The sequence below is a fragment of the Benincasa hispida genome, chromosome 8, assembly GCF_009727055.1.
Source record: "Benincasa hispida cultivar B227 chromosome 8, ASM972705v1, whole genome shotgun sequence".
Lineage (NCBI taxonomy): Eukaryota > Viridiplantae > Streptophyta > Magnoliopsida > Cucurbitales > Cucurbitaceae > Benincasa > Benincasa hispida.
Genome location: NC_052356.1, coordinates 43,719,038 through 43,789,563, shown reverse-complemented (window position 1 = coordinate 43,789,563; position 70,526 = coordinate 43,719,038). Strand labels below are relative to the sequence as shown.

Here is a 70,526-nt window from a genome sequence, read left to right as displayed (position 1 = left end):
TTCGCCCATTGCTTGATTGTGTGATACCAATCTCTTTTTCTCCTCCCCTCTACCAAATCCGAACAGAGCCCACTCTTTGGATTCTCACTCCAGAATTACTAAGTGATAGTGGTGTGTCGTCCCATTCTCATCTGTTCATGTGGAGATCATTCGTGATAGACAACTTGTGGTGTTGCTGAGCGATTGGCTGCCGATCTAGCGAGAGCGCAAGGGTTTGTTCACTTGGGAGAACGAGCTTTGCTGAAGAGAGTCTTAAACTGGTAACTTCCTTGTTCTCTTGTTTTGTTAATCTTAAAGCATGCGGTAATTTAGTAGTTTGATGCATATCTACTTATTTGAACTGAAAATGTGTGTAATTCTGTCACAATGCTTTTAGAAAGATTTGCTTCCGCTTAGAGGTACTTTTGTATAAGAGTTCCTTCACAGGGTACAGCTGGTTGTGTGCTTCATTATTAGTCTTTAAATAAACTTGAATTTTTATCTCTTTCTTGGGCATTGGGTCCATCTCATTCTCGTTATCTTTTCAATGAATTCAGACGCAAAGGTAACATAAAACACTCTATCAAAAGGCACTATCTCCCGATGCCTTAATTTTAGATTATCAAATCGACAATAGAATAACATCAAAACAAACAAAACTTGAAAATGAGAAAAATTTGATGATTAGTAGTCAAAGCATGCTTCAAAAGCACGGATCTAGATATTGATTTCATGGAAAACATGAAATCAATTTACTTGAGCAGTTCATGTATATGGAGTTTAGCAAAAAATAATATAATAAATAAGACACAAAAGGAGACTACTACAACTTGTAGAGCAATGAATCAATCATCTTTAAAATTTAGAAATGGAACTTCGAAGTCATGAAATTTATTATGTTATATAGTACATGTTAAAATAATTAGTTTCATTTAACTAGTACAATACTAGTTACAAACTTGATTAATTAGTAAAAATCTAGTTCAACAAATTTATGCAAAAAAAATATCTATCAATCAAAGTAATCTACTATAAATGTGAACTCATCCACACATTTAAAAAGAAAATTATATAATGCAAATATTATAGGATTCACGAAATGTTTGTCATTAAAATAATTATCCAAAAAAATAATTATTCAAATTAAATACACCAAATGATCTACTTCATGTTAAATTACAAATAGAGTCTCCTAACAAAGCTCAATTATTATATCTATAGATTTCTAATGTTAATTAGAATAAGTTCATGGATTGCATTAGTTAGGGTATGCTTGACCCAAGTAGTTTTTAGACCCATAACTAAAAACATTACTTCATGACTTTTCAACTCTTTACACTGAAAATTGCACGACTCAAACTGTTAGATCAACATCACATGCAGTGGAAGAAAATCATGATCCATAAGCATTCTAATTCATTAATTTTGGTTGAAAAGAACATGCTAAAAACAGAGTATAAAATGGGTTTCATGAACATCCTTTGGCCGAACCAACGAATCTCCATTTCTAGCTGCAAAATCCTCTGAACGTTGTGTAGACCACCACAAATCTTCTCTATTATCCTTTTGTTGTTCTAGATTGAGTTGTGGGATCAAAATAAGCTGATCAAAGAGAAATATGGAGAAAGTTCACTGAACCAACCCTTGAAGAATACTTTCTTCATTCGAATTTTTCAGCAAAATTCAAATGGTTCATCCTTCTTTCTTCACTCCAATCTCTTAATATATATTGTAGACTATCATGCAAAAGATGTGTTGCAAGGATGCAGCTCATGCTTGGATTAAACCAAAAGGAAGAAGGTGGGTTCTTATAAGTTAGTTGAAGATGAAAAACCCATTTTCAAGTTGTGTAATTTTTCAATTTCCAAAATCGAAATTGATTTTAAATCATATTTAATTTCTAAATCAAAATTATTAATTTTACAAATTATTTCAAATTCTAATAAAATTAATAAATAAATATTTGAACAATTTAAATAATTCTAATTAATTAGATATCCAATATTAAATTAATTTTTACACAAATTCATCTTCATATATTTAATATATTTAAATAATTTTCTCCAATTCCGTTTAATTCTAATTTGAACGTTTCAAATTAACTTATCATACTACTCTATGGACCTACAGATCATGGGCTCCAACGATCCGAGATTAATGGCTAAACTCATTAAAACAGATCTAACTCCATTCATTAACTAATGGGTCCACTTACTGAACGCCATAGTTGAACTTCCTCACTGTAGATATATTATGCCAATCATATAACCATGATTAGTAAGTTAACCTTCACAGGTTGTTCGTAATAACGATAGGTCAAATCTCTGTTTTTGCTACACCCCTCCCTAACCTTAGCCCAAGACTTGGAAGGGGATGAGGTATCCAGTAGTATTCCAAGACAATATTCCAATTTAACATTTCCCCCTTATCTATATAAGACTTTAAACATGTTTACAATAATCTATCTAAACTTTCATACATATAGTTCAATTCCTATTTTTTATCACATGATCCGAGACGTGGTGTTTTGGTGGTTGTAGACTCCTTCTGCCACCTGGGGGGAAGAGGTATTAGAAACATTTGAAGAGTGGTGAGCTACTAAGCCCAGTGAATGGTTCTTTTTAAAATAATTAATCACTTTGCAAAACATATTTTTGGGAAATCAATCACGTAATACAATTAAAGTATAATTATGCATGATCATATGTAAGTCATTCAATTATCATCCTCTATTCTATGCTATACATGGCATGTTCACATCATGGACTATATTATTAATCATAACAACTTTTTATGGAAACTATCAATATACCCACTTCCCGCCAAGTACCCTTTTAAGCATGCTTACTTATGTAGTTCGGTATAATCTCAGTTTCCATAGAAATTCCACAACAATATCATGGCAACAACATAATCATCATAGAATACATTTGCACTTACATATGCATTTAGCACATATCAACATATAAACTAGTAAACACTCACCGCAAGTAGTTTTTCTACTAAAATCACCTTGAGAATACTTCCTGAGAATTCTCCAATGAAATTCCTCAATTTATACTTGTTATATCAATATATAATGTCAAAATAGCCAAAATTACCATATTATATTTATATCAATTGAAATCCAGCTTACCCTACTCGCATTCTTCTTCCACCCATTATCATATATATAGTTCATTCTCTATATTCTTTTATACATGATCCGAGCCATGCCTGAGAATTTACAATCTAATGTTTTGGTGGTTGCTAGACTCTTCTGAATGCTCGCTTTCCACCTGGGGGAATATAAGAAAACATTGGAAGAATGTGAATACTAGCCCAGTGAGTGTTCTTTTTAAAATAATAATCACTTTGCAAAAACATATGTTTGGGAAATCAATCACAATCATAATTCAGTATAATTATGCATGATCATATGTATGTCTATTCAGTTATCACTCTAGTTCCATCTATACTTGGCATGTTCACATCATGGACTATTATCAATCATAACAAAATTTTATGGAAACTTTCCTATAACCCACTTTTTCCACCAATGTGCACATCGAAAATTCTTTTCCCGCTAGTCATGCTTAGGTAACTGACTATATTTTCCACTGGTCGCACCGACTATTATTTTCCGCGACCAGTGGAAATAACATCATAAGCATACATTTTGCACTTACATATGCATTTATCCATATATCAATGAATAAAACTAGTAAACACTCACTGCAAGCAAGTTTTTCACTAAAATCCTTGAGAATACCTTCATGAGAATTCCTCCTATCAATGGAAATCCTCAATTAATACTTGTTATATCGATACATAATGTCAAAATAGCCAAAATCCATTATTATAAACGAAATACCAGCTTACCCTACCGTTTTCCAAATACCAAAAATCCTTTAGACTTTTTTAGAGTTGGGACGTGGTAGCAGTGGGCATTGGCAGTAGGAAGGGTGGGCATGTTGTGCCGCACAGGGGGTTGACGCGTTGGGTGTGCATTGTGTTAGATGTGCGTTGCGTTGGGCGTGATGCGTCGCACATGGGGCAGCTGCGCTGGGCTAGCACGCAGGATGCGTCGAGCGAGGCACGCGGACGGACACAGCGCTGCAAGGCGTGCACGCGGGGTATGGGCTGTGGTGCGCTCCGGCTGACTCAATGTCTCACCAACGCAACTTTGCTTCTTTTGATCTCCAATTAACTGGCAGCTAATAACTCAAACGTAACCCTCTAAATATGCTCTCAACATAAGATTTGTGATGGTATGAATAAACTCCTCTTGCCCAACCCCTCTATTTATAACCATTCTAAACTCACACCTTTGTGCAACTCAACTCCCATTTGTCTCACTTTGGAGCTGCCAACACTTAGTCTACCCAACAGCCTTGAGTTGTTCTCCATCTCAGCTTGCCCAGCCAAAATCTCCTTTTTTTATGAAATCTCCTTCACACCACCTCTTTCTTGGGGTGATAAGACTTCTATTGCACGAAATCTCCTTTGTCTACCTCCTACTAGAACTTTGTGTGATCCTCCTTTTGCACCTAAATCACTTAAATACTTAACATGTTTTCTCTACTTAAATTGTTAAGACTTATACTCGTATACCATTGGCATCTTCCCTTGAAGTTTTCCATCAATTAGCCTTACCTTTTATCCTTAACGCATAGCAACTCATCTTCCTTCATCAATATGCCGTCAACCTCGACGCATGGCTTGCCAGGTGTGCTTGCTCAGCACTAAGCATGGACGCACGGTGCTGACCATCGATGCGATGGGCGGTTGCCTGAGCTTGCGTGCTTGCCGCATAGCGCGCGCTCGGTCGCATAGGCACACTCGGGCGCTTGGGCGCTGCTCTAGCATGGGCGTGCGCTTGCATAGCGCATCGATGCTACTCAGCAGCGCAACACATAGATGGCTTGCTCGCTTGACGCATAGGCACATACCTATTTGATGCATGGGCTGCGCACTTGACGCATGGCCTGTCATTGGCCTCAATGCATGGCTGTTGCTTAGCATGCTTACTCGACACATGCTTCCTTCCCGTGTCCGCATAGCTCATGTATACCTTGAATTGGTTGTATGCAAACCCTTAGCTTTTTTCAAGTCTTCTTGCTCCATCCTCCATGCACTCTTGCGCTTCAACATGTTAAGCCTTCATAGGCGTTTGACTTTTGGTTACCTTTTTGGATATTTTATGTTTTTCTCCCTTTGCCCACATTCTTACTTAGGATTTTTTCTTCTCACATTTAACCTCCCCACTTTAGATTTAGTGTAGGGTCTTATAGTTTTTCCCCTGAAATTATCTCTTGTTCCTTAAATCCCCACTGATTCCCTAATGAACAATTGTTTTGTGATCCAATTACAAAACCGAGTCCCTCTCATTCCAAATGAGAGGCAGGATCCTTGTTCAAGCCCAGAATCAGCACTTAAGGAAAACCTCTCTACTATCCTAAAGCCGGGTAGGAGTGAACTCCCTCTTGCATCCTATGCCCAGCTATCTATCCGTCTCACCCCTGAAATGGTAGTATATTGAGCCGGCGCTGTTGAGCCAACCCTCACTTATGCAAATCTAAGGGCAATCCAAATAAACAGGGTTCATAGTGAGCTCAGGATTAAGGTCAGTTACCTAGTCATTACTTGAAATAGTTAGTCTTAAACAGTAAACAACGTTATAAAGTACAGAGGACTCATTTCTGGTCCGATCTTGTATAAACTCTTTTGTACAAGGACCCCTACTCCTCATGTCCAACATGAATAAATTAGGATCACTTCATTTGTAGCACCTACAACTCATTGTAATAACTACAGAGCAGGTCGTATCAATAGTGTTACCAGAATAAGGAATCCCCAACCTTTACAGTACTATAGATCATTTTGACTATTTTGTAACATCCCGAGTTTTATTTATTTATTTATTTATTTCAATTCTATATTTTCGTAAATTTGAGGACATTTGTTTTTTGAAATTTGATTTTTTGTTTAAAAGAAATTTAGTTTTATGTCGCATTGATTTGATATTTAAGTTAATGTCAAAATTTAATTTAAAGAGAAATGTTTAATTTTGAAATTGATCTAAAGGAAAAGGAAAAGGTTTTATATATATGTGTGTGTGTGTGTGAAAAGAAAGAAAGTAATAAAATAAAAGTGGAATAAGGAAAAGAATGACATGAAAATTTATTTTATTTCCTTTTAAGTTTTAAGTTTATATTATTATATTGTTATTATTATTATTTTATAAAATCAACTTTCCCTTGTTCTTCCTCACGATCTCTAAGCTGCGGGACCCTGAAACTCTCTTTTTTTTTTCCTCTCACCGACCCTCTTCACCGGACTTGCTGCTTGGTTCATGAGCTGCCAGCCGTCCGGAACTCAAGCCAGATGCCATCGTCCCCTGTCCTAGTCTCTCGTGAAACCTGTTGGTCGCTCTTTATCCGAAGCCGTCGCTCGTCGAGCCTAGTGTCGCTCGTTGTCCAGCATCTCCGGTTGTCCTAAGCTGTCAGATCTGAGTCGCTAGCCATCGCGGCCGCCATCAAGTTTTCTCACGCGTCAGATCTGAGGTTCTGTCATCTGCCTCTTCATCCGTCCCTCGCCAATAAAGCTCTCCTGTGCGCGCTCGTTGCTTAGCCGTCCGCCAACTACCACACAGGTTTGTAGTTGCCAGCCACTGTCTTGTGTTGGAATTTGATGTTGGGTATTGAATTCAAGATTTGAGGATTTAGAGGTGTTGCCCAGCAAGATGGAGATTTAATTTCAGTTATAGAAAAATTGTTAAAGTTTGGTCTTGTTTCAAGGTTTTGCTTTGCAAAGGGGAGATAAGCTTGCTTGGGTTTACTTGGATTTAATTTTGAGGTAAGTAATCTTACTACTGGAACCGCCTTTGTGCCAGGCGATAAACTGTAGATTTAATATTGAGGATCCTACAACTGAAATGGACTGTTTAGGAAGGATATATGATTATGTGGTAATATATCTGAATATGATTATGTATGAGCATGATTTAGAATTTTATGAGTTATATGAAAAGGATGATTAAGCATGACCCTTAAATATAAGTTAAGTGGCACTCTTACCGGAATGTCTTAAAGTTAGATGAGGATTCGACATTTGTTGATTCATATAGTTATGTGATTCATTATGAGAATGTGTAGACCATACTATATATTATGAAATCTCGAATACTTGATTGTTTACATAGTTTTTTGCATGAAAGTGATGTACTAGAGTAGATCCATTAACACTAGATTAATTACGCATGTTGAGGTTAATTAAATCACCTTGATGAGGAGATTTTAGAGGACTCATGATTATATGAATGTTTTATGTGATATGGAGTTAGATGCAATCTCTTTTCCTTTCCAGACTATGTGACTGCATGAAAGTGATGCATGTCCAAGAGCACTAGTACATGAAAGAGATGTACTAAGGCTGGCGTGTATGAAAGTGATACATACCTAGAGGGTATTGGGGTGTACGTAAGGGGTGCATGCTCAATGGGTTATGTATATACGAAAGAAGTATAGACATAACCATGTGTACGAAAGAGGTATACATCCCTACATTCATAGAGAGAATCTGAGGTGTACGAAAGAGGTATACACTCAGTGGGTTATGTGTATACGAAAGAGGTGTATACATAACCAGGTATACAAAAGAGGTACACACTTAATGGGTTATGTATATACGAAAGAGGTGTATACATAACCAGGTGTACAAAAGAGGTACACGGTCAGTGGGTTATGTGTATACGAAAGAGGTATATACATAACCAAGTGTACGAAAGAGGTACACACTAAGTGAGTTATGTGTATACGAAAGAGGTGTATACATAGCCAGGTGTACGAAAGAGGTACACATTCAGTGGATTATGTATATACGAAAGAGGTGTATACATAACCATGTGTATGAAAGAGGTACACATTAATTGGGTTATGTGTATACGAAAGAGGTGTATGCATAACCATGCGTACGCAAGAGATTGTGTTTCCTTCGGGATTCACCAGAGGTTATGGGTCCTACGGGACTTACTAGAAGTAGTGGGCATACTTAACTACAGAAGGATAGAAATAAGTTTTTCATGTATGTATGTGTCTCATGAGGAATAAAGCAGTTTATATGTTCCCCCAAAGGTAGGCATCTAGAGGACATAGATGCCAAGCCTGACCCCAGTAGTGGGGTTACTTACTGAGTACTTTATACTCACCCTTTCTCATGTTTATGTTTCAGGTAAAGGTAAGGACGCACTAGCGAATGACAAGAGGAATCCTTGAACGAGCCACTGGGGACCAATTTTAAGCTTCCACTCATGATATTTAGATTTCTTTCCATATTTTTGAACTTTCAATTTGATGTTTGAAACTTACTATTAAGATTTGTTTTCATACCTATTTATTATCATTTATGATTTATGGGTACCCTATCGTCTGTTTTAATATATGAATTTAATGAAGGTCTTTTGAGTTCAACTTATTTAATTAGCATTTATTTCGCTATAAAAGGATGTCGTTTTAAGTTCCATGCATGAATGTGTTTAGTAACGGCCTAACTTGAGTCCTAGAGGGTCGGGTCATTACATATTTACTCGAACTTGATCCACCTTTATGTCTCCACATAAAGTTCAAGTACTCATCCAATAGTCAAGGGACTTTTAGGTTTATTGGATTTCTATTCAAACAATAGATCAATAACACCTTTATTGAATTATCAAAATAAGCTCCATTGTTTACATACCAAGAGTTTTAGGATATAAAACTCAACATAAACATCTTTTGAGACAAAACAACTTCACTCCTTACTCCATACACTCTCTAGGTAATTATCAACGATGAATTTATCCTCTCATTGCTTTCACCAACAAAGAAAGTTAGATGAACTAAATAAACAAATACACATTTTAAACTTTTTTTTCCTTTGTTGACCTAAAAGCATAATTATTCATTCTTCCAAATCAAAACAACCTCCAAGCTTTGATTAAATGGTAAATCATTTTGATGTTCTTTACACACATTTAGTTTAGGGTGATTTGTGCAAAAATTTTGAATGATTTTTTTTTATTTTAACAATATATTAGGTAACTTCGAAATTGATAGTATAAGTATCATGTCAATTTACCTGTGCTAAGAAACTTGAGGGTTGTATCATAATTAAGCAAATTAAAGGGAGTGGGAGAAATGGCACTTTCTCAAGAAGACAACCTAAATTCTTTAGTTCCCCTATTAACAATATGGGTATTTTTTTAATACTGCTTTTCTTAATGGAAATCTTGAGGAGACCATATATGTAGAGCAGCTTGAGAGATTCATAACCAAAGTCAAGAGCAAAAGGCTACAGGTTTAATCGGTCCATTTATGAATTGAATCAAGCTTCTCGATCTTGGAATATAAGATTTCATACTCCAATCAAAATTTATGGTTTTGATCAGAATGTTGATGACTCTTACGTTTACAAGAGAATCATCAACAGTTCAGTAGATTTTCTTGTGTTATATGTGGATGATATCCTACTCATTATGAATGATGTGTTGGGAATGTCCTAGAACTCGTAGTTCGTGTTAAACATCTATTTATCAATAAAAATGACTTGTTGATTTTGCATCTTATTTTGAAAATCCAATAACATATCCTCGGCTATAGTCTTAATACTGTAACTTTATGTAGTGACATAAATAGGATCAAGTTAACAATATATAGACTAAATGGTCTAATAAGTATATGGATGAAATTGGGTGTCTCATCCTAGTAACACTATTGGATGCGGCCCACTCTGTAGTTGTTACAAGAATTTGTAAAGTGCTACAAACGATGTGATCTACAATTCATTCATTTTGAGACATTGATGCTTGTATTTTATGAAATGGAAATATGGATGATATGCGTTGATGGAATTTCGTTGTGCACTTAAGTTTCCCCAGCGGAATCCAAGTGTAGCTACTCATGCATATTAAGAGAGTGAACAGATGTAGAAATAGAACTTCCATTATATAAATATGAAGATGAAGTACAAAATAACAATGCAAGTATAGAATAAAGAGTCTAGTAGCAATTTCTTGCTGCCAGACGTTACACTGTTTCTACTCGTGCTCAAAAATATAATCTCGCTCTCGCAAGAGTCGACTCGCTCTCTGCTCCTACACCCCAAGGTTCTCTCTCAAGTTTCCCTGAGCTATCTCTGGCGCCACCACTCTTCTCTTGTTCCGCCTTAAAATGGACAGAAAAACTATGGACAGAGGCGTGAACTTGTGGAACAAAAGATTGTAAAAACGGTGAACCCCTTCTCTGAAGAATGCCCTTGGTATTTATAGAGTATCCATGGTGAAAGGCGGCTTTTCTCTCCTAGTTGTACAGATGGGACAGCTTTAATTCCTGGCTGATGTGCCGAATAATTGTCACCGATAAAGTTGAATGTACTTTGTGACCGTTATCGACTGTCAACTTAATTTGGATTCGACTATCATTAGTTTTCTGTCCCATCGCGCTTAATTGGCCTTTCACTCAGATGCGCCTACCATGTTGTGCTGACCAAGTTGCAGCGATTCTTCTTGGGCGAATGTTTGCGAGCATGATCAACGCAAAGTCTTGTAGTGAGGTTGCGCTCGACCAATGTTTCCTATGATCACAATTCTTGCATTGCGTTAACGCATATTCTGTACAATAATATAAAAATCAACTGTTCTAATGCGCTGAACACATGCGACCGCAATTTTACGAAATTGATACTTAATGGACGTAAAGTAACGTATTTCATCAACGCAATCTAATATTGTTTAAGAACTTAGCACTATGATAACGTGCATTTCTGCCCGTTATCAGACATGTGAGTGGGAGCATCCTATGCAATAAGTTTGCATATAGACTGGACCACGAAAATAGTCAGTTTTCTTTATAACCATCGTTTACTATTAAAACTAACTATTTCATTTATCAAATTACCTAGGTTAACTCAATCTTAATTCTGAGCTAGCTATGAACTCCTATTTGTTCGGGATTATCCTTTGATCTGCAAATGGTGAGAGTAGTCCAACAACACTACTCAATAAGCTTCCCATTTTGGGGATAAGACCGGATGAATAGCTAGGGACATAGCCTTGCAAGATGAAATTCATTTGTACCCAATTTAGGGTTAGCATATAGGTTGTTCTCTTAAGTACTGATTCCAGGTTTTGAACAATTGGGGCCCTACCTTCTTATGATAGAGAAAGGATTTGATTCATATAGATTATGAATCAAAATTGTTCATTAGAGGGTCAGTAGGAACTTAAAGAACAAGATGCATTGACAGGGATAAAATGGTAATTTTGACTTAGCTAGTTGTGATTACGAACAACCTGTGAAGGATCGACTTATTAATTATGGTTATAAAATAGACATAATATATCTACAGTGAGGGGAGTTCAACTATGGGCTATAATGGAGTGTCCCATTAGTTAACGAATGGGGTTAGATCGGACTAATGAGTTTAGCCGATTAATCTCGAATCGTTGGAGCCCATGATCTGTAGGTCCACGAGGTCCCCCTACTAACTCATAAATGGTTAAGCTTTAGAGTAGCTTGAGAAATTAATTTGAAACGTTCAAAATAAATGGATTAGGAGAATATATATTTAAATGTGATTTAAATATATGAAGATGATTATGGTGCAAAAACTAATTTAATATTTGATATTAAATTAATTAATATTTTAAATTAATTTTAGAAAATCATTTTTCAGTTTTAAAAATCAAAATGGATTTTGAAATCAACTTTTGGTTTTAAAGAAAAATTGGAAAATTAGATTACATGCACAAAATGGAAATGTGAGATTTTTCATTATCATCTTCTTCATGCTCACACAAAGCCCACTTTCTCTTCTTCATTTAACTCCAAACATGAGCTGCAAGCTATGCATATCTCTTCTTTGCATGTTCATTTGCAATAATTAAAGAAGAATGGAGTGATTTAAGGACATGCATTACACATAAATTTTGAGAGAAAATTTCAGCTGGAAGAAAAGGTTCTTCAGAAGTGTGCTGTTGTGAGCTTTTCTCTGTTTTACATTGCTTCAAGTTGTTCTTGAGTCCCACAACTCAGTCTAAAGCTCCAAGAGGATAGTGAGGAAGATCTTGAGGTGGTTCACGGTGATCTTTGGTGAAGACTGCTACTGTTTGATCAAGATCTTCAAGAGTTCTACAAAGGTAATGTCTAAAACTCTCTTATTTAGATGAACATACTCTAGTTTCTACCAAACTTAATGAATTTGAATGTTTATGGATCCTTAATACTTCTCCTGCATGTTATCTTACTCTAACATGATGTAGGTCTACTGATTGAAATTAAAAATTGGCTAGTGGCCTAATTCGAAATGAAAGACTTAGGAGATGCGTAGTTTGTTCTGAACATTTAGATCTTTAGGGATCAAAAGAACAAAACATTAGCCCTGTTTTAAGCATCATACATTGACAAGATGTTTGTCAAGTTTTCAATGCAGAACTCCAAGAGAGATTTGCTCCCTTTGAGGCATGGAGTTATTTTGTCTAAGGAAGAGTGTCCTAAGACATCTTAAGAGATTTAAGAAATGAGAGGACCCTTTATACATCAGCTGTTGGTAGCTTGATGTATGTGATGTTATGTACTAGACCTTACATCTGCTATGCAGTGGAGATAGTCAGTAGATATCAGTCTAATTAAGGATTTGATCACTGGACCGCTATTAAGAACATCCTCAAGTATCTTCGAAGAACGAGGGACTACATGTTTGTGTATGGTTTTAAGGATTTGATCCTTATAGGATACACGGACTCTGATTTTCAGACTGATAATAATTTTAGGAAATTTACTCCAAGATCGTGTTCACTTTTAACGAAGCGACTGTAGTCTAAAGGAGCACCAAGTAGAGGTGCATTGTTTATTTCACTATTGAGACTGAGTATGTAGCAGCTTATGAAGCTGCCAAGGAAGCTATATAGTGGAAGTGGTTCCAGACATGTCAAAGTCCATCACTCTTTATTGTGATAATAGTGGTGCTGTGGCAAATTTTTTAGATCCTAGGAGTCACAAATGTGGGAAGCATATAGAGTGAAAGTATCATCTCATTCGAGAGATTGTGCATCGAGGGGACATGATCTTCACGCAGATAGCTTCAGCACACAATGTTGTTGATCCATTTACGAAAACCCTCACAGCTAAGCTGTTGGAGGGTCACCTACAGAGTACGGGTCTACTAGATATGCCACATCTAGTCTAGGGCAAGTGGGAGAGTATTGGGCACGTATTATGCCTTAGTTTCTTGTTTTGTGTACTTTTATATTATTATGACTTTTATGATGTACACCCCACTAGCTTTAGGACAAGTGGGACATTATTGGGGCCCACGGAGCTTGTCACTGAGACCACCGATGGCACGGTTCTTTATCTTTCTACTTAATGTTCAACACGGCATGCTTGCCCACTTATGTTGGTATGTTTATGATGCACCGTCCTCCTCGGTCGCATCACGGTAGTTCTTTTGGCCCTCTGTCTTTTCCAAATGTGTCGACACTCACGTGTCGCTACTGCACTGTCTGCACAAGTGGGGTCACAATCTACTATCTCAAAGTTAGATTATGACATCCTCCCCCATTTAAACTGTCATCGTCCTCGATGACAAACTTAGGGGTACAATCCACTTTCATTCTCGTTGGATTGCAGCACTCTTCCCCACTTAAACTCGACATCATCCCGATGAAGATCCAAACTTGGGTTGGCTGTATAATGGACCTGCTGAAATGATGTGCGTCAGATCAAGTACGTAATGTGCCACTACGTATGAGCTATCCCACCCATGAGCCTTCCTCTTCTTGCCAACGAAACACCCAAACTCTCGGCAAATGAGCTTGGTTCTTACTTCTTGACAAGGTAGATTTCCCTCAATGGCGAAATCTGGCTTCAACCCATACACTGTCTCTGATACTGACTCACATCTGCACTGCCAAACTGGCATTCTTGACGCAACTGTGAAGTCTTCAATTCAACATTTGGGTCTTTCTCTCTGTCATGTTCAGCTCCACTCAAAAAGAGTGGCTCTGATACCAAATGTATTAGAGCCAACCTTTGCTTTGATACCAAATGTCACAGTCGTACTTCTCCAACCGTGTGACACCATGATTCACCCGTGATCATGGTCAACCTTAAGGGATGCTCAAGTCCCAATTCACTTTTTTTGCTCGAAGCTTCGTCGAACCTTAGGCAAGGTCATTCCATCCTCAACCAAACTGAACTCATGCGAAATTGAACTTCATTCGACCATACACATCGCCCGTACGTGTATTTTCCCTAGAGACTCTAGCCGACTTGCCTCTACTCAAGGCCAAGGCCTCAGCCTCGACCTTGCCCATATACGAGGCTAAGATCATCACAATGCAACGTTGCATCTCTCTTCATCATCTTGGTTCCCAACAACACGTCTCCCACACTTCTACATCGCTTCGAAACTCAATCGGGATGAGTTCTGACCCTTCGTTGGGCCAAAACAAGCTTATAACTCTCTACTGGGGCTTATCGGGTGATTCAGACACTTATCGAGCCTTTAGGACATAACAATGCTTACCGGGCTCTACCGCCGTACTTCGGCACCTATCGAGCTTCTACTGACCTAATGGCCACCTAACAGGCTCTACCGAACCATTACACTGCTTATCGGGACAACTCAAGCAAGTATCGGGCAAACCGGGAACTATCGAGTCCCGCCAATGCTTTAGGATGTCATCTCGAGTGTCGGGATGTCATCAGCTTTCTCTCTCCAACTCGGGCACGCTTATCGAAAACCATCATCAACCGATCTATGAGCAACAATCCAACTCAGGACTTCTCGAACATCCATCCATCCGGACATAATCAAGACTTAGGCCCTTCCAAGCCCTTGTTGAAACAAAACGGCATATCGGGTATACATCGAACCTTCAGCCCATGGGAAGGGGTGCAATGTCGGCATACCCGTGCCGTCCAACACTATCCATGAGATCCTATTCTCAATGGAAGATGCCTAAGACATTTGTCTTGTAATGCTCGCCCATGCCATCACACATGCAAGTGCCACGGGGTGGCTCACTTAGGCCACAGGGCCCAGGGGTGGTGGAGAGTTGACACCATGCTTCCCTCTATAGTGCATTCTGAACATTTTCCTCTTTGTCACCTATGCATATCAAATGTGGCGAACTGTCACTCACCAACATGTGCTCGTCTAAACTCCAATTGACATGAAATTCGACATGCTTGCATTTCTTATCAATATGCATCTAACTCTAGAGCCGCTCGTCCAAACTCGCGATGGAACCCCACCTTCCGAGGTCACGGCCCGGGGCCCCATCTGGCCCCCACACAGCTTGTCACTGACACCACCGATGGCACGGTTCTTTGTCTTTCTGCTTAATGTTCAACATGACATGCTGGCCCACTTATGTTGATGTGTTTGATGATGCACTGATAACTGGTAGAAATACAAGTTATTACAGCTCAAATAAGTAAAACAATGAGAGAATGCGATGGTAAATAAGCAATATCATGTCCGAAAGCGCTAAACTTAAAAGAATTGCGATCACAAGCGCTCATCACATAAAAGCAGTTAATTTACCTATTTTGTGCAGGTACAATGTGATGGCGCATATGAAATTGCGATCCAAAGACACAATGCGTTAGCACGTTTAAAGATTGCGATTGCAAGCTATGCGATCGTGAGAAGTTTCTTAAAAAGATGGCAACATAAAGACCTCGCATCAAGGTGACAGCATAATAAATTATGATGGGACGAAAAGCTGATAACAGTCAATTTCGAATTTAGTTAACAAGTCGTTAAAAGCCACAATGTAGCAAGTACACTCAACTTTCGGTGACCATTAAATAGCACAACAGAGTAGGGGAATTAATGCCACCCATCTTTGCAATCATTAGCAAGAAAAGCTGTTTCACCTTAAAATCTATAAATATCGAAGGCCACCAGTGAAAAAGGGGGTGGGAGAGTTAGTTAGTTAGTCTGTTCACGCACATACTCATACATATGCTTAGAGGACGGAGAAGAGCAAGGAGACGAGGAAGTCGAGAAATCATTCCCGGACAGATCGAGAGACTGCCGGGAAGCAATACAAAGGAGAGAGGGTCAACACTTGCGAGAGCAAGAATACACATCTAGAACAGAGTTGGAGTGAAAAATAGCAGTGTAAAATGTCACACCTTGCCCCGAGCCCACACTCCTGAGCCCAAGGAAAGGCATGAGGGATCGTAGATACCACCCTTTTGTGATACCTACTATCCAACTGAACCTCTTTAATACACTCAGTAAACTTAAAGTCAATGAGATAACAACAACTAATTAAGTAGGCCCATTTTATATTACAACAATGTAATGTTCATACAACTCCAAGACTTAATTACAAAGTTTACAACAACCATTCTTAAAACCCTCCGGAAGTGTAACTGTGTCTTGTGGCAGAATTTGACCTTAGTAGCACCCTAGAACTCCTCACCTTTCGCTACCTGGGGGGAAGACATTGGAAAACATGAGCTATAAAGCCCAGTGAGTGGTGTCTTTAGATAAATAAATAACTTTGATTTCATAAATATACATTTCAAAATCAATTCATAATCAATAAGAACATTAACACAAGTTCGATATTATTTCTCTAGCCAATCTATTGGATTATCCCAACTCAACCGCTAGTTAAAATAATCATCCCCAGCTTGACCACTGGTTACCACATAATGTAAACATCCCTAGCTTTACCACTGGTTATCCCTGGCATGATCATACATTTTTCCCGGCACTTTCACACGTAGCCTAAAGCAATGTATCAACAATTCCTGTGGAAACTTTCCCTGTACCCTATTATCCTGCCAATGTGCACATCGACTATTTTCCCACTAGCTATACTTAGGTAACTTGACTATATTTCCCCGTCGGTCGTCACCGACTATAATTTCCCACTGACCGAAGCCGACTATCTTTTTCCACCAGTTGAAGTCGACTATATTTTCCCGCCAAGTACCTTTTCAAGCATGCTAACTATATAGCCCGGGTACAATTTCAGTTTCCAACACAAACATACAAGCAATATCTTAACAAACATAGTAACAAGATAAACATATATCCCTGATCATGCCAATTTAACATTATTCCCTATATATATTTACCTATATATAGAAATTACATCAACAATACAATAACACAATAACCATTCACCTTGGTTGGTTAGGAACTTTCCTTTCCAAAGTTCCTTATGTTTCCTTGGTTTCCCTTTTGAATCCTAATTCCAGATTCAATTATCAACTTAGATTACTCATAGTTCCAAACCTTATTTTAAGATACTTCCTTCTGAAAACATGTTCTAAAATATCTCAGGAAGCTTACCTTTAAAATCTTAGCTCATAGCTCCTCATGGTTTGCCCAAAATCATCAAAACATCAAGGCTGGCCCAAGCCTACTCGATAGCTCGACCCTTCTATTTTTTCCTCATTCTCCAGCCCGATTCCTTTAATTTTCTTCTTCCCTACCATGAAAACTACTCACGTAGTTTTCAGGTGGCTTTAGAATCACTCCAAACGCACGAGTATTCTGGGAGATATCCTCATACCAAGTTGATGCTACTTCTAGACTTCACTGTCCGACAGCATCTCCTCTTCTTGGAACTTCATGACCGACGCATGGTTTTGCTACCAACGCATGCGTTCCTTCATCAACGCATAGTCTCCTCCCAATTAACCCTCATACACTCTTTCTAATGTTCTTTGAAGAGAATTTGAGTTATGTTCTGAAGAGAAGTCCTTGGCCCTATTTATAGGCGTCCAAAATCTCCCCCAGCGCGACACCTCCTGCTTGGCCACATGTTCAGGTGTACTTTCCCTACACTATTAACAAAATCTTTACTCCACTCAATCCAAGGTGTCTTCCTCTACTTTAGCCAACACATAGCGCTCAAATTTGCATGTCTTCTTGTGCCGTCCACCTCACTTGCTTAAGGCCCAAGATTTCTCCTCAACAAGCCACATGTCCAGATGATTTAGCATCATCATGGGCGCATTCCACACTCCCATGATCGTAAGCCAGCTTGGAAAATGCGTCCATCCAACCACAAATGCATCCATCTAACCACAAATACGTTCATCCAACGTCATATACGTCCATCCAATTGGCGCAACATACCTATGTTCGGACACCACCCCTTGGCGCATGCATCCATCCCATCTTTACGCCCTTGAGGTGTCTTTTTAATCTCACATAACACCCTTCAAGCCATTGCCGCCTAGTACCTTTCCCCATATGCAACCTACTAACCTCGATTATGCCATTTCTAATTAACGCAACCTTACCTTGTGCATCTGATTGACACAACTTGGTCACATATGCTAGATGCTCGCAAGGCTCATCCCAACTTTATTACTTGGCCGTGCATGTCCTTCTCTCGGTTAGCCATCATCAACTCATGGCTTTCTCATCAACGCATCACTTGAGTCAAAACTTAAGGCATCGCATCCTTGGCCGCATACCTTCCTCTCCCGCATGGCTTACTTTTGGCCTATGCGCTCAACTAAGATTATGACCAACACTCTTCCAACGCATACTATTAGCCTTATCCTATGCGCCCACATGCCTCTGATGTCCTTGGCATATAGCATATCACCAACGCATAAAAACCCTTGAGTCAAACTAGGTCTCAACTCAACGCCTCATGGTATAGCTTACCATTGCCTAGGCTCTTGCTAATGCACCCCCTATGACCAACACATGTATGTCCTTGTTACTTGTCAACGTCGTTAGTCTCTTGCTCAAGACCAACGCAACTAACCTCACAAGCCTTATGTACTGCCAGCCTTAGCAACGCAAAGACATTTCACCATGCGCTCACCATGGCTTGTCTCATCGTCTAGCTCATTGCTTAGCAAGGCCGCCACATAGCACCATCACATAGCGTCCGCGCCTATCGCATAGCACACAGCCTATCACATAGCTCTTTCTCATCGTGTAGCGCATCATGGCTATCGTCTAGCACATCATTGCTATCGCCTATCGCATCATCGCATAGCACTATCGTTTAGTGCGACTCCCCGCATTGTCTAATGCCGCACCATTCCGCACGATCGCCTACCGCACTGCTTAGCTTCATGCATTTGCTACACGATCGTCCAGTGCCTACCTACACGATCACCTACCTCATCATGTAGCTCCGTTCACTTACTATACGATCGCATACCCCATCATATAGCTCCGCTCATTTACTATACGACCGCATACCCCATCATGTAGCGATGCTCAGTGCTACACAATGAGGTATACGATCGTGTAGCAAATGAGCAGCGCTACACGATGGTTGATAACCAGCACACGCAACTCCAATGCCCAGCGCCCATGTCCGCGCAACTTAAGGTTGTCATATGCTTCGCTAACCTCTCAAGACATTGGCTGCCACATGCTTGTCCCTACATAGTCTTTCCTCTTGGCCACACTTTAGCCTATTTCAACGCCCAAATAACCTCTCAAATGTTCATGGCCAATGCATGGCACAACACCAACGCTTAGCACAAGGCCCACGCATTGTCTAATACTTAGCTATTTTTTCTTGCCTTCCAACGCATAGTTCTTTTTGGATTCATACTTAACCAAATTTTCACTAGTTACGGCTTATTTCGAAGCTACTAAATAATATATTTAAACACTTAGAGTTTTTCTACTCTTTAACTTAGGATTTAACTTATACTTAGTTAATCCCTTAAATTCCTGCTTAAGTAGGGAAAATGGAAAATTTGAGTTTCACATAAAAGGCCACAGGAAGCAAAACATTGCTTACCGGGCTTCTTATCTCTCAAATCCATTTGTTATTTTGTATTCAGTACTTTATTTATAGAAAATGGAAATCTCATTTCAATCTCTCCATACCTCGCATGAGTAGCTAAATTTCTGAATGGGTTGAGAAGTACTTAGCTACCATGACTTAAGATTTACATTTTATGCGATCATCTTGTCTTATGTATGCATCATTCATCATTTGGACATACTTGAGAAAGTAGTCTAAAGATAGAATCTAGGCTTGAGAGAGTCATATTAGAATCTAGGCTTGAGAGAGTCGAATTAGAATTGCATAAACAAGAAATAGAAACTTAGATATAAGTTCTATTGCTATTTACACATCGCATGCACCCTAGAAATAGGAATGATTGTATGTGGTCACCTTTTTTTATGTGTGCATCATTCATCATCGCATAGGCAAGAATAGAGGCTTAGAAATAAGTCCTATCAACTGTTTCACATACATATCGCATATGTCCCAGAAATAGGAATTATGGCATTCTGCATTGAGAAATGAAGTGTTGTTATTTGTTTGTAGCATGATCGCATAACTTGTGCACAATCCTAGGAAATGTTAGTTAAACCCCTTCTCAGCCCCTTCATCGCATACGTATTGTAACTCTACACTTTCATCAACTCTACGTTCAACTCCGTCGCATAGGAAAAATCTTGCTCAAACACTACCCACTTCATTTATTTACCACCGCAATAGAATCGAAGAGTCTGTCGCATATTTACTTAGTAGTCCCTGTGTTTGACCCTGGACTTACCAGGATACCTAAGAAGGCTTATACTTGGGCCTTGTCAGGAAAACTTGTATGATCACCGCATAACACACACCATCGCAAACTTAGACCATAACACATCACAATTTCACGCATCAAGTTTTTGGTGCCATTACCGAGGACTACGATATATATTGCACTAACAGAAAACCTCTTTGATTTTCTTTGCAGCTTTCGACCTTTGTGCATTACCATTCCTTCGGAAAGGGAAGAATCAAGTGTCGCATGAGCGAAGGACATGATCCTAAGCCCAATTATGACCTAGAGATCGAAAGAACATTTTGAAGAAGACGGATAAACAACCGCCGACAACAAGGAAAAACTCACAGAATGGCTTAACAACCGGAAGAACGAGCCGCGAATGCAAACAACATAATGGCAAATCCTATCCTTCTGGCGAATGATTGCAATAAACCCATCCGGGACTATGCATCACCTAACTTGTATGATTTCTCCCTAGAAATCATGAGGCCAGCTTTGGATGGATCAAGGTTTAAGATGAAGTCGGTAATGTTACAAATGATCTAGACAGTATGACATTTTGGTGGACAGCGTGGCGAGGATCCGCACGCCCATCTCCGGAGCTTCATTAAAATTTGTAACACTTTTATGTTTCCTAATATCTCCGCTGAAGAAGTGCGACTCACACTATTTTCATTTTCGTTGTATGATAAAGAAAAAAAATGGGCATACTTCCTCGAACCAGGAGAGATAACTTCATGGGAACAGGTTGTGGAGAAGTTCATGAAAAAGTATTTCCCTCATACAGAGAATGCTAGAAGGAAGAAGTTAATCACAAATTTTGAACAAGAAGAAGACGAATCGCTCAGTGACGCGTGGGTGAGGTTCAAGAGATTAGTGCGCAATTGCCCGCACAATGGATTGTTAGACTGGCTCTAGATGGAGATTTTCTACCATGGATTAAATCCTGCATCGTAAACAGCTGCCAACGCGGTAGCAGCAGGCGGTTTACTAGACAAGCTTATGAAGGAAAAGAACATTCTTGATCGCATATCGAAAAATCATGAAGATTGGCAAGAAAGCGATCAACGAGTAAAACCCAAAGAAGGTAACGCAAATAATGGTGCCATCGCATCTTTGCAAAATCAAATGAATATGATGATAAATTTATGACAGGGCATCGCAATCAATAATCTTGGAATGCAAAGAGGGCAAGTCAATGCACTAGAACAAACAAGCACCAGTTGTGCTACATGTGGAGAATCGCATTCGGCTGAAGAGTGTCCACGGAACCTGTAACCCTTTTTCAAATACGTACAACCCCGAGTGGAGAAACCACTCTAATTTTGCTTGGAAAAATAACCAACAACAAGGTTATCAACCTATGGCACAAAAAGAAGAACCACAAGGATTTTTCCAATGAACTAACGTTCAATAGCAACAACAAGCCAGCAGCTCTCAAGCACCACCATCATCCTCTCTAGAGAATCTGTTAAAATAGTACATTGAAAAGAATGACACTGTCCTCCAGAATCAGATGACTTCCATTCACAACTTAGAAATCCAAATAGGACAGATGGCGGGAGAGCTGAAAAATAGACCGCAGGGGACGTTAGCGAGCTCAGCTGAGCTCCCACACAACCCGGGAACACAGAGAAAGAACACTGCCAAGCAGTTGCCCTACGAAGTGGAAAGACGACAACGAAAGTTAGGAAAGAGCCTAGCAGGACCGATCCGAATGCGATAGAATTAGAGAAACTGTTGACGAAAAATGAATCAGAAGAGCCCGAGATGATGGAACCTGAAGTTGCGACCACCTCTAAGTCTCTAGACCATGGAACAGTGAAGGTACAGCTACCACCATTCCCGCAAAGACTGAAAAAGAAGCAAAATGGTGAAGGTCAGTATCATCACTTCCTGGAAATATTAAAACAATTACACATCAATATTTCATTTACAGAAGCGATAGAGCAGATGCCGAAATATGCCAAGTTTTTTAAGGATATGGTGTCGAAGAAAAGAAGCATAGGAAAATTTGCTACAGTGGCATTAACACAAGAATCAAATACTATAATCCCAACGAAGATGCGTGACCCAGGCAGCTTTACGATACCCTGCTCAATAGGAGGATCTACATCGGTCAAGCAATATGCGATCTGGGGGCAAGCATAAATTTAATGCCCCTTTCAATCTTCAAACAATTCAATATAGGACAATTGACACCTACAACGGTGACTCTCCAGCTTGCAGACAGGTCCATAGTACATCCTAAAGGAAAGTTGAAGGATGTCTTGGTCACAATCGATACATTCATTCTACCCGCAGACTTCATCATTCTATATTATGAGACGAACAAAGATGTGCCAATCATATTGGGACGACCATTCTTGTCTACTGGTCATGCTCAAATAGACGTGCATAAATGAGAGATCACGATGAGCATCAACGGAAAGAAGCTCAGGTTTAACATCATCAAGGCGATGAAGTTTCCAGAAGATGAAGGCCTATCAGATTCTGACGATGAACACAGTTGCGATGGAGATTTGGAGTCCAAAGAAGAAGATGAAGAAAGAGAGGATGCAACGGCATCCTTAGAAACCTGCCATGTAATAACAGAGACAGTGAACAATGAAGAAAATTTGAATTTGAATAAAGAGAGAAAAACACAAAAACCTTCCTTAGAGCAGACACCTACCCAGGAGCTGAAAACTCTGCCAAAGCATTTGAAGTACGTTTTCCTTAGCCAGAATGAAACCTTTCAAGTAATAATATCCTTTGCGTTACCGAAAGAGAAAGAAAATGCACTCCTTAGTATTTTGAAGAAGTATATTAAAGAAATCGGATGGACGCTAGCAGATATAAGAGGTATTAGCCCGACGTACTGCATGCACAGAATTCGGCGCGAAGAAAACCTGAAAGGCTCTATAGAACCTCAGCGCAGATTCAACCCTGCGATGAAGGAGGTTGTTAAAATAGAGATCATTAAATGGTTAGACGCCGGCATTATATACCCTATCGCTGATAGCACGTGGGTTAGCCCCGTGCAATGTATTCCAAAGAAGGGCGGAATGATGGTAATCCCAGCTGCAAACAACGAGTTAATCCCCATGAGGACCACCAGCAGCTAGTATACTCTTTGCCTCCTTATGTGTTTTGTCTAGCAAACCACTAGCGGCTGCCGCATTGGCAGGGGTCTGCGAAGAGGGATTCAGTCCTTGGTAAAAAATCTCCATTTGTAGGCAGTCTAGAAAGCCATTATGTGGACAGTCTCTTACCAGCCGCTTGAACCTCGCCCAGGCATCGCTGAGCGATTCGTCATCTTCTTATTCAAAATTTGTTATTAATTTCCTTCTCCTAGCATTCTCAGTTGGTGGAAATACTTCTTCATAAACTTTTCCACCACCTGTTCCCACGAAGTTATCTCCCTCGGTTCAAGAGAATATGTCCATTTTCTTGCCTGATCACATAAGGAGAATGAGAATAGAGTGAGTCGAACTTCGTCGATTGAGATATTCGGAACACAAAAGTGTTACAGATTTCTATGAAGCTCTGAAGGTGGGCGTGCAGGTCTTCGCCACGCCTTTCTCCAAACTGCCCAGCAGCCTGGATCATCTGCAATATTACCAGCTTCATTTCAAACCTCGATCCATCTAACGTCGGCCTCATGATTCCTGGAGAGAAATCATAGAGGTTAGGTGACGCATAGTCCCAGATAGGTCTATTGCGTTCATTCACCAAAAGGATGGGGTTGGCCATTATATTGTTCGCGTTCGCGGCCTTTTCTACCAATTGTTCCACCATTCTTGGTGTTCTCTCTTGTTGTTGGTGGCCTCTTAATCTGTGTCGAAATGTTCTCTCAATCTCTGGGTTGTAATTCGCCAGAGATTGAGAGTTTGCAAAGAAATCAAAAAAATTGCCATTAGCACACTATTTTTTCGAAGAATCCAGCAACGGCGCCAAAAACTTGATGCTTGATTTTATGGTGTGGAATTATGGATGATATGCGATGATGAGATTGCATTGAGCACTCAAGTTTCCTCAGCAGAATCCAAGTGTAAACCCCACCGAGTTTCCTGGAAAGTCCAGGGTCGAACTAAGGGACTTGGGAAAATAGGTTGCATTCGTAATATTTAGGAAAACTTTGTGGTAACTAAATTAATCAATAGTTGTTGAGGTTGTTGTTTGCAATGATAAAAAAAATAACAAATGCAGCGGAGTTTGAAAAGAGTTGATAAAACAAAAGATGCGATGAATATGTGGTCAACGGGTTGAGAAAAGTTTTGGCTAACACTTCCTAGGATGCGATCATGCTATGCGATCATGCAAAATGCATACAACAACGATGCGAATGCCACGGCTTTTAAGGCTAGAACGCATGCGATATATACGATAAGTCTATAGGACCTACACATAAGCCTCTATTCTTATTTATGCGATGACAAAATGATACACACATAAATAAGGTGACCACATAATATCATTCCTATCTCTAGGATGCATGCGATGCAGGTTGGAAAACAGAGCTTATCTCTAAGTTCCTATCTCTTGTTTATGCAGTTCTAATCTTGCTCTCTCGAGTCTAGATTCTAACCTAGCTCTCTCAAGTCTTAGGTTCTTTCTTTAGACTCTCTCTCGAGTAGCTCTAAAGGGATATTTGGCACAGCATAACACAAGATAATCACAAGCAATGAACTTTCTAGGTCATGTTAGCTTAGTTCTTCTCAACTCATTCGACTAGTTTAGCTACTCATGCGTACTAAGAGAGTGAGCAGATGTAGAATAAGAACTTCCATTGTATAAATATAAAGGTGAAGTACAAAACAACAATGCAAGAATAGAATAAAGAGCCTGATAGCAATCTCCTGCTTCCCAAGCTTTTACACTGTCTTTCTACTCGTGTTCAAAAAATAATCTCACTCTCTACTTCTACGCCTCAAGGTTCTCTTTTGAGTTGCCCTGAGCGATCTCCAGTGTCTCTTCTCTTCTCTTGCCCCGCCTTAAAGTAGAAAGGAAAACTATGGACAAAGACGTGCGATCCGAACTTATGAATTTTCGAACCCTTTTTCTGAAGGTTACCCTTGGTATTTATAGAGCTTCTGGGATGAAAGGCGGCTTCTCTCTCATGATTTCATAGATGGGATGGCTTTAATTCCCTGACTGATGCGCCGAATATTTGTCACCGAAAAGCTGAATGTACTTGTTATTATTAGCGACTGTCAACTTAATTCGGATTCGACCGTCATAAGCTTTCTGTCCCATCGTGATGAATTCTGCCTTTCACCCAGATGCGCCCATCATGTTGCACCCACCAAGTTGCAACAATCCTTCTTAAGCGAATGTTTGCGAACACAATCACCACAAAGCCTTGCGGTAATGCTGCGCTCAACCAATGATTTCCTATGATCGCCATTTCTACCTTGCGTCAACGCATAATCTGCATAAAAATACAAAAATCAACTGTTCCTATGTGATGAACGCATGCGACCGTAATATTATGAATTTTATGCCTTTTTTAACGCAATCTGACATATTTTATCAACACAAGCCAACATTGTTTAAGAACTTAGCACTACGATAACGTGCATTTTTGCCCGTTATCACACCTCCAAATTTAAACAATGCTTGTCCTCAAGCATAAGCTAAAGATTTCCTTTAGCAAGTCGACCGCAGTATTCTTTTCCTAGATTTCTCCAGGATACTTCATTCAACTCCTATACACCAAAATTCCTTAAGTCTTATTCAAGTCTCTTCTTAAAATACCTTTAAGACCTAGGGATCGCAAACTTAACCTTAAAAAGGAATTTACTAAATTTTGGAACATCGCATGATTTATTTCAAAAAGAAAACTTTTCCACCGGGGTGTCAAATAATTTTATCCTTGCATATTTCTTGACATTATTATTTTTTTCTGACCTTGCACTGATCCAAGTGCCTTTCCTTCGTTTTGGCTTGCCCGTACGTGTGTCATGCAGACATCCAACTACGAGCAATGCGCTCTTTCTAAGACCAAACTCATACCTATTTGGCAGTGGAGTTGCGGTCATTAATATTTATGCATTGATCCTGGCAACTTACTTTCGTTTTGGCTTACCCCCACGTGTGTCATGCAGACATCCAACTATGGGTAAGTGCCCTTCTCAAGTTAACTCTTATCAACATGGGTTTCCCAATTGCGTTGACAGTGGAGTTGTTATTCTCAAAATTTTTCTTTTAAAAAAAAATAGAAAGGTCGAAAATAAATACGTCACCCCCAAATTTAAAATGCGGCAATGTCCTCATTGCTAAAATATTAAAATAAGTCGTGTGATTTTCTTAGAAAGCTTCATAAAGAGAGTTTGAAAGAAAGCTAGCACACCCCTAACTTCTAGAATTATTTCATGAGGTGACTATCTTAAAATTAAGTTGATTCGAGTATTTACAAAAGGAATAGAAGAATGTTCGTCATCATTGAAATCATAATTGGCAAAGAGACAGCATGCGGTAACTTACTAAATTTATCCATGTCAAATGATTGCGGTAATCAAAGAGGATGCGGTGATAAAACTTTTAAAATTAAAATGCGATGCGATAGTGCAAAATTTGAAATAAAGTTAAGGAAGAATACACCCCCAAATTTGCGTTATCGCCCACTTGTGTATTGATGCATCCTTCTTTGCGGCGATCTATCTTCTTTGGATTGCGGTGACGTAATTTGATAAGTTGCTTCTTCGTGTAACATCTCCGCAATCCAGTGCCTCGATCATTGTAAGAAAAATAGAGAGAGGGTCAAATAATTTTAAACAAAACAACATTCTTGTACCAAATTTTTTTTTTTTTAAATAAGAAAAGTGCAGATAGCAACAAGGTAATTGCGATAATAGATAATAACGAGTATGATGAAAGTTCATGAAGTATTGATGCAGGAAAAAAGATATTCAAAAGAGTTACGTCCCTGATGAAGTTGAATCATATAATAACTCAGGAACCGCTTATTCCAAGCTGGGTTGTTTATGTCCACGGTGGCTTTTCCCTCTTTTCTTTGTCCTCTGGGATCTTTAATGCCTTAATCCGGAGTTTTTCCTCATGAATGTTCCTTACAATCTCCCCCTTACGCACATCAATTTAAGTGCAACCGGTCGAAAGAAATGGTCGTCCCAATATGATGGGTGCATCTTCATCCGCTTTATAATCCAAAATGAGGAAGTCTACTGGCAAGATTAATTTATCAATTGAGATTGCGGCACTTTTCAGCTCCCCTTCAGGATGTATTCGAGATCTGTCCACGAGCAGGAGAGTTTCTTTTGTAAACGTGAGTGTGCCAATACTCAATCGTTAGAAGATTGATAATGGCATTATGTTTATGCTTGACCCAAGATCGAATATCGCTTGGCCACTGTAGACCCCTCCGATGGAGCATGGTATCGTAAAGATTCCTGGGTCGCCCATTTTCGGTGGGATCATAACATTTTGCATTGTGGCCACTATTGCAATCTTTTCTTCCCAATTTTGTTCCTCTTTCAATCTTTGCGGAGCTGCTGGAGGTTGGACTTCTTCTGTCTCAAGATCTGGAGGTTTAAGGGTGGATGCAACTTCAGAGTTCATTTTCTCGAGCTTTTTCGAACTATAGGTCAATGGATCTTCGGTTGTCACCGTATTTAAGTTGGTCGCATTGGGCTTCTTCCCTTCTTCCGCAGTCATTTTGTCGCTTAGTAAGGAGACTGCTAAGCTCTGTTCCTTCCTTGTACCCCTGCGTTGCGAGGAAGCTCAGTTGAGCTTGGAAACACCCCTTGCCGTCTATCTTTAGCTCGCCCGCAATTTATCCCATCTGAATTTCGAGATTCCGAATAGATGTTGCTTGACTCTGAAGCACTAATTTGTTTTTCTCAATGTACTGCTTCAACAAGCTCTCTAAGGACGAAGATTGTGGTGATTGTGAACTACTGGCATGATTTCTTGTCTGACCGTTATTTTGTGGGAAAAATTCGGGTGGCCCTCCTTTTTGCGCCACAAATTGGAAGCTTTGTTGTTGATTTTTCATGCGAAATTTGTGTGGTTTCTCCACTCGGGGTTGTATGTATTAGAGTAGGGATTATTTCTCATGAAGCATACCGACTGTGGATTCTCGTGGCATTCCTCCATCGAATGAACGTCTCCACAATTGACACAACTTGCAGTCATTTGAGCGATTGCGTTGACCTGCCCTTTCTTCGCTCCCATGTTATTAATTGCGATGCCTTGTATCAAACTCATCATCGTAGTCATTTGATTTTGCAAGGATGCAATGGCCTCATTGTTTGCGTCATTATCTTTTATTCTTAATCTCTGATCGCTTTCCCGCCAATCCTCATGATTTTTGGAAATGCAATTAAGTATACTTTTTGCCTTCTCATATGTTTTGTCTAGCAGACCTGTAACGACCCGACTCCCTAGAACTTAAGTTAGGTCGTTACTAAAAGAAACATGCATGCATGGAACTTAAAACAACACTCTTTTATGGTGAAATAAATGCTAATTAGATAAGGGGAGTTCAAAAGTCCTTTATTAAATGCAAATGTTAAAACAATAATAGGGTACCCATAAATCATAAAGGTTAATAAATAAGTATGAAAAACAATTCTTAAAAGTAAGTTTTAAACATCAAAACTAAAAGTTTAGCAAAACATGAAAGGAAATCTAAGTCTTATGAGCGGAAGCATAAAAACTAGTCCCAGTGGCTCGATCACGGATTCCGCTTGTCATTCGCCGGTACGTCCCTACTCTTACCTGAAAACAACATGAGAAATCATGAGTATAAAATATTCAGTAAGTAACCCAACCACTGGGGTTAGGCTCAGCATCTATGTCCTCTAGATACCTACTTCTGGTGAAACACATAAACTGCTCTAGTCCTCATGGGACACATATGCACATGAAACAAAAAGGAGATTGAGTTCTATCCTACCGTAGTTAAGTATGCCCACTATTTCTGGTGAATCCCGAAGGAGACACAAATTGATGAATCCCGAAGGAAATACAAACTGGTGAATCCCGAAGGAAACACAAACTGGTGAATCTCGAAGGAAACACAAACTGGTGAATCCTGAAAGAAACACAAACTGGTGAATCCCGAAGGAAACACAAACTGGTGAATCCCAAAGGAAACATAAAATCTAATGGGCATCTAACGAATCAGTAAGGACATTTGCACAGTCTCAACATCATAATCATCACTATACGAATCTATGACATACATATAAACCTCAATATCTGCGCTCTACAACATACACATATACCTCAACATCATGGTTCTACAACATACACGTATACCTCAACATCATCAGATCAAAATACAACTATGGAAGCACATACCATCTCATACTAGCATTCAAGTGTCTATGAGCATAAATAAATAATTTGGATCTCGTAACAAGACATACTTTAAACACGTTATACTATCAATCTTTCATGCTTCATTCTGCCAAAAACCTTCATTTAACATGCTAGCATACATCTAATGTCTGGCCTGTGGCAGTTTCAGTAGTAAGATTACTTACCTTGATATTAGGTCGAACCAAAAAGCAATTGAATCTTTGTGAAATTCTTGAATCCTTATTCAAACCTAAACTAAACCAAGCTTTAAAATTAATAGTTAAGGCCAAATTCCAAACACCCAAATATTACAAAATATTCCAGATAACCTTACCTAAGGTGTGGTCCAATTCGAATTCACCTTCCAAACCTCCAATTTTAAAGCCCAAATAATTAGAAAACCAAACTCTTCTTCATCTTGAATTAAATTCTTGAATCAACCCCTTAATCATAATTTGAAATTAGGGCTACATGATTAAATCTTGAATCAAATACATACTTCACTACTAATGTCTCAAATAAATTATCCATATGTAGCTTCGTCAAGAAAAATCACTTCCAAATGATTTTACCAAAATTTCTCAACAACTAAAATTAATCCACAAGAGGGTCATCAAAGCATAAAATTTACCAAAACTCGCTAAAACAAACTCCAACTTCACTTAACAACACCTCAATACCTTCACAAACTTGAATCCAAAGTTGAAACACAATGGGTATCAACCAATTAATACCAAAAGTAAATGAGTATTCAAGAATCAACCAAAAACAAACCCAAACAACAAAAATCTTACACAAATCGATAGATCCAGTGACGGCAAAAGTGAATGACGCTTGAGTAGTGGTGGACGGAGGTCATGAAGAGAAACTTACGCGACGGCTTTAGGCGATGTCGGACGGGCTCACAAACGTGAGGAAGAAAGGGGGTGGGGTTTGACTTTTTATTAAAACAACAACACAACAACAACAACAACAACAATAACAACAACAACAATAATAATAATAATAATAATAATAATAATAAAACCAAAAAAGAAAATAAATATAATTACATTTAATTCCTTTCCATTTCAAAAGAAAATTAATTCCTGCCATTAATTTCCAATTTGAATAATTTCATGCCAACAATTAAATTCTCGCATTTACACTTGAAGTCCGAACTAATAACAATTACTGAAATTCCAAATAATAAAGTTACTGAAATTACATTATTACTAAAAAAATGTGCGGGGTGTAACAAGACCACCAGCGGCTGCCGCATTGGCAACGGTTTGCGAAGAGGGATTCAGTCCTTGGTAAAAAATCTCAACTTGCAGGCAGTCTGGTAAGCCATTATGTGGACAGTCTCTTACCAGCCGCTTGAACCTAGCCCAGGCACCGAAAAGCTGAATGTACTTGTTATCGTTAGCGGCCGTCAACTTAATTCGGATTCGACCATCATCGGTTTTCTGTCCCGTCGTGATTAATTCTGCCTTTCACCCAGATGCGCTGATGGGTTATTTTATGAATCGAAATATGGATGATATGCGTTGGTGGATTGCGTTATGCACTTAACTTTCCTTAGTGGAATTCAAGTGTAAATTCCCCTGAGTTTCCTAGTAAGTCCAAGGTCGAACACAGGGACTTGTGAAAATAGTTACGTTGGTAATATTTATGAAAACTTTGGGGTAACCAAGTAAATAAATAAATTTTGGGTGTGTTGTTGCGTTGATGAAAAAGAAGTAAATAAAGGCGGTGGATTTGAGAAAGATAGTTGTGTTGATAGATGCAATGAGTATGCGATGAACGGGTTGAGAAGATCGTTAGCTAGCGTTACTCCAGAATGCGTCAAACTTTACGATCATGTTACAACTATGCACAGCAAGTCATTTCCCAAGCTTACCGAGGCTTTTTACACTGAATCTCTATTCTGATCTACAAATGTTCTCGCTTCTGCAGGTGTCGGCCCTCTCTCAGTCTTGGAGCTTCCGGTGCTTTCCCAAGCTTACCGGAACGATCTACTGGCACACCTTCTTCCTCGTTTCCGCCTTGAAATGAAAGAAAACTATGGACCAAGGCGTGAACTTGTAAAGTGATGAAGTAATCGGCTGCTTAACCTCTTCTCTAAAGAATGCACTTGGTATTTATAGGGTTTCCATGGTGAAAGACTGCTTCTCTCTCTCAGTTGTACAGATGGGACAGTTTTAATTCCTGATTGACACACCGGATGATTATTATCGATAAAGCGAAATGTACTTTGTGACCATTATCGGCTGTCAACTTAATTTGGATCCGACTGTCATCAGCTTTCTGTCTCATCGCTCTTAATTATCCTTTCACCCGGATACGCCCACCATCTTGCGCTGACCAAATTGCGGTGATTCTTCTTGGGCGAATGTTTGTGGGCACGATCAACGCAAAGTCTTGCGGTAAAGTTGCGCTCAACCAATGTATTCCTATGATCGCAATCTCTGCATTGCGTTAACACATTTTCTACACAAAAATGTAAAGATCAACTGCTCTAATGCGTTTGACGCATGCGACCGCAATATTATAGATTTTATACTTAATGGACGCAATTTAACATATTTCTTCAACGCAATCCAACATTGTTTAAGAACTTAGTACTATGATAACGTGCATTTCTGCCCGTTATCACACCCCCAAATTTAAACAATGTTTGTCCTCAAGCATAAGCTAAAGATTCCTTTTGCAAATTAACCGCAAAGTTTTTTCCCTAGATTTCTCAAGAATACTTCGTTCAAATCTTATATGCCAGAATTTCCTTAAGTCTTATTCAAGTCTCTTCCTAAGATATTTCTAAGACTTAGGAATTGCAAGCTTAGCTTTCAAAAGGGCTTTACTAAATACCGGAACATCGCATGATTTATTTTAAAAGAAAATTTTCTTCCAGGATGTGAAATGATTTTATCCTTGCACAAAAATTTTCTTCATTGCTATTTTTTTCTAACCTTGCACTAATCCGAGTGCCTTGCCTTCGTTTTGGCTTGCCCCACGTGTGTCATGCAGACATCCAACTACGAGCAATGCACTCTTTCTCAGACTAAACTCATACCGATTTGGTAGTAAAGTTGCGGTCATTGATTTATGTGTTGATCCTGGTGACTTACTTTCATTTTGGCTTGCCCCCACGTGTGTCATGCGGACATCCAACTACGGGTAAGTGCCTTTCACAACTTAACTCTTATCAACATGGGTTTTCCATTGCGTTGACAGTGGAGTCGTTATTCTCAATATATAATATATAATATATATATATATATATATATATAAGTGAAATACTGTAATAGTAAAATGACGAAGAGTTAAATGTTCAAGAGTTGAGTAAGGATAATCCGGGTTTTTCAACTTTGCAGAGACTGTTTCTGGTTGGAAATCTCCTCCGCATATGCCTTTATCCATTGTCCATTAACTTTAAATGTTCGACTGCCATCTTCGGTGATCAATTCCACCGCACCATGTGGAAATACTTCTTTGATGATGAAGGATCGAACCAGCACGATTTTAATTTTCCCGGGAAGAGCCGTAATCTCGAATTGAAGAATAAGACCTTTTGCCCGACTTGGAGGTTTCTAGCGCATATGCGTTTATCATGCCAGCACTTGGTGCGCTCTTTATATCCAAGCAATCGTTCACCAAATCAACGGTCGTTTACCCACGAACGGCCTCCACACGAACACAGTAATGGGGATGACACCACCACTTAGAACCCTTGATATTCTCTGTGTGAGAATCCAGGAGGTGTAGGCTCTGTTGGATTTGGTAGAGGGAAGGAGGAAACGAAGATCGTATACCACAACCAAGCAAGTTGGAGAAGGTCGGGGTCTATCGTATAGACAATGCTTGATCGTTTAGGAAGCGGTACACAATCGTTTAATAAATAGGTTGCGATCATATAGACGATCGTTTAGTAAACGCTCGAGCGTCCAATCGTTTAGGAAAGAGCTAGACGATCGTTTAGCAAATCCTATGCGATCATTTAGAAAGAGGTGTGTGTGTATACGATCGTGTAAAAACTTTGAGCTGTCGTGTAGTCTCTCGGTTTGCTATGCGATAGGTTGTATACACTCCATGAGCGAATTATACAATCCCTTGCAAAATGAAAACGATTTTCATTTTATTCTTCAGTTATGAACACTGAATGGAACCTCCCACTATCACACGTTTACGAAGAAAATGCCGGCACAATTATCCCATAATTGTCCAATTAAAAATAATAAATATAATCATATTATATTCATTAACCTATGGTTTAATGTCACATCATATGCAATACCTTAATCATAGTCTTTTCTCCTCTACTAGATATAAATTATTCATATCATTTTCTTCCAAAAAAAAAATGTATCTCATACATAAAGTCAATCATATTATATATAATTAACCAGTTCAATCATATCATATATAATCGAACTCCCTCTTGTCAATTTGAACATTTCAAACTGAACCAAAAACGGATTCTCAACTTGAATCCATTAAGCTACCAAGGGGACCTTATGAACCTATGGCTCGAAGCTCCAACGGTACGTGAATAGCTTACTAAATTCTTTAGCCATGAGATCCACCATCCATTAACTGCCAGACATTCCACTAAAGACTGACAGCTGAACTCTTTTTACCACAGATATATTTTTGTGTCCATTGGATATAATCAATCAACAGTACGATAACCCTTCACAGATGTTCGTAAGTACAACTGGACCAATTTATCGTTTTGCCCCTATAGTTACATCTAACTCCTTAAGTACCATTGATCCCTCTAATGAACAATACAACATATTCCTACTATGTGTGGACACCTCTCGAGCTATGAAAAGGTGTGTGGCGCCACATTGTTCAAGCCCCGAGATCAGCCCTTAAGGGAACAATCTATCTACTTACCCCTACTTCGGGGAAGGAGTGAATTCCATCTTGTGTAGCTGAGTTCCCAACTCCTAAATTAGACGAATCTCCAAAGTGGTAGGTTTGAGTCGGCGATCTGGTCACTCACACCCATGCAAATCAAAAGACCGTCCTCAAAGACAGGAGTTCTCAACTCACTCAGGATTGAGGTCATGTTACCTATGGTCATCCTAGTGAAGTGAAGTCTCTGTCATGAACGGCGTTATATAACGAGACTATAACACTTCGTGGTCCGGTCTTATACAAACTTCTTTGTATAGGGTGTCCTTGCTCGCATGTCTCCACATGAATGATTAGGATCAGACCATTTGTAGCAAGTCACAATACTTGTAACTATTTTACAAAGCGGGTCGCATCCGTAGCGTTACCAGGATAAGGTTTCCCTCCTATATCCATATACTACAGACCATTTTGGTTATCACTTAAGACATGATCTACTTGTATGTCTCCACATACATGCTTAAGTTACAAACGACAACTAGGAATTTTAGTTTATTGGTTTGTGGTAAAGCAAATAAAACATCCAATGTTTATAGACAATAAGTGAAGAACATATCATATATTATACATCACAAGTATTTGTTCAAAACTGTGTTTACAAACTACAAGAAACGAGAGTTTAGGGCATCATCTCCAACAGGGACATCCTAAAGAACATCCATGGAGAAATTATATGACACATCCTTGAACAAATATTGCCATAATTCCAAATCTCTAACAAAATAGATGTAATTCTTTCTTTTCCATATATTTTAATTATTTAAAAAAAACTTCTTTAAAGAAAAAAACAACGTTGTGTTAAATGTGACTATTCAAAGTTTCTAGTCAGAAATTAGAATTTGTTATTGAAAAATGTGGAAGTATTTATATCATTAAACTTATTTTCACCCATCAATTAAAGCTATTAAGTCAATCGATGATTTAATATGATATTAAAATATATGGTATTGTATTCGAATTTTTATTCTATCTTTTATGATATTGTGCAACAATCGGTGATTTAACCAAATAAAAAAATGGTTAAACAACACGAGACTAAATAAAATGTTTTGAACAGTAAAAAGTAGTGCAAAAAGAAGCACATGAATAAAGCATATATATTGAGTCTGATAAAAGTTAGCTTTTGAGTTTTGAATGCATCTGTTGGTTTCTAATTTCTATCACTGGATTCTTCAACAATTGAAAATTCAAAACAAAATGTTTTAAGAAAATGATAGCGAAATGGATATGGCTTGTGGGACCCCACCACACTTTCTGCTAAAATACAAATATTTTCCATTATTACGCATTTAATATTTAAATAATTTTCCCATCAATACATTGAATAAAAAAATAAATTTGATAACTTGAAACTAATAAGAGAAAGAGATGTAGTTTAGATAGGCTATGATAGTTAGAGTAGTGATTTTAAAAAAGAAATTTAGGTAAATTGATTTTGTAAAATTGATTTATATTTGGTTTCAAATTTTTTCTAAGTGATTTTCGAATATTTAAAAATAATTTTAAATTATTATGTTTGGTTCTAAAAGTAAATTTAGAGTTATTTACGTTCAAAATTGTATTTTCTATTTGAGAAATTATATTTAACTAAATAATTATGGTAAATATCTAGTTCTATATATTTTGATGTTAAATTCTTATATGCATAGTTGATATTTTGAGTAAAGTGAATATTTATAATAGATATTAAAAGAAAATTCAAAATGTATATAATTACTTTTTTTTATTTAACAATTTAATGACAACGTCTATCATATTTTATTCCAGTATTTAAAATTAGGAAAAACGATTTCACAAATAGCTAACCAACAATATTTTAACAAAAATTGAATTAGATAGTCATTTTAGACTCATTCAAGTCAATCACTTAACAAAAATCACATATCAACTAATTCCTCTAAAATCAATTTTAGGTGAGGTCAAACACCATCATTTAAAAAAAAAAAATAATAATAATTTTGGCAAGAGAAAAAATAATTTTGAGAATCTCAAAATCATTCTGAAATATACCATAAATCGTTTTAATGAGAATCCATTTAGTAACCCGTATTCTATACACTCTTTAAATTTATATCTTCTTTTCCAGGTCAATTTTTATGGTCCGACTATGCTCCTAACAACTAAAGTATACGTGACACACATTAAAGTTTAAAATAAATAAAGTGAGGCTCAAATTTAAATTAAACCCCAAGTTAGAAAGTAAAAAGAATTGAAAAAGGATAGGGAAATGTACATATAAAGCAAAAAGAAAAATCCAATATAATTTTCTCATACCTAAAATTTATACATTCACTTGAAGGTGTTGGGGGTTTGTTTATTTATTAATTAATTTTTCTTTCTTCAGAAAGGTACGAACTAGTTAGGGTTTAGGTCAATTTCTCTTTTGAAAAGTTTGCAAGTTCTTCACAAAATTAAAGATTACACGGATAAACTTCAAAATTATGTTTCACTTTAAAAAACTTTTTTTTCTCTCAAAAAAGAAACAATTTGATTTACTTTTTCTATCACCACAATTTTCAAAACCTATAAATTGCTTTCACCCTATAAGTAATAATACAATTGGTTGAAAAAAAAAACTTGGGTCCAGTTCTTCTGTGCAATCGAAACTGCATTCAATGAAAGAATGACATGTGACCATTTTATTTTTTTGAAAAAATAATTTTTTAAATTTATTATTTATGTAGCGGAGAAAAGAGGAGTATATACCTGATTATTGCTCTATATTGAATGTGTTGTTCTTTGAAAAAGTGCATTGGAAATAAGACAGGAAGCTGTCTTATAAGTTAGGCTGGAAATTAGCCCACTTTCCATAATCCAAATAAAAGGCTATTTGTCTCCTCTTGCATGTGGAATCATTTCATTTGAAGGATATGGTTAACTATTGTTTGATAAGATGGCCATTCAATAATTTGACTAAATTATCAGATGGACTGCTCAAAATCCACAAGTTGAAGGGCATTTTGCAACTTTAATATAGATATATGTAGTTCTCATAATTACTTGAGGACTAAGTTAATGAAAATAAGCAATCAAAGAAGATCAGAGAACACCCTGAACCAAAGATCAACAGTGCAATTTTCATTGAGGATATTTTTTTCTTTAGAAATGTCGTAAAGATAGTTTTTTTTCATATTTCTAGAGAGGATAACAAATTTACTCGTGCTATAGCAACATTGACATCTTCTTAAAATTGTTTCCTTTAATTTAAAAAGATATTTTTTCAGATAATATTCTCCCTTCATTTGTGATATCAGTGTATGGTGTATTTGTTGTAGTGTTCTTGTCTAAAACAATGTGGTTGGACATTTATCCTAATAAGGAAAAAAAACCTATATATGCTTAGCCTAAAAAATACATTTAATACATTTGTGTGGACTTCAGAAAAGTGGTAGAAGAATGAACCTCATATTTTTTTGGTTTTATTTTAATCCTCGGACTTTAAAATTTTGAAGTTTGGTCACTGTATTTTAAATTAATGTCTAAACTATTCCGTTAGGGGGTTAATGTGACGAACAAAATATTTTACTTTCACTCTCCTCTGGCTCTCTCTTGACTTTCTCCCCAAGCTACTGCGTTAAACTCCAATTCATAGAATTTTAGAACCTGGTTCCATTTTTAACTGCCCTCGAAAAAGAAATTGAAAATTGGAATGCCAAAGAAATGCTGAATTGATCATGAGTTCTTGATGTCAGATTGTATAGAAGACGGGTGAGAGTTTGGGCCCATTGGGCCTTCTAAATACTACCTTCAAAATGGTCCAAAGCCACACATACTACGGGTGCCTAATGTTCGGTTACTATTTTCTTTTAATTGAAAATAACCATACTATATAATTCTTTTGAATCTTATAAGTCAAATGGGATTAATGAACTCATATTATTATATACTAATTACAATTTAAATACAGAGCCGAATATGCAACCTTCTGATCTGCCTAACATTAACCAGTATAAAAGGTATATATATTATATGGATTTTAGTTTCCAAATTCACTACCAAACACATTGAAATCTAAAAATATGACAACTTTATTTTCCATCTCGTCTCTTAATTCTCATGAATGATTTGTTTCCTAAGTTCCTACATTTTAGATCACTAATGAAACACACTTGTACGAAATTCTGTAACATTTATGTCGAATTAGACCATACCTGTCAAACTTGAACAATAAGTTCCCAATGCTTAGAAAGTACTTAATTTTGGTAGCTCAATTCATAAAAACCATTGTTTAATGCTGACGATACAATTTTTTTAATATATATATATGGTTATTATATTAAAAAAATAATAAAAAACACACATTCCCTCCCGGTCCTCTCACCCTATCCCTCCAATTGTCTCATTCTCCGAACCTAAGGGCACAAATTCCAAACTTGTAACAAATTATTTTAACTTGTTTGATAATTATTTCTTTTTTATTTTTAATTTTCATTTTTTAAAAATTAAATCTATTTCTTTTCAACTTCATGATTTGCATATTTTTTGAGTAAAATTGTTGAATTATTAACCAAATTTAAAAAACAAAACAAGTTTTTAAAAACTATTTTTTTAGTTTTCAAATTTTCGTTCAATTTTTTAAACCATTGATAAGAAGTTGATAACAAAGAAAGAAATTTGAAAATAAGTGTAATGTCTATAAATTTAATTTTTCAAAAACTAAAACTAAAAACCAAATGGTTATCAAACTAGGTCTTAATTTTTTGTTTTTAGTTCCAAAAAAAATAAGCATATAAATGCTTATTCCATCTCTAAATCTCTTGCTTAACTAAATTCTTTATACCCATGTTTATTCAAGCCATGTTTTGAGTTTTTAAAACCTTATTTTTGTTTTTAGAATTTGGCTAAGAATTCAATTAATTTACTCAATAAAAATAAAAATTATTGTAAGAAATTAAGAGAAAAGAGACTTAGGGCCCATTTGGATTAACTAGAGAATAAAATATTTTTTTTTAGAAAAGCCAATTTTATTTAAACTCTTTTGATAAAGATTATTTAAAAGTGATCTTTTTAAATATAAAAAAAAATAAAAATATTTACATCTTATAACTTGAACTTTTTGTTATAAATATTTTATGGATTTTTATATTTATAAGAAATTCCCTATTCAATAAAATATAAAATGAATTTTAGATGTGTTCCAAAAGCTATTTTGAGTAATTACCAAACACATTAATTTTTTTTCTAAAATGACTTATTTTGAAAAGTTAATCCAAACACACCCTTAATTTTAAAAAATCAAAAACAAAAAACAAAATAAATACTAAATGGAATTTTGGGGTTTAAGGAATAATTTTTTCTGCAAATTCCAAACCTCTTTTATATAATTTTGACCTTTTTTATAAAGAGGTATTGAATTCTTAATTAAAAAAATCAGAATGAAATAAATTTAGAAAACTTGCATTTATTTTTCAAATCTAGTTATTAACTTTCTAGATGTTATCTAAAAATTGTTGTTTTAAATAACAAACCTGCTTGAAATATTTTAAAATAAATTTTGAAAACTTGCGTTTATTTTTCAAATCTAGTTATTAACTTTCTAATTATTATCTAAAAACTATTGTTTTAAATAACAAAACTATCTGAAATATCTTAAATATAGAAAAAAAGAAAAAAGAAAAAAAAAGTTTTTTCAATGGATTGAGAATTTTTTTTTTCTATTTTGTTATATTTGTAAATGAGTTCGTCATTTTGCTCGGAGAATCCTTTTTCTATTTAAAAAATAAAATTTGGTTTCTTTAAAATAAAAATAAGAACAAACAAATAAATAAAAACAAAACATATGATCTCAAAGCACAGATAATAAAAATTATACGAAAAGAGTTCCAAAATTTTCAAAAAGAAACTTAATACTCAAAAGTCATTGTCAAATCATCATAGTAGACTTAATAGAACACCTAACCCATTATCAACACATTCCTCGCGACTAGAGAGGATGGTTAGGAAAGAAATCTATCGTCCATTCAACACTATGAATCATCATTTTCTTCTTTTCCTGTGTATGATGAATTCTCCTGATCTTTAGATCTAATATTATTGTCGTTTCCAAAAGGGCTTACTTTCGGGTTTTGTCTTTTACAACTAATATAGTGTTAATGGTTAGAAAAATAACGCTAAAATCCACAAACACACGGACAAAACCACACCAAATAAAGCTTAAGGGAAGAAATCTATCATCACGTTTAATGGAAAAAGGAAAAAAAAAAAACAACCCAAAAGAGAAGAAAAAGAAAACTAGCTTTCTTTCTATATTAATTGATCATGGCCTACAAAATATTAAGAGGGTCATTGATTAGTAAGCAAACGAACAGGTGGAGAGATATTCTGCATATAATGGCTTTAAATCTCATCAACTTGTCAAACTAACACAGTACTATATCAGAATCTATATAACTGTATATATACACTTGGCCTTCCTACCCAAAAAAGATATCAAAATGAAGTAGATTCCTATCAATTCTTGCCTAACTCACCATCTATAATATGTATATGCAAAGTTGGTGCAATGACCATTATTAAACCCACAAACCTTACCCCTCCACCAACTCAAGATGACAAAAAAAATATATCAAAATCAAAATCAAACCTCTCTAGAAAGAAAAAAGAAACAACAGAAAACAACCATTCTAACAGGCCACACACATATAAAGCAAAAGCAGAACCCAAAAAACTGAAAAGAAAAGGCAGGTTGGGGGGGCCATCGTCAATCAGTAAATCGACTAAAGTACCTGCTGCTGCTTCAAGTGCTTCATATGAGCGTCTCCTAATCGGTTTGGTGTGTGTCATTTGACTCATTTCAGTTGCAGGCAACTGAGGAGACTGAAAGTGGGTAAGGAAAAGTGTTTGCATACTGGAACGAGAGTGTACCGCCATAGACAAGAGGCTTGCCATCGTTCACGAGACAGTCGTCGTAACGTAGGCGTTTGAAGATTCTGGGATTGATGAGGTGGGCTGAGCTAAACCAACCGCATTTGAAATGAATACCATAGATCTCACATCCAGTGACACAAGCATTCACTACTTCCACAGTGTAGGTGGGGATACCAGTTGGAAGTGGAGCTGTGGGGCCTTGGTTAATCACAATGTCTGACTTTGTACACTTTTCTCCCCAAATTCTGGTTGGTTCCTCAATTGTTGCTTGTCCTAAAGGCACATTGAAATAAAGAACCAAACAGCTCGACGTCATTTGTTAGCTTCGTATATAGGGCATAGTTCAAGGTACCACCCACGTGCAAACATTACTCTTATAAATAAATATCGACCCACCAATGGGAAAACATCTACAGACACACAAACTACACTTTCTGGAAGTCATAAAGGATGTGTTGAGAAAGCATAAATAAGCAATTATAAAAGATAAAGCAAATTCAAAGGCAATAGAGGGCAGGTAAAGAGTAAAGAGAGTATGAAAAAGAAAAATCCGCGGCAGCATTATCAAAATTGAGTCCATTTGTTAGACATAACAAATTTTAAAATTCAGAAATACGCCCATTACATTCATATGAAAATTTAAAACTAATAAAACTGTACCCTCAACAATCCCACTAAAGAGAGTCCACGCATTAGCTAATCGTTTTATATAATTTTATATACACACTCAACGGTAGAGCTTTTTCGTCAAAGCAATGAATAAATCAGAAGCTATACACAAAAGCTAAAACTGAGAAAGGCATTATAATGCTCCGCTTTCGGGCCAAAGGTTGCTTTTACGTAATCAATGAATTATGGACAGAAAAAGGAAGAAAGGTTGGTGGGTATATGGGATCAATTAAAGAAGATTTCTCTAAAAACAGCTACAGAAAGGCCATATAGATAAAAGAGCAGAAAGAAAGGGTGGAAAGCTACATAGAAAAAGGTGCGCCTTAGCTTCATTACTAAGAATGGATGGGCGTGCAATTCTGACACCAAATCAACCATTTATGCAATTGAGTACCCAATCTCTTCAATCCCTTCCCCCAACCCCGAGATCATAATTCCAAAATCAAACGGATATTTTAAACAAAAAGAATTCTGCACAACGAACGCAAAAAAGAATAACGAATCCTCCGTTAACGAATCTGTTGTAACATTTACGACACAAAGATTTAATCAGATTTCATAAACTTACTAGTGAGGAGAAGCTTCCGATGAGGGGCGACTATTGTGGTATTCAACCCCAATCGAAGGAAACTCGGTGGACTCGAGTTCATAATATCCAGATCTGCATTCATGTAAGGAAGAGAATGATGTAAAAAAGTAGTAGAAGAAGAATAATATCTTTGTTTCTATACGCACCAGAAAAGGACAAAGGAAAACAATGATTGAAGAACAAATAAAATATACAGAAAGAAGAAGACAAAACAAAAGGTAACACACACACAGAGAGAGAGAGAGAGAGAGAGAGAGAAGCGACGTAAAAGCATAACAAATCAAAACGCGGTAAAAACAAATTGAAAACAAAACGGAAGAACGAACTGCGAGAGATGAAACAGACCTGTAAGAAAAGCAGATACCAAAAAGAAGATGAAGAAAACCAAAGCGAAAATCACCAATACTCGCGGAGCTTTCATCATTTATAACAGGATTAATCCTGTGGACTCCGGAAAGAACTGTTGTACAAGAAATCGGAGAGATGGAAGTCGGAATCGGAAAGTGAATCCGATCCTTTATAAGAGAGAAAAACTTCAGAAACTAAAAAAACCTGCGTTGGGAAAAGAATGAAAACATCACATCATTAGAGAAAATGGTATTTAAAAAACCAATCAGTCAAAAAGAGAACAATAGCCGTCGAAACAAAGAGATATACAGAGAGAAGTTGATTGACTTTAAACGAAGAACCATTGCCTTAAAGAATCGCAAAGCCTGAACAGTGGTCAGAATCACAGGCTATACTTAGTAGTTACCCCACCAGTAGGTGCAGGCGAAATTAATGAAACGACAAAGCAGAAGCCGTGTAAGAAAAAGAGGAATACGCGGCAGAGAAAAGCTTGAGCAGAGGTAATAATCGGTGTAAGAGAAGTAGCAGTTATGGAGGAAGAAGGACAAAAAAACGAAAGAGAGAAAAGGGAAGAATACGGAGGAAATTCAAAAGCATGCGAGAGAAAGAACAGGTAAGACAGAAAAGTAAGAGAGAAAAAGTGAAACAGAAAAAAAAAAAAGGAAAGAATGGAGTGTACGTACAGAGGAAAATGGAGCAGAAAGTTGAGGGGAGGAGAGACAAAAATGGCAGAAGGAAATCGTGGATACCTGAAAATAACAAAGCACCACGATCCTCAAAAAGTGAATATCATCGCTACGTTTTGTTTGAACGCATTTAATGAAAGAAGAGACATACAAATACAATGGAGAAAAGTGATAAACCCTAGAGGAGAGTGAAACACAGACGGCGGCGATGGGCGGCGATTTGTCGGAAGATGGGAGGAGAAGGAGGTTGAGGGGTGGGGTTCAAAATCAATAAAACAAAAAAAAGGGGTGGTAAAAATGAAAATAAATGGGAATTAAAGATGTGACAGGCAGCTATATAAAGTAGTATTGTAGTGGGGGGAGGTAACCGTCACGTGTGCAATATTTATCCACCGAGGCTACCAGCCTCGGGGCTTGGATTGGATGTGATTCTTTTTTCTTTTTTCTTTTTTCTTTTTTCTAATTTATTTATATCCAAGTTAATATAAAATTCCTTTAATATTCTTGGTTCCACAGTGGAGCAGGAGAATGATTTTTCTTTTTTTCACATTACGTGTACTGCTGTGGGCCCTCTTCCATTATTAGCTATTATTGTTTTAATTTAACTCCACTGCCAGTGCCATCTCAATTTTCTATTTAGTTTTTTTTAATATATATATAAATTTAGTTTGTGACGTGGTACATTATGAGTTCTTATAAAATTTCATCCAATTAGTTTTCTAAAACTTCGTTTTGTATTTTAAAATTGATTAGGAATTCTGTTATGAATGAATTCTAGAACCAAGGGTAAAAGAAAACGTCAATTAGAGAAGAGAAGAAGATTAAAAAGATGGGTTGATAACCAATTAGGCCTGATCGCTCTTATCCAAGTCGAGGCCTATACTAAGCCACCAGGGTAAGCCCATTAGTCGAAAGCCCAAAATACCAAAGTCGAAAGGAAGAAACCCGGACCAATCTTGGAAGAATATCGAGTGAGTCGACCTCAGTCTGTGAATCCTAAAAGAATAAGGAAAGGGTGATTAGAAGATAGAGGAGGCAACGGATGACAATAGGAGCCTATAAATAGAGAAGAAGGGAGAGAAGCAAGGTAAGTTAATTGATTGAGAACCTTCGAACTCTTTCTGACTTAAGAATCAGAGCGTGTATAACCTACACGACACCAGTATGCAGTTTTTACTCTATTGTAGGCAAACTCTCTTCCCCAAAAAATAAAAATTTACTGTTGAAGCCTCAATTAAGGTTAGTTTAATCTTCCTTGTTACTGCAATGTGATTGGTCAATTTTATTACAGAGGTGCAGTGTGGTTGGCTGATTTTATTACAAGAAAAACTTAAACAACATGTCAAAGAAATTGTCATAAATATTGTTACATGTTTGCTAATAGATTCTGTAGAATATCTTTTTTATATCTCTCTACGTGAGTTGCAGATTTCCGTGTCTGTCTTCCTTATTTTCCTGCAAAGAATATTTATTCACTCAAGAAATATATTCCCATTACTAGCTTTATTTATATTGTACTCTTATTCATTTTTAGGGTTAGTTGCCTTATTAGAAAAGTGTGTATTAAGAGTTTTGAGTTTAAGGTCTGTTTAAGCCTTAACCTCCATATATTGTTATTGAAAATCTTTGTATTTATCGTTAAGATTTTTGGTTTAGCAACCATTGTAGAACTCGGGAGGAGTTTGATTTGATATTGCATTTAGGGGGAGCCTAAGTACGTTGAAGATGATGAAAACTCATACTTAGAAGGAGTCTAAATATGATGAATGTGGGGGGATCTCACTCTTAGGGGGGGTCTAAGTATGTTGTATTGAGGGGTTCTCATAAAAAGCTTGAAGAAACATTATTATGAAAATGAGAAGAGCTCAAATATAGGGGGGGCCTAAGTTAAAACTAAAGAGGAAACTATATGTGAGTCACTGAAGAAGGAGGTTACCAAATAAGTACTTTCGTTGTAATTGCTAGACTCTTTATAATGAAGTTTCATTCACCAGGCATAGTGTCCCCTAAACGTGGTGTTTTTGCACCAAACTGGGTGACCAATCTCTTTGTCGTTATTTTTCTGTTTGTTTTCATGTTGCCCACTTTTCATACATATTGTTTGTGACGCCGTACTTGACATTGTATTCTGTGTTAGATCCACCTATTTTTTTAATTAGTGTCGGGTTGACTGCTAGTTCATTGAGTATTCATTGGAGTTGATTAGGGAAGATGGATCGACTACTCGTTTTCTTGTTTCAGATAGAATGAATTATTCATACTAAAAAGCTCAGATTATTGCTTTTCTCAAATATATTGATAGCAAGTCATGGAAGGTTGTTGTGACTGGATGGTTTCCTCCTCAAGTTGCTGATAAGAATGGAGTTGTTAGTCCCAAACCTAAAAGAGATTGGACAGAGGTTGAAGTTGAAGTATCATTAAGAAACTCTCATGCTCTGGATGCAATCTTCAATGGAGCAGATAAAAATATATTCAGATTGATCAATACTTGTGTTTCAGCAAAGGAGGCTTGGGATATACTTGTTGTTGCCCATGAAGGAACATCTAAGGTGAAGATGTCAAGGCTGCAGCTCTTGACTATCAAATTTGAATATTTAAAGATGCTTGATGATGAAACTATTGCAGAGTTTAACATATGTCTTCTGAACATTGCCATTTTTCCCTCAGAGAGAAAATTTTAGAGGAAAATATTGTTCAGAAAGTTTTGCACTCTTTACCTAAAAGATTTGATATGAAGGTCACAATTATTGAAGAGTCCCATGATATTGCCAATATGAAAGTTGATGAACAATTTGGATCCTTTCAAAGATTTGAAATATCCCTTGTAGGTCAACCTAAGAAGAAGTTCAAAGGAATTGTACTACAATCCGCAATGAGTAATGAAAGTTCTAAGAGCAAAATATATGTGTATATATATATATATGAATTGATGAAAATCAGCAGTAGTCAATGTATCAAAGGAAAAAATTTAGATGTAAAAAGTGTGACGGGTTCATACACTTATCACAATGAATGTCCAAACTTTCTGAGAAGAAAAAATACTGCTACCCTATCAGATGATGAAATGAGTCAAGCAGTAACTCTGATGAGGAAGTTCGAGCTCTTATGGAAAGTCTTTCTCTTGAATGTTCTAATCTGATTGATCATTCTAATGAATTCATTTTTATAGCAAGAAGGGAAACAAAACAAAATGTAATTACCTCTGAAAACTTATCTTTTGAAATCTTCCAATGTCCATCCATGTTGCAGTGGAAACACCTGCCCTTGTCGGCCAACTTGGCATTTCCCTTGTCTTTTACAACAATGGCAGGAGCATTCCCCTTATCTCCCTTTTTCTTCTGAATATTCTTCGAAGCAAAAGATTGAGGAACAGACTTAGTTTCAGAGGATGAATCCTTCTGGAACTTCCTTTTGGAATGAGCAACATTTGCATCTCCTTCAATCGATCTCTTTTTCTTTTTCATGACAGACTGGTAAGTCTATAGCTAATTAAGGAGTCTAGTCAGGTTCTATTGGATCTTGTTCATCATCGCATTACTGCGAAATTGTAGAAAACTCTTCAGAAGAGATTCCGTGATGAATGGAACCTCACTGCGCTCGTCTATAACCACTCCATTTTCCTCTGCCACATTAAACTGGACCATCATGTCCAGGATATGTTCCCGAACAAATGTGCCCTTTTTTCATGTGATAGTTATAAATGTATTTGAGGGTATCATGTGGAGCTGATAGGACGATTTTCCAAACATCTACTAGAGAGATTCCATAACCTCCCTCGCAATTTTCATAACCTCATGCTTCTTGAACAAAACTTCATATAAGCTCGCCAAGATGTAGATGCAGGTCTTTATTACCAGTCATAAGCATCCTTCGCAGCCTGGGATGCATTATGAGCAGGGCCCGAAGGACAATCCTCTGATAAGGTGAATTGTAGATCGTCAACAACAAGAATTGTATTCAAGTTGGACTTCCACGTAGAGTAATTATCACCTGTAAGTTTTTCATTTTTAAGTAGTACAATAATTGAGGAAGACATTATTGAAAATAAAATAAAAAAACAAACATTAATTGTATTAGTTATCTTTGCCTTAACCCATCACACAAGCAAACAATTGTAAACTATCCAATCAATTTAGTAAAAACAAGCAATCATAGAACCATAATAAACTATCTATTTAGTTTTTACAACAATGCTTCAGGGGTTTAGAGCAACAGTCACCGAAGGGTGATCAGCCACTCCTTCTTTGAAATGAGACAGCTGTAATATCAGAATAACTCATATTTCTATAAACATTAGCCACCATTGTTCGATCAAGGATTCATTAACTTTTAACTCATCCTCGTCAATGTAACCCTCCCACTTTCAGATTCCAGAGTTACGCATCAACAGGCTTTTGGTAGGAAAGACAACTATTGGTAATTAACCTGAGTGACCCTATCTTTTTCAGGAGTTCACTGTGTTCAGAATCCTATGATCAAACTCTCTGAAGAGATGGTTGCATCAGGACAACACGCAGGTAGATCATGGGAATCGCACAGTATGACCTAGGGATGGAGACCGAAGGATATGTTAACACACGTCCCGCTCCTACTTACTAAAGTCACTTTCCCCATTCACCTTGTTATTGACCCATGCAAACACTTTCCGAAGGGAGGCCACGTCCAAGACGACACAAAACCGTAGCTGGATCTCACATTGTGAACATACAGGGACATAAGAGCAAACTTGATAAAATATCTCGTTTTGTACTTTTTCTCCCACTAAAGTGTCCTACCGTATTTTAGGGTTATTTAGCTTAGATAAATTAGTCAATTTATCTAAGTTTATGCCTATTATAACTCTTATAAAAAGGTCTTCACACTATTTTTTAGGTGAATTAAACTATTTTAATTAACTTAGTGACATTGCATGTTAACATTAAACTATGAATAATTCAACTCAAGTTCCTAGTCAGTTCCCAGGTAGGAGGTGTTTTGTGAACCGTCAACTTAAATACCTCCACTCTAGACAGAACTAATAGAGTTTCCTTATAATCATAGTAATGTTTTTCCTACCTAGTCTATTAAAACTATTTAAAAACTAAGTAAGAAATAATTCTAATCCTATAAGAATTAAAATGATATTACATCTAATTAATTTTATATAATTTAAAATTAATTAATTTATCCTATGATCTTATATTTTCATGTAATTTTTTATTACAGATTGACGGTTTCTAATCATTATTTTTAAAAAAAACTATTTTCAAATTTTAATGATTAGTCTATCATGCTCCCTATGATTTAATTTAATTAACAATCATATTCTAATTAATTAAATAATTAAATCATAAAAAATGTATTGCATGAATATAATATAACAATATATTATTACTATGGATGTGTCATACTCAATGCATTCTGATTTTCATATTTAATTAACATAACTCCTTATACTAATCTAAACATAAAAATCATACAAGCATGCTCTACACATTGCATTAAATATAACTGTTTATATTTAAACTATGTAATTACAATGTTTCATGCTTTATTTATTTCATCAAATTAACATAACCATTATATTAAGTAAATCACTAAATTAAATAATCATGCATTATCACATACATTATAACTATTATAATATATAAAAATGTATGAGCATACTTAACCTAAGGTGGTATTATATTTAAATGTGCATTTAAAAATTATATGAATTGCTTAATTGGCCCTAGAATAAAATTAAAGAATAAAATTACATTAATTTTACAGACTTTATCCTAGAAAAACTTCCGCCACTCTAAAATATCTTTTTGTGTTTACAACCTCTATACATTTGTTTTCTACCATTTTTGGGCAAAAATGGTCTCGAATTTCACGAATCTTTATTAGTAGGAGACTTAAAGCAGACCCAAACTTAGAGAAACTTAACTTACAACTTAAATGTCCAAGACGCACTTACATGAATGTATAAAGAAAAAAATTGTAAATTTCAAAGTCAATTAACCAAATTAGTTCACACCAAAATCCAACATAATGCAAATCTCACCTTAAATAAATAAGAAAATTTTAATTCGTTAATTAAATTCTGATATGGCTGAATTTTGTATCATTTTCAAAATTTAATAACAAATTAATAAAGGAAATAAAATCTAGAAACCTATACTTTTGATTGCCTCAACTTTTTGGATGTTGATTCCTCTCCTGCAAAACAAGTGAACACCAACAAAAACATCTTATCGATAAGATTTCACCAAAAGTTAGAGAGATCAAAAACTAATTTTGTGACACTCTCATATAACTTCATGTTGGGAGTTTGTTATAACTAATTTATTTTAAATCATTATTTATTTAATTAATAAATTAAATCAAATTTAATTTATTTAATTAAATAAACATAAATTTATTTTAATTTAAAAAAATTAAACCAAAATTTATTTTATTAAAATAAATAAATAATTATTGATTAGTCAAATTAATTAATAATAATTAAATATCCCACGTTTAATTAAATGTATAATTCTAATACATCCCTATCTCATAATCTATAGTTTTAATTCAATAAATTTAGTTTAATTTAATTTAATTAAATAATTAATTTATCAAAATAATTAATACACTATTTTAATTTTGAATCCGTCCAATTATTTTCTCTCATATTACCTATAGTTTTAATGTGGGTCTAATGTGCATTAATTTTAACATATAGTTTTAATATGAATTCTATTCCTATTAAATTTAATATTTAAACTCCTCCAAATATTTAGTTATTTAATTCTCCCATTAAATCAATTTTTGAATCAAATTCAAAATAAATTTATATTATAAAGTTTAATTAAAATGCAAACTTTGTACTATAATGTATCACCATGCATTATATTCTATCTCTTAGTAAATTTGAACATTTCAAATTACTTTAATTACCTCAATAGCCTTTATGAGCTATCGGTGGGACCTAATGAACCTATAGATCAGAAACTCCAACGATATGAGATTAATTGGCTGAACTCATTATCCAAGTTAATCAATATTTGTTAACTGTGGGTACACTCCATTATAGACTCACAGTTGCATTCATCTCACACAGATATATTTTTTTATCTACGAATATTGATCAATAATAGCAAGTTAGTCTTTCACGAGTGTTCATAACACCAGCTGACTCAAATTACCGTTTTACCCCTGGGTTACCTCTACATCCTTAAGTACCAATACTCTTCTTATGAACATCCTGTTTGAGGTCCAACCATCAAACAGAAACCCTCTCGAGTCAATGAAAGGTAGGGCCTTTTGTTCAAGTCCTAGAGACACCACTTGAGGGAACACTCATCTACTTATGCTAAAGTCAGGAATGAGTGAATTCCATATCGTGAAATTATGTTCCCAGCTCCCCACTTGGTCTTGTCCTCAAAATAGTAGGCTTATTGAGTCAACAAATTGGCCGTTCTCACTCATACAAATCAAAGAACAATTCTTCATGAATAGGTGTCCATAACTCACTTAGAATTAAGACTAAGCTGTCTAGGTCAACCTTAGAAACCTGACTAATCAACGGAGTTACATATAAAAGTTAATTTTTCGTGGCCAGATCATATGCAAACTTATTGCATAGAATACCCCCACTCGCATATCCCCTACACGACCGTATTGGATCATTGTATTTGTATCAAATACAAAGTGGGTCATATCCATAGTATTACCAAGATAATGTATCCAACCTTATCCACATACTATAAACTTTTTAAGTTGTATCTTGGATGTTGATCCTCATATGTCTCTATATACAGTTCAAGACTCATACAATAGTCTAGGATGTTAGTTTATTGGATTAGGATTATTTAGGCAAGATAAATACAAGATAAACAATAACTATTTATTATAATAAACATTAATAACACTTTATTAATGATCGGTCAAATGTCACATTTACTATCTATGAGTTTTAGGATATAAAACCCAACAGATTTGATATTTTATTTAGAAACAACCTAAGTTCGTTGGAGATGATGAAAACTTATATTTAGGGAGAGCCTAGATATGATGAATATGAGGAGAACTCTCACTTAGGGGGAGCCTAAGTATGTATTGAGGGGATCTCCGACAAAGTTTGAAGAAGTATTATTGTGGAAGTGAGGATGCTCAAACATAGAGGGAGCCTAAATTGAAATTGAAGAGAAAGCTATATGTGACTCACTGAAGAGGAAGTCTATCAGTATGTACTTTCACTGTAGTTGTAAAACTCTTTATAGTAAAGTTTCGTTTCACTAGGCACATTGTCCCCTAGACGTAGGTGTTTTTGCACCGAACTGGGTGATCGATCTCCGTGTCGTTATTTTTCTATTTGCTTTCATGTTGCCCACTTGTCATACATATTGTTTGACATCGTATTATGTATTAGATCCACCTAATTTTTAATTCCTAACCAAAATTTGACATCATTCAAATGTTTTCATAAAAAGTATGAATAACATGAGTAAAAGAATGGTAAGAAAACAAGTATAATTTTTTAAATAAAAATAGATATGAATAATTATCTAATGAAACCTAGATAGTTGTCAAATTGAGCTCAAATTACAATTTAGTTTATGTAACTAAACTGATAGTTTTTTAAATTTTAATTGTTGCAAGGTATCTAAATTAGTATTTCTAACTTTAGTTTTCATTTTTGAGTCTCTTCGATAAATTTTAATATTGACGTAACTATTAGATATAAAATTATTTTGTAATCTAATAAATCATTATCTTTTAAAATTTCAATTTTGAGTATAATTGAATATGTCAATGATTTATTTGAAAAAAAAAATTAAGATTTCAATTATTTATTAACTACAAATTTGAGAGTTGCAAAACTATTAGACATTAATCTACAAATTTAAAGTCTAAATAGATAAGAAAGATGAGACATCTTTCTAATATTTAATAATCTATTATATGTCAATTTAAAAGTTCAACCGTTATCTATGGAATAATTTAAAACCATCAATTAACATAAAAATTTAATGGTGGACAACTTGATGACCAAACCACATTTCATAATCTCCCTTCTCACGAACGAATGACATTTTTTTTTTTTTTAATTTTATAACAATCCACTTTCAAATAAAAATAGTTAAATTCCAATTGTTGTGATGTGAGAAATAAAAGGGACATAAATGAAAAAGTAAATAAATAAATAAACTAAACTAAAAGCATATGATTATGTTTATTTATTTACCCATTGCCACGTGTGATGTAATAAGATATAAGGGTAGTTCTTCATTTCTCCACGTAATTTATTTTAATTCTTTATTTGGTTTTGATTAGAAAGAAAAAAAAAATTGATATCGTCTTGCTTTTGGTGTAAAGTTTCGACTGCTTCTTTTTGTTTAATTCGGCTCCAATGTGGTGTTAGATGGTGAGTGGTACATTTTTATTTATTTATTTGTAGGAAAGAAGAGTAGTAGTTGAGTGTTCATTAAATAAATTAATAAGGTGAGTGATGAAAAGAAATAATATCTTCACAATGTATAAAAATATAATAATAATAATATCTTCACAAATATTTTAAGAACTTTCAGTTTTCCATGGCTTGGAATTCTTGTTATTCGAGATGATTTAGGTCATTTGATTGCATTGTATGCTATTCATTTGAAGATTGATCGTTAGAATTCTGGTTTGTTAGAGATTTATTAATTGTTTCTATATAAATGACGTCTTAAATATATGTCTCAAACATGTCTACTTATTGCATAATGTTTTATTTTCCTAATTTGGAATTTATATACATAATATTTTTATCTTTTAATTCTGAAAATCTCTACAAAAATATATTGGTCAATATTTTTCTTTTTATGATGCATCTTATCTTTTTTCTTTAAAAAATGAAATATTTTCTAGACATTTTTTCCTTAATTGGCCACAATCTTTTTAAGGCAAATTCTGATATTCTTCGAGGATTACTGCTGATAACTTGTAAAAATACAAGTCATTATATCTCTTTTATTTAAAATAATAAGGCAAAGGCACGCAACTTCGATAAATTTTGCCAATAAATTTATACAAAAAGCAAACTTAAATTCCAGACTAATCTCGCTACTTTTGTGTAGTATACCCTTCTGAAGTCTGATGATCGCATGATCACATGCCCATTAATGCATTCAAAGCAAGATGTGGCCTGAGAAGAAAATGAAGATGATCGCATAAGCTGCAAGCGATGAGGCATGACATGGGCGATGAGTGTCACATCACAAGTTGCGTTGATGGCCGACAGGAAAGCTATGTTGAAGATTCAATGAATCACTGACATATTGCAGTCGGCGCGATAGGATATGGAATTTAATGCGCCCCATCAATGCAATCATGAGCCTAAGAAAAGCAGTGATTGTAAACGCCTATAAATACCCATGCAAATGTCATGCAGAAAGGGATTTAGTTGTTAGTCGTTAGTTGTTAGTTAGAATTCTAAGTTCGAAGTCTTATTATACTAGGGGATATATTGTGGGAGACAAAAAAAACACCCTGATAAGGGATTCTGCTTAAGACCCCTATCATTCTTCCATAAAAACTCCTTGGTGAGAGCCTAGGACTCTAGAAAAAGAGAAGACAATTTTGTTAAATTATCTAAAGAAGCAGCTGTAAAACAAGCCGGAGAAAGCAAGACATTGCAAACCACGATTTGACTCTCTAACCCTTTCTCTTTTTGTGTATTTGTATTGTATTTCTTGTATTGACAAATTCAGAATTGCAGTATGAATACATGTTTATTATACATCTTGTCTATCATTTTCACCAATATCATGCATAACTAAATCGCTTAATGAGTTAGGAAGATTGTAGCAACACGACTAAATAACTGGAAGAATCATGTGATCGACTTGTTTTATGCATGCTTATATTTGTTGGTTGAATCAATTGAGAAATTGTTCTAAGTAAAGCTAATCTAAGTTTGAGAGAATTTAGATTAAAACCTCATAAAACAAGAGAGAATGTTCCTCAGAAATAAATACATTCTCTGCATATTACACCTATCGCATGTATCTTAGAGATAAGATAATGTGGCTAAAGACACTGAGAAGTGTTGGTCGTAACATTGAGTGTATAACTTGATCGCATATTTTATTTGGTTGTTTAGAAAATGTAAGTAAAAGTTCTTCTCAACCCTCCTATTGTATAACTGTTATCAACTAACAGTTCTTCACTCTAGACATAATCCCCATCGCATATTTAGGTTTAAGTTTACTTATTCAATCACTCCTTTGAACATTTTTAACTCACTGCTAAGATCATATTTTTATTTCCATCGCATACTTACGAGCAATCCCTGGATTCGACCTTGGATTCACCAGGAACTTTTGTCAGATTTACACTTGGGTTTAACTAAAGAAAACTAAGCGTTAAATCTTATTAGCACTATTATTTCATCGCACGAACAGAACCATCAAGTTTTTGGCGTTGTTGTCGGGGATTGTGGTAACTAAGTGTGCTAAAGCTATTTTTATTGATCTTTGCAGACCTCAACCTTCTGGAGTATTGTACCTTGACTGCGGAAAGGTGCAAACGCTATATGAGCGAAGGAATTACTCCCGAGCTTATATACGACCCAGAAATAGAGAGAACTTTTTACAGAAGACAGAGAGACAACCGAAGAAGAAGACAAAACAAAGCTTGTAGAATGGCCGAACAACAGAACCACCTTGAGGAACTACGAGAAGAAAATAATCACAATGAAGTAATCATCAACCTGATTTTTTTGGAAAATGATCGCAATAGACCCATCAGGGACTATGCATCACCCAACTTGTATGATTTCTCTCTAGGAATCATTCAACCAACCTTGGATGGAATAAGATTTGAAATGAAGCCCGTGATGCTTCAAATGATTCAAGTGGTCGGGAAATTTGGGGGAAGATGTAGTGAATATCCCCACACTCACCTGAGGAGTTTTATCGAAATCTGCAACACCTTTGTATTTCTAAACATCACACCGGAGGTAGTACGACTTACATTATTTTCATTTTCATTATGCGACGAAGCTAGAAAATGGGTGTACTCACTTGAACCAGGGGAGATAACTTCATAGGAACAAGTGGTAGAGAAGTTTATGAAAAAGTACTTCCCACCAATGAAGAATGTGAGGAGGAGAAGGTTAATCACAAACTTTCAGTAGAAAGAATCAGAAACGCTCAGCGATGCGTGAGCAAGATTCAAAAAACTAGTTAGGGATTGTCTGTATAATGGTCTCCCTTACTGTCTCCAGATGGAAATCTTTTATTATGGCTTGAACTTAGGATCACAAACCACTGTGAATGTTGCGATGATAGGTGGACTTTTAGACAAAAAGAACATTGAGGCCAAGAAAATATTGGACTGGATCTCAAAAAATCACGAAGACTGGCAGGAAAATGAATATGGGTCCAGAATCAACAGTACCCAGAACAACGATGCTATCGTATCTCTGCAGACACAAGTTAAGGCGATGACAAACTTGTTGCAAGCAATGAGCATCACAAAGACCAGTGTAAAAGGTGGGCAAGTGAATGCGATTGCCCAAATGAACAACGGAAATTGTGTCATTTGTGAAGAACCTCACTCTTTTGAGGAATGCCGGCGCAATCCTCAATCTGTATACTTTATTAAAAACAATCCTTTCTCCAACACATACAATCCTAGCTGGAGAAATCATTTGAATTTCTCTTAGGGTGGTAATCAGCAACAAACACAAGTCAATACTCACAATACCTATAGAGATGGACCACCAGGATTTCAACAAAGACCAAATGGATTTCAGCAGGTAACCAATACATCTCAGTCATCCTCATCCTCTTCCTTGGAAAATTTATTGAAAGAATACATTCAGAACAATGAATCTTTTCTTCAAAATCAAGCAACATCCATTTGTAATCTTAAAGTACAAATGGGCCAGATTGTAGGAAAGTTGAAGAACAAGCAGCAAGGAGCACTTCCCAGCACCACTGAAATTCCTCACCATATAAGAGACAAAGGTAAAGAATAATGTCAGGCGGTGACACTAAGAACTGGACGCATGACAACCAAGGTAAAGAGAAAATTAGCTAAATATAGAGGAAGAAAAAGGATTGAACAAAACTTCTCTAGAACAACCTCCAGCCCTGGAGCTGAAGGTGTTACCAGCTCATCTGAAGTATGCTTTTTTGGGGCAAAATGAAACCTTGCCAGTCATTATATCATCCACCTGACCAAAGAAAGAAAAGCAATCCTTCTTGAGGTGTTGAAGAAGTACATCAAAGTATTAGGGTGGACCCTTGCTGATATTAAGGGAATAAGTCCATTCTATTGCATGCACACAAAATCAGATTAGAAGAGGGACAGAAGGGCTTTGTCGAAGCTCAACGCAAGTTGAACCCTACGGTGAAAGAAATGGTAAAGAAGGAAATCATCAAATGGATGGACGTTGGAATTATCTACCCCATCTCAAATAGCACATGGGTCAGCCCAGTGCAATGCGTGCTAAAGGAAGGGGGAATGACAGTCGTTCTCAATGAAAACAATGAACTAATACCAACGCGTACAATTACCGTTTGGAGAATTTGTATGGACTATCGGAAACTCAATCGCGACAAAGAAAGATCACTTCCCCTTACCTTTCATTAATCAAATACTAGATAGACTGGCAGGGATGACTATTTTTTGTTTTTTGAATGGCTACGTGGGGTACAACCAGATTATGATCGCACCAGAAGATCAGGAAAAGACAACGTTCACATGCCCATATGGGATGTTTGCTTTTTGTCGCATGCCATTTAGATTGTGCAATACACCTAGCACATTACAAAGGGGCATGATTGATAGCCATCTTCTCAGATTATCTCAAAGATTCCGTTGAGATATTTATGGACAACTTCTCAGTATATGGGAAGACATACGAAGTATGCAAGGAGAACTTGGAGAAAATCTTGAAAAGGTTTGAAGACACGAATTTTGGTTTTGAATTGGAAAAAATGCCATTTTATGGTGAACGAAGGAATAGTTCTTGGCCACAAGGTTTCTATAGCATGCTCGTAAGATTTTAACATTTAAACTAGAGAATAGCATATAAGACTTTCAAGTAGAGTACCTCCCAATTCCTAGATTGCAAATTTGAATGACTATGTTAACCCTTTCGGCCCAGACAATCTCCTGCTAATCTGAACCTCGATTAAGGTGTTGGATTCCTGTGCTGACCCACTTTAGGCCTAGGCAATCCCATCCAACCTATATGGTGCTTGAAGGAAATATTATACAAGAGTACCTCTGAGCGAAAGCGGATCATTTCAAACTCATTGTGACATACCACATTTACAATCAAACAGAAAAGATATGCATTACAAAACTAATTATAGGAATGCTTGGAAACTTAAACAACAAGAGAATAAAAAATGTACCAGTTGAAGAACTCTTCTTCACTAAAAACTCGTTCTCGTCCAACAGACTGCTCCTCTCGCTCTATTTGGAACGTCCAAGTAATCGTCCACCAAATCACCCGTCGTCTACCCACGAACAGACTCCACACAAACATCGTAGCAACGTAGAAGACACCACTACTTAGAACCCTCGGTATTCTTGATGTGAGAATCCATGAGGTGTAGGCTCTATTGGATTTGGCAGTGGGAAGAAGGAAAAGAAGATCGTATACCACGACCAAGCAATTGGGAGAAGGCTGATGTCTATCGTATAAATGATGCTTGATTGTTTAGGAAGCAATACATGATCGTTTAGTAAATAAGCCGCGATTATATAGACGATCATTTAGTAAATGCTCGGGCGCACGATCGTGTAGGAAAAAGCTAGACGATCATTTACCAAATCATATGTGATTGTTTAGAAAGAGGCGCATGTGTATACGATCGTGTAGAAACGTTGAGCTATCGTGTAGGCTCTCGGTTTGCTATGCGATAGGCAGTATACAACTCGTGAGCGAATTCTCTGTTCTCTTGCAAAATGAAAACGATTTTCATTTTATTCTTTAGTTACGAAAACTGCAAGTAACCTCCCACTATCACACGGTTACAGAGAAAACGCCGACACAATTATCCTATTATAGTCCAATTAAAAATAATAAATATAATCATATTATATTCATTAACCTATGGTCTAATATCACATCATATGCAATACATTAAACATATTCTTTTCTTCTCCACTAGATATAAATCATATTTATATCATTTTCCTCCAAATAATGTATCTCATAAATAATGTCAATCATATCATATATAATTGACCCGTTTAATCATATCATATATAATCGAACTACCTCTTATTAATTTGAGCATTTCAAACTAACCCAAAAGCTGATTCTTAACTTGAATCCATTGAGCTACCAATGGAACCTTATAGACCTATGGCTCGAAGCTCCAACAGTACGTGAATAGCTGACTAAACTCTTTAGCCACGAGATCCACCAGTCAAGCATTCCACTAAATACTGACAGCTGCACTCTTCTCACCACAGATATATTTATGTGTCCATTGGATATAACCAATCAACAGTACGATAACCCTTCACAAATGCTCATGAGTACAACTGGACCAATTTACCATTTTACCCCTATAGTTACATCTAAGCCAAATTCTTAGATGGAAAATATTTGGCTCATGACTATAAGGTAATTGTAATGGCTAGTACTTATGATAAGATACTAGCCTAATGCGTACAAGTGATGCTGCATGCAAAATAACATGTCCCCATACAGATGAAGAAAGTTGCTCTCATAAGTAATGGTCTTGCAATTAATTGAAAATATTTTATAAATGATTTTGCTAAACATTTTGTGTATGAACATGAACTACAAGATGTTAAACACTTATCCTAATTGACATACAATAATTATCAAACGTTTGGGATGTAAATTCACTACCATTATCAAGACGAATGGTCTTAATTGTATAATCAGAAAATTGTGCTCTTAACTTAATTATTTGAGCAAGTAATTATGCAGATACAAAATCTCGACTTGATAATAAGCACACGTGTGACCATCTACTGGATGCATCTATTAATAACATAAAATATCTAAATAGTTTATTTAGTGGGTTAATAGGTTCACATAAATCACCATGAATTCGTTCTAAAAATGCAGGTGATTCAGTTTCCACATTAGCTTGTGGTGTTCTAATTATTAATTTTCCTTGAGAAATAATTCATTAGATTGAAGAATCTTTTGGCTCTTCAATGGGAATCCACTTGAATTCTCAATAATTTTTCTCATCATTATAGACCCTAATGACCCAATCTATCATGCCAAATAGCAAATATATATGGATTCATGAACTTTAGGTTCATTGTTGCATATGTTTCAATTACTCGTATATGAGTATAATGCAATCTAGAAGATAAAGCAGACAAATTTTCTAATATACATTTTTCATTTGAGACAGTAGAGATAATATATAGATATTCCACATTATTCTTATTATCAGTCTCAATATGATAACCATTGCAACGTATATCTTTAAAACTTAGAAGATTTCTCTTTGATTGAATAAAGAACAATACACTGTCAATTGTAAATTTTGTTCCTCTAGGCAAAATAATATTTTCTTTTCCAAAACCTTCGATCAAGTTTGTAGAATTTGATATTGTATTTACTTTTGCTTTCAACATTGTCAATTTGGAGAAATCTTTTTTATTTGTAAATATTATGTGTGTAGTTGCACTGTCCTAGATCTTTTTTGCTCATTTTTTAATCATCCAACATATGAAAATGATTCATATTTCTTCATTAAAAGAAAACGATTATAATAAGAAAAACAACACTTAAAATATACAAAAGTTACCAAAGAAAATATGAAGATAGATAAAAGAAAACAACAACATTATATCTAGATATTCTCAAAGTCAAAAGAAATAGTTGAAGTTCCATCAACTGTGTCAATCTTCTCTTCGGGAGATTCAAAGAAGTTTGCCACATCCACATTTGTCCTATAGGATGGGTCAAATATGTCATTGTCTTGGTATACAAATTTTGCTTCCACATTTTTCTCATTTTCCTTCAAGGAGGCTTGATAAGGTCATCTAAGTGTTTTAATGTATGGCAGATACGTGACCAATGGTCAATCATTCCGCATCGGAAGTATTTATTTTCAACGCTCTTTGAACTCTTATCTTGTAGAGCTTTTCCTTTGTAATCATCATTTTGTGTGGTTCTTTTGAAATTTGAATGATCAGAACAACCACCACGAAATAATAATCATTTCTTCCTCTACCTCAACCACGATTATTAACATTCACAGCATTCACTTTAGGAAATGGTGTTGTTCTAGTTGGTTGAGATTCGTGATTCTTCAACAATAACTCGTTATTTTGTTCAACCACAAGAAGACATGAAATTAATTCAGAATATTGTTTAAAACCTTTATCTCGATATTGCTATTGTAGAAGCATATTCGAGACATGAAATGTAGAAAAATGTCTTCTCTAACATATCAGCATTAGTAATTTTCTCTCTGCATAACAATAATTTTCAACTCATTTAAAATAATGCGGAATTGTAATCACTTATTGATTTAAAATCTTGTAGGCTTAAATGCATCCACTCATAACGATCTTTGGGAAGAATAATTGTTTTTTGATGATCATACATTTCTTTCAAATTTTTCTGCAAGATATAGGGATCTTTTATTATAAGATACTTCATTTTGAATCCTTCGTGGACATGGTGACGAAGAAAAACCATAGTTTTTGCTTTGTCTTGACTAGATGCCGCATTTCTTGAATTGTTTCTCCCAAGTTCATAGCATCCAAGTGAATTTCGACATCGAGCACCCATGACAAATAATTATTGTCATTAATGTCAATGGATGCAAATTCTAATTTTGTAAGATTTGTCGGACAACACTATCACAGAATATTGTATTTATATTAGAAATTTAATATGTAATAAATATGCAAAATAAAATTTAATTTATAATTATAATAAAGAGTAAAAAAACCGACATACCTTTAGGACCTACCTTCAGCGATGGAAGCAATAGAAGTGCAATAGAAGTTTGTGCTGATAATGTACTGTGAAATTGAGGAGCACAATGGAGCATATCAGATATAGAGAAAATATAATATAATAATATATATTTAAATATAATAAATAAATACATATGATATCATATAATAATAAACTAAAATTATAAAATACTAAAACTATCAAAATTGGGCAATATGAAAATTAAAGTGGAATTTTGAAGTAGATTAACCCACTAATGTGTATGATTTTAATAGGCAAAATGACAAGTAGGATGTAGTTTTATATGGACGCCAAGCATGAAGTTAAAAAGCACATGGACAACATGAAGATTGACACATGACTTTTAGGATACTAAATAATGAGCAACTATTTATTATTATAATATTTATAATGCATATTTATTAATCTTTGTCAATAATACTTTGCATTAGTTAAATGTATCGGGTATTTTAAAGTGATAAAAAATAATTGAACAAGAGTAAAAATAAATAAATAAATGGGCATCAAATTGTTTTTAGTATAGTACAATAACAAAACCTATGAACATAAATTGAAAGAAAAAAATTGAGAGGGAATTGCAGAGATATATATTGTTTTCGGAAAAGACAAAGATGTAAAGTTGATTGATGTATAGTATCAAAATTGCCTAAAATATGGGGTGTGATTGAACCTGAATCTGAATGTTGCAATTCTCAATACTGGGCCACTGAAATGGCAAAATCTCAACTGGGCCACCAGCAGTTCATAAGACAATAGCCGCCATTCATTTGCAACAATATTGAAGGGTTTTTTTGGACTAATGGACAAAACTTAAAAAGGGACTTTTTAAAACGTGGCCACCAAACTTTTTCTTTGAATAAATGGTCAAAAGATTTTTTTTAACAGAATTGATCAAATATAAAATATACCCGTAACAAAATATCTAACTAAAACACTAGCAAATTGAAAATTCAAATAAAAACAAACAAATATCTGGTGATTTATTCTAGTGAACCAACATATGAAAACATAACTCCTGAAAACAAGCACAAATGGTTATTAACAACAAATTAACAAATATCACCTAAAGTAAAATTCGTGAATACTTAAAAGTTTGAAAGTTGTGTCAAAAGAAGTATATATCTAATTTGGGATACAAAAATATTGTGTGTTTGGATTTTGTCTTATGTTCCCAATTCTTTTACTTCATATTCATAGCATTTCACGTATATCTTCTAATAAAAAATGCTAGATTTTTCTTTGTAGTTTTGTCATATAAATACCTTGTATTAAAACTAGTTAAAACTTTCATTAGTCTTCTTGCAACACAAAGTACCTAAGACAATTTAAATCTTATACCTTGTAACAACTAAAATACCTTTTAACCGCTAAAAAATAACTAAAGTGAGTCATACTATGATATGTAAATACTTTGTATTCAAAATACAGAATTAGAAGTCTTCTTAAAATCTACAATGATAATAAAAATAATCTAATCCATTTTTCTAAAAATTTATTAAGATGTAAGATGTAACATCCAGATATAGTGTACTTGGATGAATAAACCATGATTATAGGACATAACCCAAAACAACAATTAAATCAACTTAAAATCAAATCAATAATGACATTTAATACCTGCAAAAACCAACACATCTCCTCACACAAACCTTCCATATTCCAACGTTAAATTCTTCAATACAAAACTCTTCCATCTTTAACACAAACCCCCATACTCCCATACTCCCAATCTTTCATCTCCAACCTTCCAATTTCCATAACCAACGAAAACCCTCCCACCAGCCACCTTTCGTCTTCAGTCTTCCAATATCCCATTCAGTCCTCTGAAACACCTCCATATCGTAGATCATTTACAACTCATAACCAATGTTATAAAAAAACAGACGATTGACGATGATATATATCGAAATTAATGAAAAATGAGTCGAATCGTGGATTTAAATCGCAAATTTCATCTATTGGACAAATTAGGATATTGTTCTAAATTGGAAAGTTTCGATTCATTGATTAAAAAAAACTATTTTTTGAGTTGTAGCGCATCAGAGAAGAAGCTCATAGAAGAAGCCTTATTGTTGGAGAAGAAGCTTGAAGAGAATATTTGAGAGTTGAGTTGAATAGTTGATAATTGAGAAAAGAAGAAGGTTGGTTCTTGTTGTTTTTCCATTTAATCGAGTAAAGAAATGATTTTGAATAAAAGAGGGAAGATAAAGAGTCTGGTTCTTAAAATTGAAAGCAAATTGAAAGAAGAAAGATATATGATCCTAGATTTGCTAAAATCGTGAGAAGATATAATTACTTGATGGAAGCCTTGTGAGGTAGGAATAAAAATTAAATGCAGAGATGAGTCTCTACACATAACAATTTGGTCATAAATCATAAAATTAAAAAACCGGCCATATTTTCAATTGGATATCCTATTTTAGTCATCCTACACAATTTCTCAATATTCAATAGCAAAATTATAATTGCAATGGATAGCTCTTTTAGAGTTAATAGTTAAGTGTATAGTAATATTTTTAAAAAGGTTACAAATATAACAAAATTTATTAGTGAAAGATTGTATCACTGATAGACTCCATCAACAATAAAGTCTATTTTGATAGATTTTGAGAGTTAGATTTAAATTTTGCTATATTTGTAATTTCATTGCATTGTGCTATACCTAGTAATTTCTTGGGTCTAATTGCTATATTTGCAACTGTCCTTTTCATTTAACTTTAGACCAATTTGGTAAGCATTTGGTTTTTAAAAATAAGTCTATTTTCTCTTACTTTCTTACAATTATTTCATATCTCTTGAGTAATAAAGTTGATCTCTAAGTCAAATTTCAAAAATAAAAACATGTTTTTGATATATATATATATATATATATATATATATAATCTTAGTTTTCAAAACTTAAATTAGTTTTTTAAAATATTGGTAGAAAGTATATAACAAAGTATGAAATTTAGAGGTGGAAGAGATGTTAATAGGTTTAATTTTCAAAAATAAAAAGTTGAATGACTATCAAAAGGACCTTTATATTTTAGATTTTATTTATTAAAGAAAATATCATAAGAAGTTGAGCTATGTTTGCGAAGTAGGTTTTGAGTTTTGTTAAGTTTTAAGACCTATTTGGATTGACTAAAGAAAAAAATTGTTTTTCAATGGAGCTATTATTATTTAAATTCTTTTGATAAGAATTGTTTAAAATATACTTTGAAAGTGTTTCAAAAGCTATTTTGAGTCATTGGTAAAAATAAAATACTTGAAAAATTAAACCAAACATACCCTTAATTTATTTTACTCTACAATTTTGGTGGTTGGACAATTTATAGAATTTTAATATCTAAGTAGATATCTAACCAACATCGAAGTTGGTTGGAACTTTTGAACTTTTACTATTAAGCCAAAACTTGGTAGCTTCGGGTATATATTTGGAGTGAAATCTATTATAAATATTATGATAATAGATGCTCATTAGATGTTCATGCTTACTGTTTATTGATCATGTACCATCCTCTCATTTCCCAAAAGTTGTCTATATGTCTCAACATTATATGTTATTAGTGTCCATGTAGTATACTCTTACTTACCAAATTGCTTATAAACAGTGGCATTTGGTGGGTTTTGGAATATAGACACACACATTGGACAAAATCCAAAAAGATCAGAGAAAGTTGAGAAATCCATACTTTTTATTTTATTTACTTTTATTATTTATTTATTTCATATATTTATATATTAGGTTTAATTTATTTTAATATTTATTTATTTTATTATTATATTATATTATATTTATTTTAATATTATATTTTATTGGTATCTGTGTTTCTGTTGTGCTCCTCAAGTTTACAATACATTATCAGCACAAGCTCCTATTGTTTTGCCTACTAAAAGTAGGTCCTAAAGGTATGACGATTTTTTCCTCTTCATTATAATTAATAAATTAAATTTCATTTTATGTATTTGATCTATATTAAATTTCTAATATAAATATGATATTTTGTAATAGTGTTACTATGGAAAATATTATAAAATTAGAATTTGTAGTATTTGATAGTAATAATTATTTGTCATTAGTGCTTGATGCCAAAATACACCTGGATGTCATAAAAATATGATCATCATAAAAAAAAAAAATTCTTCCTAAAGCTTGTCGTAAATGGATGCACTTGAGGCTCCAAAATTTTAAATCAATATGTTGGAGAAGACATTTTTCTACATTTTGGATACGCTTTTGTAGTAGCAATATCGAGAGAAATATTTTAAAAGTATTCTACACTCATCTGATGTGTTCTCGTGACTTAATGAAATAACGAGTTATTGATTGAAAAAAAAAATCTTAGCCAACTAGAGCAACAACATTCCCTAGAGTGAATGTTGTAAGTTTTAATAATCGTGGATGGAAAATCATGAATCTCAATCAACTGGAATAACAACATTTCCTGAAGTGAATGCTGTGATTTTTAAAAATAATCGTGGTTGAGGTTGTAACGGTCGCAGAGAAAGAAATAATAATAATTTTCTTAGTTGTCGTTCTAATCATTCAAATTCAAAAGAACCACACAAAATGATGATCACAAAGGAAAAACTTCACAAGATAAGAGTTCAAAAAGTGTTGAAAATAAATTCTTCCGATGCGGAATGACTGGGCATTGGTCACATACCTGTCATACGTCAAAACATTTAGTTGATATTTATCAAGCATCCCTGAAAGAAAAAAAAAATGTGGAAGTAAATTTTGCATACCAGGATAATGTCATATTTGACCCATCCCATATGACAAATTTGGATGTGAAGAACTTCTTTAAATGTCATGAAGAGAAAATCGACAGAATTGATGGAAGAACAAGTGTTTCCTTTGACTTTGAAAATATCTTGATTTAATGTTATTTTTTTATTCATCTCCATGTTTTTTCCTCTTAGTAATGTTAACCTTTGTATATTCCAAATGTTGTTGTAATTATTTTCTTTTAATGAAGAAACTTGGATAATTTTCATATGTTGGGTGACTAAAAAATGAGTAAAGAAAATCTATGTCTGGCAGACAGTACAACTACACATACAATACCTATAAGTAGAAAATATTTTTCCAAACTAACAATACTAGAAATAAAAGTCAATAAATATCAGGTTCTGCAAATCTGATGAAGGTTTTGGAAAAGCAAATATTATTTTGCCTAGAGGAACAAAATTTACAATTGACAGTGCATTGTTCTCTAGTCAATCAAAGAGAAATCTACTTAGTTTTAAAGATATATGTGGCAATGGTTATCATATTGAGACCAATAGAAAGAATAATATGGAGTATCTTTATATCATATTTACTGTCTCATATAAAAAACGTATATTGAAACAGTTGCCTGCTTTATCTTCTGGATTATATTATACTCATATACGAGTAATTGAAACATATAGAACAATAAACCTAAAGTTCATGAATCCAAACATATTTACAATTTGGCATTACAAATTAGGTCATCCAGGGTCTAAAATGTTGAGAAGAATTATTGAGAATTTAAATAGACAGCCGTTGAAGGGCCAGAAGATTCTTCAATGAATTATCATGTGATGCTTGCTTTCAAGGCAAATTAATCATTAGACTATCACCAGTCAAAGTAGGGACTGAATCACCTGCACTTTTAGAACAAACTCATTGTGATATATGTGAACCTATTAATCCACCAAGTGGAAAGTGGACTATTTAGATATTTTTGGTATTAATAGATGCATCCAGTAGATGATCATGCGTGTGCTTATTATTAAGAAATATTGCATTTCCAAGATTACTTGCTCAAATAATTAAGTTAAGAGTACAATTTCTTGATTATATAATTAAGACCATTCGTCTTGATAATGCTGGTGAATTAACATTAAAAATTTTTTATACTTATTGTATGTCAATTGGGATAAGTGTTGAACATCTTGTAGCTCATATTCATACACAAAATGGTTTAGTAGAATCATTCATAAAACGTTTGTAATTAATTACAAGACCATTGCTTATGAGAGCTAAGTTTTCTTCATTTGTATGGGGACATGTTATTTTACATGCAGCGTCACTTGTACACATTAGGCCAGTAGCTTATCATAAGTACTCATCATTAGAATTAGTTTATGGCCATGAGCCAAATATTTCCCATCTGAGAATTTTTAGATGTGTAGTATATGTTCCAATTGCTCCACCACAACGTACTAAGATGGGTCCTCGAAGAAGGTTAGGAATATATGTTGGATATGATTCCCCATCAATTATTAAATATCTTGAACTTCTGATAGGTGATGTATTTATTGCATGATTTGCTGATTGTCATTTTAATGAGACAAAATTTTCAACATTAGGGGGAGGAATGAAAAAGTTGAAAAATAAATTACATAAAATGCATCGTTATTATCTCATTAAGATCCCCATACAAATCAATGTGAACCTGAAGTTCAAAAAATAATTCATTTGCAAATATAGCAAACCAATTACTAGATGCATTTATAAATGCTAAGAAAGTGACTAAGTTACATATACCAGTTGTAAATGTTTAGTTAAATGCAGAAAGTTGTCACTAATAAGTCTGGGACATGCTAGAAGCATGATAGATCATTTGGTTCCAAATATAAAAATCTTTGAAAAAAAAATAGTCAATAAATGACTCAGTTAAAAATATGGATCTCTTAGAAGAAATCCTAGATATGAGTACTCATAACGATATTGAAGTAAATAAGAATAATAATGAGATCTCAATAAATTATGGAACCATATAAGTTAATAACATTTTTGCATACAATGTTACTCACGATATTATTTATGAAAGTGAGTATGAACAATAATGACATAGAAAGGATTGACTTATGTGGAAAGAAACAATTCAATATAAAATAAACTCATTTTTTAAATCGTGAGAACTAGTAGTCCAGACATCAAAGAATATCAACATGTGGGATACAAGTGAAATATTTGTAAAACAAATAGAGTGAAGTCACAATATATAAAGCGAGACAAATCCTACAATGATTCTCGTAATAGACTGATATTAATTATGAGAAAACATATTCTCTAATGGTCGATACAATACCATGGGAAATTCAATTCATCTGATTGTGTATGAAAAGTTTAACATACATCTTATGGATGCAATCATACCACATTTATATGAATCACTTAATAATGATATTTATTTATGAAAATTTCTGAAGAATTAAAGGTACCATAATCTTATAATTCAAATATTAGAAAATGAAGCTCCAACTGGTATCGTGAATACTTACTACAATCTCTTTAGTCATAGAGATCTCACCATCTGCTTAACTGCGGCAATCCACTAAAGATCGAGCCGGCTTACTCCTCACTAAGATATATTTTGTGTCCAATAATAACAATCAACAGCGCAATAACCCTTCACAGATCGCTCCGTAAGTACAGCTGGCCAATATACTTTATGCTCTGTAGTTACATCTAACTTCTTAAGTACCACTGATCCCCCTATGAACATAAGTCATATCCTACTCATGACCTGAGTCCTCTCTTCCAAAGAGGATCTGTGGTCCACTATATTCAAGACTATAGAATTAGTTCTTAAGAAAGCCACTCTATCTACTTACCTTCATAATTTCGGGCAAGGCAGTGAATTTCATCTTGTGTAACTGAGTTTCCAGACTCCCAAATCAGACAAATCACCCAAGAAGGTAGGATCGTTGAGTTGGCAATCCTGACCATTCTCACTCTATACATAATCAAGGGATCGCCTCAAAAGACAGGAGTTCCCAAAACACTCAAGATACAGGTTTTTTTTTCATGCATCTATGGTCGTTTTAGGTGAGATTGTAAGTCTCAAGTATCAACTGACATTATATTTAAAGAGACTATTCATCTCGTGGTATCGAGTGTATATATATAAACTCTTTATGCAGGACAACCCCTGCCGATGTCTCTACATGAATGTCAAAATCTACCATTTGTAATTAGTTCACAGCACTTGTAAACCTTTAAAAAATGGGTCCGTATCCGTAGTGTCACCAGGATCAGGCTATCTCCCTTAATCCTTATACTACAGACCTTTTTAGGTTATCACTTGAGGCATGATCCACTTTATATCTCATAAACATGTTTAAGTTAAGTTGTATAACTTGAATGACCATGGCGAAGCTTTGTTTATTGGAATATGAGTAATACCAAATAAAATAACTCTTATTTTATTCGTAACAAGTGCACAGTTTACAAAACTACGAGACTTTGGAGAATTAGGACACCAATCCCAACACTTTAGGACATAAACATTCTTCATCATCTTTCTAAGATCATGATATATTCATTTTCCATATCAAGTAATGAACTACCATAGGAGTCAATGATGTACATAATTCTCACACGATCTTTAGTATAATTGAGATGTATTTTCCACCTATTGCTTTATTTGCCAACCAAGGCAAAATTTATCAACTCAATTTCTTTTTTTAAATTCTATTGTTTTCTTTGGTCATTTCTGCTCAAATCATCAGCAATATAAATCTCAGGTTTTGATCTTAGGCTTTGGGGATAAATTAGGGTTTATTTTTGTATCCCATACCAACAAATATTGAATAAGATAATATCACATTCGTTAGGAATATTTTATCTATATGAATTATAATGATATTAATATTATATATATATATAATATATATATATATATATATATATATAATATATATATTATAATATATAATATATATATATATATATATATAATAAA

General features: G+C 35.2%; 1 protein-coding gene and 1 non-coding gene across 5 annotated transcripts; both read right to left on the bottom strand.

The window, feature by feature from the left end:
• Positions 1 to 21,311: 21,311 nt before the first annotated feature.
• LOC120084273 lies at positions 21,312 to 21,418 on the bottom strand. Its single transcript, XR_005483638.1, has one exon. It is a non-coding gene; the product is annotated as a small nucleolar RNA R71 (small nucleolar RNA).
• Positions 21,419 to 41,013: 19,595 nt separating this feature from the next.
• On the bottom strand, positions 41,014 to 44,190 carry LOC120082746 (protein TAPETUM DETERMINANT 1-like). 4 transcript variants are annotated; one of them, XM_039038031.1, is made up of 5 exons: positions 44,035 to 44,180; positions 43,507 to 43,946; positions 43,195 to 43,401; positions 42,829 to 42,921; positions 41,014 to 41,864 (listed from the first exon to the last, which is right to left on the bottom strand). In XM_039038031.1, exons 3-5 carry the CDS (start codon positions 43,271 to 43,273, stop codon positions 41,518 to 41,520), a joined length of 519 nt encoding a protein of 172 aa, XP_038893959.1. In that variant the 5' UTR covers positions 43,274 to 43,401; positions 43,507 to 43,946; positions 44,035 to 44,180; the 3' UTR covers positions 41,014 to 41,517. The 4 variants fall into 4 exon arrangements, with proteins under 4 accessions (XP_038893959.1, XP_038893961.1, XP_038893960.1 ...); XM_039038033.1 differs by having other exon boundaries at positions 43,881 to 43,946; XM_039038032.1 differs by lacking the exon at positions 43,507 to 43,946 and having other exon boundaries at positions 43,947 to 44,190.
• Positions 44,191 to 70,526: the final 26,336 nt, after the last annotated feature.

Bases quoted from the DNA above. Each gene is read 5' to 3' on its own strand.
- LOC120082746 (XM_039038032.1), bottom strand. From the start codon at position 43,273: ATGATGAAAGCTCCGCGAGTATTGGTGATTTTCGCTTTGGTTTTCTTC. The intron at 42,922-43,194 runs GTCTGTTTCATC...ACATGAATGCAG, and splicing joins GGTATCTGCTTTTCTTACAG to ATCTGGATATTATGAACTCG. The intron at 41,865-42,828 runs GTAAGTTTATGA...ATGTGCCTTTAG, and splicing joins TCGGAAGCTTCTCCTCACTA to GACAAGCAACAATTGAGGAA.